Genomic DNA, 72,089 nt, shown 5'->3' with positions numbered 1-72,089 from the left:
TATTGATTATTTGTCTTCTAACATTGAAGCCCACCATCTCCTCTATCTATAACGAAATCGAGGCCCTCTGATTTCCTCCTATTGAAAATCTTCTGTCCCACCTTTTTTTTTTTTTTTGCCTTTTTTTTAACATCTTTACTGGAGAATAACTGCTTTACAATGGTGTGTTAGTTTCTGCTGTATAACAAAGTGAATCAGCTATACATATACATATATCCCCGTGTCCCCTCCCTCTTGTGTCTCCCTCCCACCCTCCCTATCCCACCCCTCTAGGTGGTCACAGAGCATCGAGCTGGTCTCCCTGAGCTATCCAGCTGTTTCCCACTACCTAGCTATTTTACGTTTGGTAAAGTATATATGTCCATGCCACTCTCTCACTTCGTCCCAGCTTACCCTTCCCCCTCCCCGTGTCCTCAAGTCCGTTCTCTAGTAGGTCTGCGTCTTTATTCCTGTCCTGCCCCTAGGTTCTTCATGACCATTTTCTTTTAGATTCCATTTATATATGTTAGCATATGGTATTTGTTTTTCTCTTTCTGACTTACTTCACTCTGTATGACAGACTCTAGGTCCATCCACCTCACTACAAATAACTCAATTTCGTTTCTTTTTATGGCTGAGTAATATTCCATTGTATATATGTGTCACATCTCTTTATCCATTCATCTGTCAATGGACACTTAGGTTGCTTCCATTTCCTGGCTATTGCAATGAACATTTTGGTACATGACTCTTTTTAAATTATGGTTTCCTCAGGGTATATGCCCAGTAATGGGATTGCTGGGTTGTATGGGAATTCTATTTTTAGTTATTTAAAGAACCTCCATACTGTTCACCATAGTGGCTGTATCAATTTATATTCCCACCAACAACTCAAAATGGAGGGGTGGGATAGGGAAGGTGGGAGGGAGATGCAAGAGGGAGAGGATATATGTATACATATAGCTGATTCACTTTGTTATACAGCAGAAACTAACACAACATTGTAAAGCAATTATACTCCAATAAAGATGTAAAAAAAAGCAGTTAAAGGAAATAGAAAACAGATTAAGCAACTACATGTTCTAAAAGGAGTTCTGGAGGAAAAAATGAAGGGGCAGACAGAAAAGCAATATTTGAAGAGAAATAACTGAGAATTTTGCAGAATCAAAGAAAGTTCTTACTTCAGAAGAGTGTTATCTATTCTGAACAGTGTCTCTAAAGATAAATTCACATCTGGACACATCATAGTAAATCTGCAGAGTGTGGAAAATAAAGAGATAGTCTTAAAAGCTGCCAGAAAGAAAAGACAGATAACCTACAAAAAAATGACAATAGACTGACAGTACACTTCTCATCAGTAACAACAGAGACCAGAAGATGATATTCAAAGTGCTTAGTACCAGCTAAACCATCATTCAAGATAGAGCAAAATAAAGACACATACAGACTAAGAGAATTTACCACCCACAGAACCTCATTAAGAGGATTATTAAAGGATATATTTCAGCAAGGAGAAAAATTAAGGCTGAGGAAAGACATGGGAGCAAAAAATAATGATGAGTACAAATATATTTTTAATGTTCCTTTATTTAATTATTAGTTATTTCTACAAATAACTACTTTTTATTTCAAAAGATACAACTAAGGTAATCCATGGTTATAATAAGATATCACTGCGTAGCTCCTAAAATGGCAAAATTTTAAAAGGCACGCCATACAAAAATGTTGGTGAGGATTGCAGAGCAACTGTAACTCATATCCTGATGTTGGGAATGTAAAATGAAATAACCACTTTGGAAAATTGTCAGTTTCCTTAAAAGTTACCTATATATACCTGCCATAAAACACAGGCACTTATCTCTTAGTTATTTACTCAAGAGAAATGAAAGCATATGTCCACATGAAAACTTGTACATGAATGATAGAGCAATTTTATTTAAAATAGCTGCAAACTGGAAACAACACAAATGTCCATCAAGAGGTGAGTGAATAAACAAACTGTTATATATCCATGTAAGGGAAAACTACTCAGCAAAATAAAGGGAATACTCTTTTGATATATACAATAACAAAAATGAATTCAAAATAATCTTCTGAAAGAAAGAATTCAGGCACAGGAATACATAATGTATGACTATTTATATAAAATTCTTTTAAAATTAATCTCGGGCTTCCCTGGTGGCTCAGTGGTTGAGAGTCCGCCTGCCGATGCAGGGGACACGGATTCGTGCCCCGGTCCAGGAAGATCCCACATGCCGCGGAGCGGCTAGGCCCGTGAGCCATGGCCGCTGAGCCTGCGCGTCCAGAGCCTGTGCTCCGCAACGGGAGAGGCCACAACAGTGAGAGGCCCGCCTACCACAAAAAAATATAAATAAATAAATAAATAAAATAAAATAAAATAAAAATTAATCTCTACTGACAGAAAACAAACCAGTGCTTGCCTAGGGAGTAGGGGAGGAGGAATAAGAAGAGAGGAATTGCCAGGGGCATGGGGCAACTTGTGGCAGAACGTATCAATTTGAACCATGGGATTTTAATTGACGGAAGTGACTGAGTGATGACACAGAGACGTCGATGCCACTGAAAGAAAAGTTTATTACTTACATTTACCAAGAGAAGGGGGTATGCCAGGCCACTCAGGGCCACATGGGGGAGTGCCAGGTTTGGTCAGGAGGCAGAAAGGAGGAAGGAAAGCCTAGGCCACAGCCTTTAGTGGGGTTTCTGTGCGAAAGGCAAGGCAGGTCAGGGGAAACAGCTTAGGGTTGGCTAATTTAAATAATTCTGGTGGGCTTCAGGGCATGGGGGCTGTTGCTACTTGTCTGGTACCTGGTCCTGGGTTGATTTAGAGCAGAGGAATTTTTGGCTTGGTGTATGAGAGTTAGACAAGAGAGTGGGTCAGAATATGGACTCTGGATCACACAGGAGATATAAACTACTTTGGCTGTTGTTTTGGTCCTGTAGTACAAAATAGACAAAGAATCAAAGAAAACACAGTTACAAAACAGGAGTGATGGAAATATTAATTATGTTGCTTAATTTGATGGCTTCAGGGGTGTACACATATGTCAAAACTTATCAAACTGTAAATCACTTATATTTCAATAGAGCAGTAAAAATCTTAAGTATAATTACTAAACAATAGGAATACAGTGCATAGATCATTCAGAAACAGGGGAAGTAAAAAGAGAATAATGATAAGAAAAGAGATAGTAAACAAAGGAAAAAGGACGGTAAAAAGAAAACACAAAATAATGGTAGAAATGAGACCAAACACATCAATAATCATACATACAAAAATTTTAAATAGCTAACAATTACTGAGTGCCCGCTACATACCAGGCACTGTTCAAGAACTTTATCTTATTTAATTCCCACAATAATCCTATGATGAGGTACTAATACTATCCTCAGCTTTTTTACAGATGAGAAAATTGTGGTATGGAGAGAGAAAGGAAATTGCAAAGGGCCACACAGAGATGAGTGAAAGGGCTAGGATGAGGAGCCAGGTGGTCTGGCACATGCTTTTAAGAGCTGGTGAGAACTCACCTACAGAGTGATTAAAAACTAGAGTCGTGCCACTTACCAGTGACACACCTAAAACTAGACCACACACAAAGCTTGAAAAATAAAGGTATTGAAATATGCATGACTGGAAATAATAATATTAATACAAGGCAAAAGTGAGCTAAAGGCAAAAAGGGTCAAAAGGGCTAATTCTGACCACAATCATAATAAAAGGAACAATCCATTATGAGATACGACAGTCATGAACTTGTATGTCTATGACTGTATAACTGAAATATGTAAAGCAAAAATATCAACTTATAAGGAGAAATTCTTATAATCATAGAGATTTTTAACATGTTAGAAATGATCAGAGAAACATTAGAAAGTAAACATTGAAAGGATATAAAAGATATGAAAGAACAAAATTAGCAAGCTTTGTCTAAGATATAGTGTTCCATACTCTAAAAATCGAGAATGAGCATTTTTATAAGTTCCCCATAAATCATTTGCCAAAACATACTGATCATGCACAAGATCACAAATAAAATTTCAGCATTCATGTCTAATAACAAGGAAACAGATTGAAAAACCAGGGTAATAGAATGCCATGGAGTAGGGGTTGGCAATCTATAGTTCAGGGACCAAACTGACCCACTGCCTGTTTTGTATGCCTTTTAGGCTAAGAATGATTTTTACATTTTAAAATGGTTTGACATTTTTTTTATATTTTGTGACATGTGGGAATGACATGAAATCCAAATCTGAGTGTGTATAAATGAAGTTTTATGGTCACATAACCACACCTGTTCCTAAGTTGTCTATGGATGCTTTCCCACCACCACAACAGAGTTGAGTAGTTGTAACAGAGTCTGTATGGCCTTAAAGCCTAAAATAATCCAGCCCTTTACAGAAAAAGTTTGCTGCCCCCTTATTACAAAGCTGTGAAAAATAAATTAACTAGAATGACAGGTACAGATATAGATAAATCTTAAATAATTTTGAAAGAAAAAGGCAAGCTGTAGGATACCTGCAGTATGATACCTTTTGTAAAGTATTAAAATAAAATAATATTACGTATTCTTTATGGTTACTGACATCTGCAGAATTTAGAAACATATAGAAACAATAAATATCAAGTTCTGGGTAGTGGTGAGGAAGAAAGAATAAGATTAAGGAGGGTACAGGATATTTCAACTGTATCAGCACTGCTTTAATGCTTAAAACAAAGCCTGGGGGCTTCCCTGGTGGCGCAGTGGTTGAGAGTCCGCCTGCCGATTCAGGGGACATGGGTTCGTGCCCCAGTCTAGGAGGATCCCACATGCCGCGGAGCGGCTGGGCCCGTGAGCCATGGCTGCTGGGCCTGCACGTCCGGAGCCTGTGCTCCGCAACGGGAGAGGCCACAACAGTGAGAGGCCCGCGTATTGCAAAAAAAAAAAAGCCTGAAGTATAGATAGAAACTTGTTCAGTAGAGCTTGGTAGTAAGTACTACATCTTCCTTATGTTTATAATTTCATATTTTAAAAATCCGTTTAGTAGAGTATATGGGAAGTAAGGAAGTGGAGAAGGAAATTGTAGACAATTCTTTCAGGGAACATTTATTAGAAGTCGTTACTGAGGAGTCAAAGTCTTGCTGTAAAGGAGTTTGCTGATGACAAATTCTTAAGTTGTTATTGTCATTTACTGTTGAAAGAACTGACTTTGTCTGCAGTACTAGCATGTACCTTGTCAATGACTGTGAACGGTTGCATCCATGAGTAATCATTTTCTTTGGGGCTTTATAGCCAAATAGTCTCCTTGTTAAAGATAGTTTGCTGTTGCCTGTCTAGCCAACATGTAAAATGTCTACCCCTGAGCAGGGATCCGCCAGCTCATTCACTGAGCACATGCTGGTATTTGTACCTGGGTACGGGAAATCAGGTCTGACGGCTAGAGCTGTCTTCAGAGAGGTAGGGGTGCTGAGCGAATTAACACTGATCTTACGTAAAGAAATTCACTTAAACACCAAAAGCAGACTTAAATAGAAAAAGAAGTTGCAGAAAGCTAACAAACCCCTGGACCAGATGTTATAGTAACCGGAAGTGGCTTTGCATTGTCTAAGAGTTAGTGGATGATCACCGTTATGTTTACCGTTATGATGGTAAACATAATGCTGACAGATCAGTAGAGGTCCTCCTCTTTTAGCATCTCCCCATTTCTCTACTCAGCTGCCCTGGTACTTCCTAAAGGACCAGTATAGGGGAGTGGCCCAGTTCACCACTTACTTGTGTTGATTGGCTGCAGTGCAGATACGATGAGATTGAAGAATGCATCATCTTCCCAACACTGACTCCAAATTCAGTCCTCGGTTACAGAAAGAACACTTGATAAAAGAGGAAATTTTTATCTTCTGCATTAGTTTGAAATGACTCTTCTTCCTAGTTTGCTGCTAGGGCAGAAATTATAGATCATCTACCTGTTTGAAACATAACCTCTGTGCTTTCCTCTATTAAAGTGAAGGGCGGTTTTACATAAAAAGGAGCCTGGGGAACACAAGGCTCGCTTTGATCAGAAGAGCTGCTGAAGGTAAGCAGTTTTCGTAGTCTGAAGCCCAGCAAAGCAGTGACCCAGCCAGTGCCTGCAGCTACGCTTGTGCAGGCTGTGGTTTTGCATGGAAGCGCCTGACAGGGGATCCTTCCTTAAGCGCCGTGGTCCTGGCTGCCGGGGTGGGGAAGTGGGGGAGAGCCATCCGTCTGGAGGAAGGACTGGCTTTTTCTAATGAACCCATGATGTCCTGAATTTTCGTAGTGGCCCTGATGTCACCATAGCATTAGAGTTCAGTGAAATCGATTCCTTTATCATCACACCCCTCCCACCGAGTACACAGGCCTTATCTGTTGTTCTCTGGATGTCTGATCCAGAACCAAGAATTGCTCCCAGATTGGGCACAGAAACATGCTGTCAGCATACCTGATTAGCTTTTGCGAATCTACCTCTAAAATACTTTGCTCTAACATAATTAGAGTGTGTGCAGTAGAGAAAATAACATTCTTGATTCGCAGTCAGCAAATTGAGCCCAAATCACTCTTTGTTGTCTACTATCCAGCTAACCTTGAACAAATTTCTTAACCTCTGACTCTTAGATTCCTTTCCTTTAAAATGGTCATGATTACAGTACCGACTACTTCACAGGTTGTAGTTGAATTAAAATGAGATAAAGAAAATGAAAAACATGTTGTAAACTGTAAAATTTGTATAAATGTAAGGTGTTATTAATCTGCTGCTGAAAAGCACCCCCAAGCCAGTAACACTGATTTTCCTGATAATTAGTCACATAGGCACTAATGGAAATGTCTTAAATATTGTAGAATTCCCTTCAGTATATTCAGTACAAAAATCATCTATAGTAATTAGTGTTTATATAGTACATTATAATGTGTTTTATAGCACACATCATCTCTGATCATCACAATTATTCTGTGAGGTGGATATTGTTATTGCCATTTTCCAGATGCGGCAAAGAGCAATATAATGGCTTGTCCAAGGTGACTCGGTCAGTAAATGGTAGAAATGCAGCTGAGCCTGAGCCTACCAAATCCTCCTAGGCTCTTTGAACTACACCACTCTCTTCTTCAAAGTACTCAGTAGTCTGTCACTTTAGAGCAAGAATTTTCCAGAACACATAGGCTAATTGACTCAAGCTGTAAGAAATAGGAAACTACTTTCTCAAATTGAGCTTTATGCTTCTATTTCTGGAACAGTTTTGATCCTCTGAGCCCTGCAGTTGTCACGATGAGAAGGTTTCTTGTTTTAACATGATGTATTTATACTTCTGCATAAATAAAGACAGCCTTCAATAGCTAACATCTCAGGTGCTTTCAAAAGAAAGCTAAGGGCTTGCTTTCTCTGACAGAATGGTTATACATTATTAAACGGTAGAACATGCGTTCTGAGCAACAGTTTTGTAAGAAAATATTACCACCCAAATTCTATCATACCTTAAACTTGCTACTTATGAAGAAAAAAAGTTACCAGATATATTTGAATTTTGTAATCACACGAGATGGGTATCTGTGATACCTGTTATTTGGGGGATAACATGATACTTTGAATCCAGGATTTAGTGCCTATAGATTGCTGATCCTGTCTCGAATTCACACAACAATCAATACAAAGACTGAATAACGCTAACATTTAGATTTGTCTTGGATTGTGAAGCTTTCTGTTTGTGATTTTAAAACAATGCCTTGGCATGAGAGCAAAACACCACTCATATTCCCTTGGGCAGAAGAATTTTCAGTAGCTGGTGCTTCTGGTCTGACTTTTCACTATCAGCTTTTATGCCTTTAGGTTACAACTCATCCCCACAAGTGAAGCAGTATTTGATTGTTGGCAATGTACACGGGTATAAGACAGTCCTATTTACAATTCTTTTCCTCTTCAGTTCAGCAGAGAGCAAAAGCAGTAGTGCAGAAGTAGCACCCGTGTCTCAGAGCAAGGAGGAACTTGCAAAAACAACACAAAAGGACAAAGATTGATACACTTTCTTCACCTGCCAGGCAAAATGTCTGGTCCTGCACACGGAAGACCAGAATACCATAAAATAGTAAGATCTTTTTATAAACGTATTCTCAAAGAGTTTTTTTTTCTACTTCAGAGAAAATGTTTTCTTGAGTGATTTCTGAATTATTTTGAAAGGTGATGCTATTAAGTAGACTTTTTCAGTGGACCAGGGAAGTGTTTAGTGGAGAGAATCATAAATGATACTTCTGGGAATAGTTACAATGATCTCTTACATACTGTGAGAGAATAATCGATTCTTTATACATATTTTAAGGTCTTCTTTTCTAACTAATTAGATCTACAAAAGTGTCAAATTTTTCTTTTGTCTCTAACAGAAAATGTGAAAAGAGTAAGCAAATCTTTGTATTTCCTACTTGTAATTTGTTGTATTTCATACTTCATGAAATAGGAAACAAAATGTATACAAAACAGGTGATTATATATTAAATTAAGTATGAATAGGTCATCAAAAACTCAGTATTAAAAGGTTGCCTTTAGGACTTCCCTGGTGGTACAGTGATTGAGAGTCCGCCTGCCGATGCAGGGGATGTGGGTTCGTGTCCCGGTCCGGGAAGATCCCACATGCTGCAGAGCAGCTGGACCCGTGAGCCATGGCCGCTGAGCCTGCGCGTCCTGAGCCTGTGCTCCGCAACGGGAGAGGCCACAACAGTTAGAGGCCCGAAAAAAAAAAAAAAGAAAAGAAAAAACAACTAAGAACATATACAACATCCACTTTCCAAATATCTCTTCTCTAAACTTTATGTCTTTTCTGACCTTTCTGATGTCATGTAAATTCATGTCTGCCCTTCCTGTCCTCAATGAACTGGGAAAAGATCCACTTCCACTCCTATACAAAATTCCTTCTTATTAATGAAGAGAATATTCTGTCACCCTCACCCTTCTCTTGTGCAAAGGGGCTGTCTCTTGGCCTTTGCACTTTCCTTCAAAGACCTGATTTCCTCCCTCTTGATCAATTTCACTTCACCAGCTAAGTGTTCTTTTACATGTGGGAATGATGTCATCCAATTCAAGAGCATTTTAACACAAATGAAGGGTCAGACTTTATACTCACCCACTGATGCTTTGCTTATAATTAGTAGCTTTTGTTAAAAGGTTTGGCCTTCAGCAGCGTTATCTCATTAGGCAAGTGTAAAATGTTCCGTGGCTGGTGTTATAGAGAAGTGGGGCAAAGTTAGAGGAAGTCCACATAGTTACATGCTGCCTGTGGAGCACAGCAGAATCAGGAACAGAACCTAATGGTGTGCCTTTTGTTTGGCTGCCCTTTCAGACCATGCACTTGTACAGAAAACCATCATCATCCTTCCCAAGTACCTACTGTATACCTACGTACCATGGCTTCCACAAAACTCATGATTGTTTCCTGCCTCCAGAGAAGGAAAGAGAGAAAGAGGATGCATTTGAAGGGAATTGACTAGATGAAGAAATCTATACCCATATGAGTGAAGTGACTCTTACAGAGCTGATTAGTGAAAGGCTGCACATAGGAACAGGTCTCCTGACTTTATGCCCTACGCTACACTCCTTTGTCTCTGAGAGGAGACAACTATGTGACTTAGGGTACTAATAACATTCTCCTCTCTCTTGTTTTCCTCATTTTGCCTTTTCTACAGGGCAGGTTGTCACTCTATCACTAGGCTTCTGACAAATTCTTATGACAGGCTTTAACCTTAAATTGCGCCATCTAGCGATGTGAAAAGAAATCTCATGCCAGAGACCAAATCATTTTTGACATGTACAGAATATTTTATTCAATAACAGAATATACATTTTTCTCAAAATTACACGCAACATTCACCACAATATACCACATTCCAGGTCATTAAAACACTTCCTTTTTTAGATTCCACATATAAGCTATATCATACGATACTTCTCTTTCTCTGTCTGACTTATTTCACTCAGTATGCTAATCTCTAGGTTCATCCATGTTGCTGCAAATGGCATTATTTCATTCTTTTTAATGGCTGAGTAATATTCCATTATATATATATATATATATATATATATATATATATATATATATATATATATATATATATACCACATCTTCTTTGTCCATTCCTCTGTCTATAGACATTTAGGTTGCTTCCATGTCTTGGCTATTGTCTTGCTGCAGTAAACAGTGGGGTGCATCTATCCTTTCGGACCATGTTTTTCTCCAGATATATGACCAGGAGTGGGATTGCAGGATCATATGGTAGCTCAATTTTTAGTTTGTTAAGGAACCTCCATACTATTCTCCACCACTAGTGGCTCCACCAGTTTACATTCCCACCAACAGTGCAGGAGGGCAGTCAGCCTTACATTTTAAATAAAAAGGAGATAGGTTACTTCTAATGTCAACTTCCTGCAACATTAAAATATATCCATTTTAAATGTGATTTTATCATACACAAGTGTACTTTTTGTGGTTATTGACTCAAAATACGACTACAAAATTTAAATAAGACATTATTTATGAAAATTGTCAGCAGCATTGTAACATATGATATACAGCAACACATGATATTTTATTTTTTTATAAATATTTATTTATTTATATTTTTAATTTTTGGCTGCATTGGGTCTTCGTTGCTGTGCACGGGCTTTCTCTAGTTGTGGCGAGCGGGGGCTACTCTTCATTGTGATGCGTGGGCTTCTCATTGCGGTGGCTTCTCTTGTTGCGGAGCACAGGCTCTAGGCGAGCGGGCTTCAGTAGCTGTGGCAGGCGGGCTCAGTAGTTGTGGCTCACGGGCTTAGTTGCTCCGCGGCATGTGGGATCTTCCTGGACCAGGGCTCGAACCCGTGTCCCCTGCACTGGCAGGCAGATTCTTAACTACCGCGCCACCAGGGAAGTCCTGATATTTTAAAACATGAATAATACAGAGCGTTTCTTCAGAAAAGCTCAAAGTAATTCCCACCTATTATCTGTTTTTCCATTACAAGAGCCTTGTGAAGTAAAAAGGATATCTGCCATTAGCCTCATTTTACATCTGTCATTAGCCTCATTTTACTGATGCTGTAATTAAGACTTAGATGATGTCACCACGAAAACATAGTAAGAAAAGCCAGTTTAACTTTTTGTGTAAATTGGTACAGCTACTATGGAAAACAGTATGGAGATTCCTAAAAAAAAAATTAAAAGTAGAACTATCATAGGATCCAGCAATTCCACTCCTGGGTATTTACTTGAAGAAAACAAAAACACTAATTAAAGAAAAGATATATGCACCCCTATGTTCATTGCAGCATTGTTTACAATAGTCAAGATATGGAAGCAATTTAAGTGCCCCTTAATAGATGAATGGATAAAGAAGATGTGGAATACATATATAATGGAATATATATATATTCCATTATATATATATATATATATATATATATAATGGAATACTACTCAGCCATTTAAAAAAAGAACAAAATCTTGCCATTTGCAATAACATGGATGGACCTAGAGGGTATTATGCTAAGTGAGATAAGTCAGACAGAGAAAGACAAATACTGTATGACTTTACTTATACGTGGAATCTAAAAAGCAAAACAAGTGAACAGACATAACAAAACAGAAACAGACTCACAGATACAGAGAACAAACTAATGGCTGCCAGAGCAGAGATGGGAGGAGGGGTGAAATAGTTGAAAGTGATTAAGAGGCACAAACTACCAGCTATAAAATAAACAAGTAACAGGGGTGTAATGTACAGCACAAGGAATATAGACAATATTTTTAATAACTTTGTATGGTGTGTAATCTATAAAAAATCAAATCACTGTGTTATACACCTAAAACAAATACAGTATTGTAAGTCAACTATACTTCAATTTTAAAAATTTATAGTTTTCAGAGAAAAAAAGCCAGCTTAGAATTTAATTCTTCTGACTTTATTCTAGTACTTTTTCCAAAAATTAATTGTTTCCTTAAAATATACCTTTGAATAGAATATATATATATATATATATATATATATATGATCTAGTTCTGTGTCCAGAGTTTAGCTATATATATATATATATATATATATATATATATATATATATATATATATATATATATATACAACTGAATCACTTTGCTGTACACTGGAAACTAACACAACATTGTAAATCAACTATACTTCAATAAAAAAATAAAATATAAAATATAGCTTTGAAGATTTTCTCTTACGATGATCATCATTCTGAGAAAAATGAAAATGTGGAATTTGCAGTAGAGTTACCATAGTTGATTTTAGTTGTAGTAATGAAATATCAGACGGTTTAACTTAACAGGCATAAATCCCTGTGTTTATTATAAGAGCAAGCCGAAAATAAAGTTGTTCTTCTCTCTGGTCTAAGGTCTAAAAGAAAGCTCCTTAGTTACACAAAAATATATTTCATGGTTTCCAAACACATTTATGATAAAAGTTTTATTATTAGGAGAAGCTAATCAGAGATAAACTTGATCATTTAAATCAAGATAATCGTAAAGGATAGGTTTGACAAGAAATATTATGATGTTGCCGTTATGAGTTAAACATGAAGAGCTCTGATCCTCATCAGAGTCAGAGCGGTAGTCTAACCAAGTCCAATGTAATGGAGGTTAAATATGAGTACATATCCTGCTCAGCCACATTCCCACTGTGTGACCCTGAGCAAGTCACTTAGCCTGTCCAAACCTCGTTTTCCGTATCTGTCAGGTGAGACCTCTTCCAGCTGTAGTTCTCCTGATTTTCAGGTATTGCTTTCCCTAGCTAAACTCTGGACACAGAACTAGATCATAAATAGATGAGTGTGTTGATTATAGCTTCCAAAGCCTCCCTTAGGGCATCCGGGCCTTCTAGTTACTGATAGTGTTTACAAATACTTGGCCTGGTGCAAACTCTGTTCATCAAAGCTGGGAAAGCTTTTTACTCTCAGGTCAATGTCATTATGATGGTTGTTCTGAGGGGTATAGAGGGAATTTATGATTTTTCAGTAAAAACATCACATCATTGGTGTTGTCACAGTAAGATGAAATTTTTAAATAGAGAAAAATATGATATAAACTATATAAAAAATAGAAACAGACTTATAAAACTTGAAATTCTGATCCTTAGGTTGAAAAATTGGAACTCCGTATATTGTGCTTGTTAGAAATTCTGGAAAGCAAAAATGAGATCTTTTCCTTTGAATAGTATAAGTTGAAACCTTGGAAAGGTAAGGAAATTCATGATCAACTTTACTGAGAGCATCTTCATTATGAAAATAGAGCAGTATAAATCTGCCTTTTAGTTTAATATTTTAATCAGTATGTGACACACAGTTTTACTGTATTTTGTGCCTGTTGATCTTCTAAGAACTTGCTGCTGGCCAGCTTCTTTTGTATATATTCCTATTCTCCATCCAGCTAGGACAAAAATGTTTTACAAAGAATGAAAATAATATGAAGTTTTCTCGAGTTATGTTAATAGACATAAAATTTGACTTGATACTTTCTTAGATTATCAAGTGAAGTTATAGTTCATTTCGGGGAAATTTCATTTCCCCATCACGTCTGTAAGCTTTTCCAAAGGAAGGGAAATTTCAGACATTCTTGGGGTTTGGCCCACCATGCCATGGCAAACCAGCACATTGTAGACATTCATTAAATATAGAAGTGAATTTACAAAATATTTGAAGATTTTTTCTTTTTACACATCTACACACTGTTGCTCCTCCTATTCTGTCCAGAAGAGGGCAGTGGGCAACACTCATCTCCAACTTAAAGACTTGCCTATCCCTTCCCCCTTACCCTAACTCTCACTCACTACCGAGGGCAAAAGCCCCCTTATTTCAAGCAATATTTACTACGGTGAAAATTCAATGCTCCAAAAATGTCTGGTTGCTCACAATAACAAAACAGCAATAACAAGATTTGAATTACAATAGGATCCTGGACAGAAAAATAACTGACTGTCATTAAATAATAGACAGTAAACTCATCTTGATAATTTTATAGAAATGTTTATTTTTTCCATGATTTATATGAATGTAGAAAGTTTTGGGGCAAGATTCATTCTTGTTACATTGATGTCAATTGTGATTACAAAATGCAAACATTAAAGAGGTAATCAAATCACTAGATATTATATTTCACTTAACTTACTTAATGGACTCATATCTCTTTCAGTTTATTATAAGGGCAAATAAAAAATACAATTGTACCTTTCTCTGGTCTAAGATCTAAAAAACATCTCTTTAGTCACACAAAAATATATCTCATGCTTTCCAAACATACTTATGGTCAGTTTTATTATCAGGAGATGCTAGAGACAAAAATGATCATTTAAATAAATCATTCCCGTTTATTGTGGAAAATATTTGAAAAGTATCCTAAAACTCATCATGGAGCCAAATTGTGTTAGGTAGGCTTCTTTATGTTGCTGGCATTTGGGTTGTCAGGTCATAGGGGTTTACTGTGAGGATATTCTGGGACACGACAGCTAAGCCTCACGGAAGAACAGAAATTCAGTCTGTCTTGTCGTCTCAATAGCGGGCATTTATGGTTCCCTACTTCAGTCTTCTGCCATTTTGGAGACTCAACTACTCTCTGGTTATTATGCTCTTGCAGCTACATATTAATATCATTCTATTCTTCTATATCTTCTCTCCATCTCAGTGATTCTGCTGCCTCTTGGTTTCTGCTTACTCTCTTTTTCCCCAGGCATTTTTTGTCTTCTGCCCAGTCATCCAAACTGTGACTCTCTCTGTGTGTCTCACATTCAAAGTCCCAAGAAGAATCTCTAGCCTGTGCAGCCAATCACTAGCCCTCTGCTGGGTAGAGTTTTCATGCTAAGCCACTTCCAGGCCTATAGCCAAACTATGGACTGACAGTCCGGGTTCTCAAATGCCCAGCCTTGTCCATTATCTATGGCCAAAACAATAGGGTAATGAGACACAATGCATGGCCATCATAGGGAACCCCTCAGGAAGGGCATTTGGTTATGAAAAACATCCTGAGTTTTCCCCAAATGGGGAAAAATAATTGGCAAAGAACTTGTTCTTCCTGTCTAGGAAATTAGTAGCAATAATTTATGAGTCTTACTTTACCTATGAATGCTCTGCTCACTTTATTCATCTTACTGATGCTGTTGTTTGTTTTCCTTTGTTCCAGAAGCTAGAAGTCCTGCATAGAATAGTGTAGCAGGCTCCATTTAGCATGCTAACTATAAGGTATTGAAGTAGGGAATTGTCATTGTTATGCATTTTGGAGATAATAATCAAGTAAGCAAACCTTTCGCCAAAAAAAAAAAAAAACTTCCCCCATGAGGCAGTCCAAGTGAAACTACATTGTTAGTTGAAAGTAAATATTTTAGACCATTAGCAAGAGTGGGGCAGACATTTCTTAGAACAGTAAACTCAGAGGGAGGCTTTGGTGGAAGGGAGACAACCAAGTTCTCCTAAGAAAAATGATTTTGTACTACAGTAGATAGTATTAGGTTTTTCTTTTGAATTTCTTATAAAGGAGCCAATCATAAAAGTTCTGGTCCTCTAATCCTATGGGGCTTTTGCTTTTGTTTCTCTTTTTCTAAATCCCTTGCAGTCCTTTCTCTTGGCAGTCTGTGTTTTTTCAGGGAATGTTACCAGCGATGACCTGATTTTTTTATGTGAATAGAAAAACTGCCCAGGTGAAGTGAACTTGAACCAGGCCATTCGAGTCAGAGACATCAGCATATCTTAGGATATTTTTTTTCTCTTAAAAACAAAACAAACAGTTTTGTTCCTTATGTTTCTGTATTTTACTTGCTCTCCTTTCCCCCCCACCCCCGATATTTGGCTCCTTTCATTTTCTAAACAATGTACATTATTAAAAGAAGTACTTTCCCTGAAAATTACCATATTTCACAATTCTGAGTATAAGCCTAAATGGAATGCACCCAGGACCAGGCACAACACGCAGGATTATGTTGACATCATAATTCTGTGCACGAAACAGAGAGGCTTTTTTCTGTGCTTTGAACGTTTTGTTTTGTTTTGTTTTTTTACCAGGATGAAAATTTAAATCTCAATTTTAAAGTTGCCTCCATTCCCACACCACCCTCCCACCCATCACGTAGACACACATAGACAGACACATACCCCTTCCTTTTACACACAACTTACTTAAAGGGATAGACGAAGAAATGCAGGCTGAATGGCATAAAATAGAGGGAGACTTGGAACATTTTTATTGCTAGGCAATGCTTGTCCTTTGTGGAAATCTCTCACTGATGCGGAGGACTGTATTTTGCCGTGATGTATTTTGCTTTTACCGCATCAGGGCTGGGAGCGTGTCATTGCCTCTGCCTAGTGGTCAGCCTCACCAGATGATAACACGTCCTGGCTCAGCCTTCCTTCTTCTGGAACATGTGCTCCCCACACACATACTACTGGAGGCCAACTTCCACTCAGCTCAAATCTATCCACGTCAGGCAACTCAAAGATAACCTGCCAGGAATCCCAACAGTGCAGGGTGGGGAGGAGTAGAAGGGGCAGGGTGGCTGCCACTAATTTCACCTCCGTCAGACAGCCAAGCATTGTGACTCTGTCACAGAGATTCCCCAATCCTAAAATATTTAGGTATCTTGCCACTGTTTTATACTAGAATCATTTGTAAATAGAAGATTGAGTACTTAGCCATGATGGTATGGGCCCCTAACCCCACCCAAAAGATTGAAGTGGGAAACGGAGGTCCTCAGAGTCTATGTTGCATTCAGGAGCCAGACATTCCTTACCTGTGACTCACGCAGGGAGCTGAAGGGTGGGAAGAAGCCAAGTGACAGACTCGGTCACTCATCAGAAGAGTCTGGGCAGCCCTGGAGGGTCAGATTCACAGCGAACAGGGTGGACTGGAGACCAGGTCAGAGGGCAGTTCTTAGCACAGCACAGGCAGAGGTGGGTCCCAGGGTTAAGGCACCTTGTGTGCCTAATTCCCAACCCCCTTCCTAGGATTACTGCTTCCTTTCATCCCTCCACCAAGCAATGGAAGCTAATCAGATTAAGCCTAAATAGAACATCTTTCTTTGCTATTACTTACTATTTTTCAAAGGCTAACTCACAATTTAGTGGTAGAGGTCTATTGAATTACTTTACTTTTTCCAACATATGATATTAAAATAAGTGAGAGCCCTTGGTAAACAGGGATTGAATTCCATAGAAGTCACAGCACGGCACCACACAGCCTTCCAGAGAAGGATGGCCTCACAGTTAGCTGAATGTCAGGCCATTTTCCTTCTTAGTAACATTTTTGAGCAAGGAAGATGGGAGTGGAAAAAATTAAAAGGAAAGAAAAACCCTTTATAGTCATAAAATTCTCAGTATTTAAGAATGGTGAATATTAACAGCAAAAGGAACACACAAAATATTTTGAAAATTCTTACCATTTGGTCCAGAAATATGGCGGACAAGAACTGCCTTATATAAACACCCACGCACTTGCTCTGTTCCCCTTTGTACCCCTGGGAGGGGAGAAAGAAGAAAAGCGTAGGAAGTTTTCATCTGTGGACAAGCTTGTGTGCATAACCACAAGATCTGTGGATTCTGCAGACTGATTAGGTCGAACCCAGAAGACTACATCAATTACTTAAGGCAGATTCCCAATATGAAGGCAAGGCATCTGCAGGAAAATTACGCTTAAACTTTTATTGTGACTACGTTTGTGTAATATTATTTTTCTTTTAGTCACAGAAAAGTATCTCTTAAGGCTCAATTCTCAGTAAATTCTGCAAGTTATCTCCCCTTACTTATGAACGTCCATCTTCCACTCCTGTTTATGATCCAGTCTTAACAAGCAAACTGGCTTTCTCTAGGCATCTTGTCTCCTTAGCACTATTACCAAAGATGTTCCAGAAGGAAGTTTTCAATCTTCCAGATATCTCAGCCCATGAAAATCTAGGCTGTCCTAAGTTTCCACTGGAGACTCTTGTTTTTATTCCTATTGCTTAACTTATTTGGAAGAAACTCATGAGAGACGGACTTATGAAACAAACCTATATGTGTGGATTGAAACTAGCAATCACATGGGGAACGTTTCATTAATGTAACTATTTACAATGAAATTCCTTACTGAGAGATGAACACAGTTGAGGAAACAAAACCCCCAAGGCTCAAGCAACCTTCATCTGAGCCTAAAGATTCAGAAACACATGGGGAAGGCCAGCCACACTCAGAGACACATGGAAGGCCAGCCACGCTCTTGGTCAGCCCTGCTTGGTGTGACTCTTAGTTTGGGTCAGAACTAAGATTTTGTCCTGACTTGCCCTGACCTCTCCGTGAGGCTCCAGGGTAATGGTTATCAATCCTGACTCCCCCATAGAATCTCCTGGAACTTTCCCCCCCAAATCCTGATGCCCAGGCCCTAATTTTGACCAATTAAATCACACTCTCTGGGAATAAGACTCAGGCATCAGAACTTTTTTAATGCTCCCCAGGTGATCTTAATGGGCATCCAGTGCCCTAGAGCAGGGGTTTGCAAACTGCGTTCCTTGGTGCTCTAGGGTGATCACTGCAGAGGCAAGGTGGCTTGTGGTGACTGCTACCCCTCCCGTCCCTCAGTCCAAATTCTTCCAGAGTTACCACTCATTTTGTCTCCTTTAAGTGTTTCAAATAAAATAAAATGTCATTGGAAAAAAAGTGGAAAACATCAGAGAGATGTAATCAAGGATAGTCTCGATTAAAACAAAGCCCACCAGTGGTTGGGATAACTAGCTTATCTCTCGCAGAGGAGGTAGGGAGAGAAGTTTTATCTCCCAGGACCTTCACTCCAAAGAAGATGGATATTGATCAAACACTAGTCTGTAACTCTATATTTGTCTGCATATTTCTTTAACCACTTTACTTCCTATATAGGGTCAGTGAAACTCACTCATAGTTAGCCAACTGTTTAAGGAAGCAAGCGTTTTAAAAGCACTATCCCTCGTGTTTCCTCTCATGGCACAAATACCAACAAAACTCCTGGGAGAATCATCTTGATCTGTGGATATCATCAGCAATTATTATTATTGCAGAAGCACATCCTTTTATGTTAAAATCTAAGAATAAAACGTTGTTACAATGCAACTAGTAATCATTTTATAGGTTATGTATTCTGCCGAAGGATGCATATATTCTGAGGTATTTTCTTTTTTTTTGCTGTACGCAGGCCTCTCACTGCTGTGGCGTCTCCCGTTGCGGAGCACAGGCTCCGGACGCGCAGGCGCAGCAACCATGGCTCACGGGCCCAGCCGCTCCGCGGCATGTAGGATCCTCGCGGACCGGGGCACGAACCCGCGTCCCCTGCATCGGCAGGCAGACTCCCAACCGCTGCACCACCAGGGAGGCCCTCTGAGGTATTTTCTAAAGCAAAATTATTCAATATTCACCTGAGTTGATAATTTTACTTACTTTATCCTATTCCTTGAAATGATATAGAGAATGTGATTAGGTGAGTTGATTAATTCATTTTTCCCAATTTAATCTCACTTTTCATTACAATTTAAAACGTTTAAAGATTTTTCTCTGGCATTGGTGTAGCTGTAGGGTCAGGAAATTTGAAAGTGTGAAGAGAGAGCTGTTCACACAGACAGACAGAAAGATGTGCTCTAAAAGGTATAAAAGTTAAAGTTTGGGGACTATTCTAAATCTTTTATGAACTTTCCCTTGCTGAAAATTCCTTCTTTATCAATTGTCATTTTTACCTAAGGAAATAAAATGGGAAGTTGACCTCATCAATATAGAGAACTAGAAGCATAGTTAGAGCATAACTGTCTCAAATATCTAGAAACCCAAGGTGGAAAAGCTGTGCTGAAAGGGAAAGAGGCCAGGGACCCAGACAGAGGCCAAGAAACTTGGAGATAGGTATCAATTCCCAGGAGTACATCAAGAAGCCAACTGACTGGGAATTCATGTGCTACTGGCCTTAAGATTTAGGACAACAGAGTTGAAAGAAATTCTGATGTATTAATCCAACACTCTAATATTACAAGTGAAAAAACTTGCTTCAAAAGATTAAATAAACACTTGAGAATATACCAACATGAGGCAGCATTTATGTGATGGAGGTTAGGAATCAGACTAATTCAGGTCCAAATTTAAGCTCTATCTTTTACCTGCGGCTTAAACGTAACCTTTTTGAAATTTAACCTTGTGAAATTTTAAATATAAATCTTACGTAAAGTATCCAGCACATAATAGTTTGTTAATAAATTTTAATTCTGCCTTTCCTTTTCGGTGGAATAGCAAAATTTAGAATATGATCTCTCTTACAGCTGGGCAAGTATTCTTTCTGCATAACCCAATTTTAACAAACTACTGAACTTTGAAAATATTATTTGAAGCAACCTAAAAGCAGTTTTCTTCCAGACTCAAATATGACATTTTATGTTTGTAATAAGAATCTTCTGAGCTCCCTGGTGGCGCAGTGGTTAAGAATCCACCTGCCAATGCAGGGGACACGGGTTTGAGCCCTGGTCCAGGAAGATCCCACATGTCGTGGAGCAACTAAGCCCATGAGCCACAACTACTGAGCCTGTGCTCTAGACCCCGCGAGCCACAACTACTGAGCCCGTGAGCCACAACTACTGAAGCCCATGTGCCTAGACTCACAACAAGAGAAGCAACCACAATGAGAAGCCCACGCACCGCAATGAAGGGTAGCCCCCTGCTCACTGCAACTAGAGACGGCCCGCACGCAGCAACGAAGACCCAATGCAGCCAAAAATAAATAAATAAATATAATTTTTTTAAGTTAAAAAAAAAAGAATCTTCCAATCTCCAAAAGGGATTAAACTAAACTAATGCTCTTCACCAAAACCCTACTCCAATAGGTATAAGTACAAAGCCACTGACACTTGCCTTGCCTACAAGTGATCCCAGGCGTCCTTCTGGGGTTACGCTCCATGCTCAAGTCCAGCCTCAGTAGCTCAGCTTGCGCTTCTACCTCTCCTAAAGTCTCATTATGTCCCAGTACACATTTGGGGCTTCATTTAGGTTTAGCCAGAAGCCACTGCTATAAATGATTAGAACTGGAGCCAGATCCTTCCTTGTGTTAGCTCCTCAGGGCAATATAGGTTCCCCTGGGAACTTTGGGCAATGATGGGATTGGTTGAATACATGACAACAATCAAGGCAGCAACCACACAAATGAGAAAAGTCTTCATCCTTGCAGCTGCCATATAAAAGGTACATGTACAGATCCACTGCTCCTTGCTATTCATCTCATAGGTGAGGGGCTGCAAGTATTGACTTTATTCTGGTTGCATGAATGGGCAAAGGAGAAGGAGAGGGTAGGAATGGGTTAAACAAGAATCAAGGCCACAAGATAACTTAGCTTTTTAAAATTATTATTAAATTAATGAGATTCCAATAGGAACATAGCAGTGGCTTAATTCTGAATCTAAAACCATAAGGTTTCTTAAAAATCATATAGAGCAACAAGGAGAATAATGGGAAACTCACAAACTCCATTTTCTTGAAACAAGAGAAAATATTTCTCCGTAACGAAAGAGTATAACTTTTAGCAGGGAAAATTGATCCAAAAGACCTATCTGAAAGCATATTTGGTACTGTTTTTGGACTTTAAAGATGAAGAAAGAATTTTGTGAGAATATAGGTTAAAAACATCATGTTAGTAATAAATTAGGATGGCATCAGATGTTTCCTTAACAGAATTCAGTGACAAAAGACAGTGGAGTGGGCTTCCCTGGTGGCGCAGTGGTTGGGAGTCCGCCTGCCGATGCAGGGGACACGGGTTCGTGCCCCGGTCCGGGAGGATCCCACATGCTGCGGAGCGGCTGGGCCCGTGAGCCATGGCCGCTGAGCCTGTGCATCCGGAGCCTGTGTTCCGCAACGGAGGAGGCCACAACAGTGAGAGGCCCGCGTACCGCAAAAAAAAAAAAAAAAAGACAGTGGAGTAACACTTAAAATATACTCAAGTAGAGAAAGTGTGAACCAGCTAAACTGTCCTTCAAGTATAGAATAGGTCAATAACTTGAATATGTAACAATTCAGGGAATAGGATTCCTGAGAACTTTTTCTGAGAATAATACTGGAGGGTAACCTCCAGGCAAGCAGGAGTTGATTGACAAAACTTCAGCAAAAAGAACTGAGGTGAGCACATAGTTTATTTCATTATACAATTATTATGAAAAATTTCAAACCTACACAAATATAAAGAGAGTATGTAATAAGTCCCAAGTACCTACTATCCAGCTTCAGTAAGTACCAGTATTTTGCCCATCTTGTTTCAACTATCAGCTCCCCCTTTTTTGTGCTGAAATATTTTAACGAAAACTCTAGACATTCTGGTAATTCACATATAAATATTTCAATGTGCACCTCAAACTGGTAAAACATAAACCAATGTGCTATTATCATACACATCAAAATGAACAATTCCTTGAAATTATCTAATACCCATTTAATACCCATTCATATTTCCCTAAATATCTCAAAGATATCCTGTGTCAGTGGTTGTTTGAAACAGGATACAAATGAGGCCCACATGTTGTCTCTGGTCATTACGTCTCTTAAGTCTTTTATTCTCCTTTTTTTAATGCCATTGGTCTACAGAAAGCTGGGTCATACGTCCAATAGCATGTCCTATATTCTATATTTACTTGGTTGCTTCCTCATGGTGTTAATTAACTTGTTTTCTCTTGCCTACATTTCCTATAAACTACGAGTAAGATCTTGATTAGAGTCAGATTTAGTTATTTTAGGAAACAATATTTCACAAATTGTACTGTGTACTTACTCTTGCACTGCATAACATAAGGAGTCACATAATGTGTGGTTGTCCCATTTTTAGGGATGCTAAGACAGAGGAGTGGCTTCAAGTTGCATGCTCCTCACCCATCCCGCCTTCACCTAGTAGTTCAGAATTCATTATTTGTTGTCCAGATCCATTATGTCATTAGGGGTTGCAAAATATTTATTTTCTAATTCTGAAAAGCTCTACAAAGAATAAGATAATTTAAAAATCAGTAAGGTACAGTGGTATAAAACTAATATGCATAAAGTAATAGCTTTTTCATGTACTCAGATAACCATCACTTAGAAAATATCACGGGAAAAAGAAACCTTTATACTAGCAGCAAAGAAGTTACCTACAAATGCACAGAGCTTGCAAAACTTATGTGAGGAAAACTTTAAAATATTGTTAAGGGATGAAAGGTCACCTTGAATAAATAGAAAATACATGGAAAGTTACCCCATGTTCTCAGGTTGATAACAGCATAAAGTCTAATTCAGTAGGTCTGGGGTGGGGCCCAAGATTCTGCATTTCTTCTAGGCTTCCTTCCCTGGCGTGGCCTGCTTTGTGCTTTAGAGCAGTGGTCCCCAACCTTTTCGGCACCAGGGACCGGTTTTGTGGAAGATAATTTTTCCACAGACTGGGGTTTGAGGGGGATGTTTCAGGCGGTGATGTGAGTGATGGAGAGCGATGGGGAGTGGCAGGTGAAGATTTGCTCGCTTGCCCGCTGCTCACCTCCTGCTATGCGGCCTGGTTCCTAACAAGCCACGGACCGGTAGTTGGGGACCCCTGCTTTAGAGCAGTTGTTCTCAAGATGTGATCCCTAGACCAGCAGCAGCCGCACCTGAAAACTTGTTAGAAATGCAAATTCTCATCCCAAACCTACCAAATCAGACACTTGGGCTCAGCAGTCTACATTTTAACAAGCCCTCCAGATGATTTTGGCATGCGTTAAAGTTTGAGAACCACCACTCCAGCACTTCTAAAATTTAAGTTGCATAGGAATCACCTAAGATCTCGTTTAACAGCAGACTTGATTCAACAGGTCTAGGATGGGGTCTGATTCTGCATTTCTAACAGCTCCCTCATTTACTGATGCTGTGGTTTGAAGGCAACATTTTGAGGAGCAAGACTAGAAGACCAATCTGTTTCTAGCTTACTCAAGTCCAACCTATCCTGTACCTTCTACTGCCATTTTCTTCTAGGTATTAATGATAATAGTATGTTTCTCCTCTCAGTTATTTATTTTAAACTGAATTAACTCACATCAGTGTGTTCCTCTCAAACCAAATTTAGCCAAAAATCAATAAAAATGAATTTCAGGCTTTGGTGGAGCTAGTTTGGAGAGGTACCTATTCAACATCTATCAAATCATTCCATAGAGGATATACTGCTTCCTGAAATCAAGAGGAAAAAATTATTAAGGAAACACCTATGCATAGGGAGAATTTTTGTATAAATCTATGCATAAATTCAATTTGCCTCTAATTTCTCTCCTTTAATAAATTCTGATTTTCACATATTAGTGTTCAGGCTATCTTACTTCGTAGTGCCCCCAAATCTGATGGCTTAAAACAACAAATATTTTTTTAAGCTCATGATTTTCTGGATCAGGGATTTGGACAGGACATAGTGGGGACCCCTTTGTAATGTCTGCAGCCTCAGATGGTATGGCTCGAAAGTCTGATGGCTGGAATGACTTCACTCAGACCATAGACCTGGGACCTTTTTTCTGGCTGTCGGTTGGGTCCCCTGGTTCTTCTCCATGTCTTGTCTGCTGAGGCTGAAATGTCCAAAATGACTTCTTCACTCAGATGCCTGGTACTTTACCTAACCTATCAATAGAATGACTCAAAAAGCTGGAGTTAGCCAACTAACTCTTTTTAATCTCTCTCTCTTTCTCTCCATTTGTCTAACTTGGCTTTCTTCAGAGCTTGGCGCTCTCAGGGTAATTGGAATTCTTACATGGTGGCTGGCTTTTACCAGGCTGAGCATTGCCAGAGACCAAGGCATAAGCTGCAACAATTTGGCAATCTGGATTCACTTCTGCTACATTCTATTGGTTCATTAAGGTCAGAATCAAGAAGAGAAAGAGACTCCATCTCTCAATTGGAGCCACTGAGCTAAGTTTAATTTCCCATGGTTAGGTTTTATTACAGTGGAACTCAGATGCACCAAAGTTGCACGGGAGAAGATCTGGCTAGAATCAAAGTAAATGCAAAAAAAAAAATACTAGCTATAAAAAGTTCTTAGAAAGTTCCAGCTCATAGAGCCCATAGTTAGCATCTCTTCCTAACTCTGCTTTCAGTGACATCACCTTGGTAACTTGAAATTACATCATAGAAATTGGCAAACACTTCAAATCAGGGTGGTTTTTTTTGAGAGCCAGTTGTGAAACATTTATCACATACCATGTTTAAAACCCAAACAATATTTCAAATATTGCAACATCACAGCCCCCACCTCCCACTCTCCCACCTACACACACACACACACACACACACACAACCTGACTCTGCACCTCCAAGTTCCCAAGGATATGTTGTTTCAGGTCTTATCCTATAGGATCCTTTCCCCAATTTGGGATAACGTTCCATGGTAATAAGGAGTTCATCCCCAGGATTCTCCAACTAGGAGGCAAGGACTCTCTGTGGTATAAGATGTGAGCCACAGCATAGAACATGGTGCCTCTCCCTTAAATATCAATCCCACTCAGAGATTTAAAGGGAATTAAATATCTGTATAGTTAAACTAATGTGGATATATTACATAATAGAATGCAAAATTTGCATTCTGTAAGTGCCCACAAAAGTGTTTTTACTTTCTTATAAAGTCACAGGAAATAAATGAACTTCAAGGTTGAAAAAAAGTTTTAACATGTAATATTAATATATGTCTATATCAATAGTCATAAATATATATATATGTATATGTGTGCTTGTGTGTATGTGTACATGTGTATTTTTTAACGTAGTAATGGTTTCATGAAGGCAAAAGTACCTAGAGCCCACAAAAGTCATAATACAGCCCTGACCGTAGGGGTCTACTTTCAGTGCATAGTGGAAACGTGAAAAGCTCTGAATTTTAGGCATCATATTCTTTTAATGTGTTATTTTGAGAACCGGTGTCTTCAGATTCCAAGGAAATGAATTTCAAATGATAGAATTTCACACATCCTTGAAAGGCAGTAGGATAGATTTACTGAGTGAGGATTTCCACCAACTACACTGCAGATCCCACTGTACAGAAGTCTGCTAAGAGTACCACACTCACTCACTCACAAGTCACAAATGAAGCACAGCTCCCATCGTGTGAAAGTCCTCACGTTTACTTTAGTCACTTGTGCTTAGCTCCCTCAGATCTTCCTCTTTTCTTTAACCTCTACCTTTCTTTTTCCACACAGCTTCTCCTGTAGGCCAGTAGGCCATCTCACCTCAGTATCTGAACCAATTCTGCTGTGTCATCATCTGTTTGATCAGCTTCAGACTCCCCCTCCCCCCATTGCATGACCTTACCTTTGACTCGCTCTCACCTGAGTGCTGAGCACTGAGCACTGAGCCCTCTGTTCTTCCCTAATTCATGGTACCCAGGGTCTACCTAGACATGGTGGATGCTCCCGCCCCAGCCCTCAAGAGTGTCCCATTCTACACGAGTCTTCTCCCTGAAACCCTGGCGTATTTCTCGTCAGTTTAGAACACTTACTCCATGCCAGCAGCTTTAAATCCATTTACGTCCAGCATCCACTATACCTTCCAGCACCCCTCCAAGGTAGGAGGAAACTCTGAGGAAACTGGGACCCTGAGGGGTCAAACCAGTAGCTCTGGGCCACATAGCTGGTAAGTGGTGGAATCAGTATTCAAACCCACGGAGAGCAAACTCCAAGACAGAGATCTTGCCACTGCTCTACCCTACCTTCCTGAGGAATAGCAAGCCACCCAGCTGGATTCCATTTCTCTGCTCCACCCACAGACGCGGCACCTTTTGCCCCCAGCCGCACACCCAGCTGTTGGTCTGGACTCTTTGTCGCTCCTTCCTGTGGGAAGTACTGTAGTCGGCACCTGCCGTGACACAGCTCCCTTTGTCCACATCTCTTATGTCTCTTCTCCTAGGAATCAGCCCCAGGCCCTTCTCATTCCTCTGAAAAGTAAACAGGTCAGCATGCCCAGGCTAAGCTATTGGGAGGATGTGCATGATTTCCTTATGTTTCCATTTAGAGAAGAAAAGTTCACACAGTGACAAGTGTTTGGATCTACCTGAATGGAGCCTGGTGCCCGAGGACACAAATCATACGTCACTCATTTTTTCATAACACTTGTAATTAATACCTTCCTTCAACCAAAGAAGGAAGACGTTTGGGAGCCTGGCATGTTTTTATCTGAGATGCGCTTTATGCATGAAACAAAAGATTTTGTTTGGGGAGCATTTTTAGGCTTAGCAGCTTATGAAGAGAGTACGACTGTATTGCCAACCAGTTTTGGAAAGCATGATTTTAGAAAAAGATTTTGCCTTGATGTGTTGTTGAAAAGGCGAGTCTAGGCTGAAAGAAAGTAAAATTACACTATTTCCAGCACATTTATTCTTAAACAAATAGCATTCCTGACAAACTGTGGATCTATTTATCTACTCTTATTGCTTGTTTTGATTTGGGGAACATCATTCCTTCTCCACACAAGTAGGAATTCAGTCTTTTCCTGAGGCCAGGGCCAGGCTCACATCTGGATTTGTGCTCACGTACCTGGAAGGATGACAAGCTACTTCCTTGTGTCAATTAGGTAAAGCTACAATTTCCTGCTGTTAAATAAAACAGTGCCCCAAATCTTGAGCTTCTAAAATAATGTAAGAACTTTTTTTAGCTGTAGAGCACAGAGCACAGGACGAAACCTCCCTGGAGAATATGGTCCCGTTTCACTGAAGGCTATTTAGAGACTGCCAACACCCACTTTATACAGGAAGTCCTTCTCCATCTTGACAATATTTATACATAGAGATAGCAGTGGCCAGAAATCATGCAAGGGAATCTCTACACTAATTATATTATGTGTGGCTTTGAAAAGTGTTATCTCATTTCGTTCAGCAATATTTTAATCGATGTGTGTGTTTTTCTGAGAAACCAGTTTGAAAATAATTAATAGAAGGCAGTAACTTCTAATTACTCTGCCATTAGCACTCTATTATGAGTTAGTGTCATGCATTATTTACAAAATCAACCCAGAGAGGTTGTCTTAAAGTACATAAGTATTTACGTATGTATAACTCAGAGGAGATTTCTTTTCAGAAATGGAAAAGACAAACCAATCAGCAATTTTACTAGCCAAGCAACCACTAAAAAGCTTTTCCCCCGATTGTCTTAATGCTGCCCCGTGTTCCAATTTCCATTTAGTTTCAAAATGTTTTAGGAGGATTCAGACTCAGCCCTGGCTCAACAGAGTACAGAGGGAACACTTCAAGCTCACTCTGGGGAAAAAAAGAAAAAAGTCATGTTTGTCTTTTCTTACCTGAGGCTGGGCTTGCAGGGACAGTTTCAGTTCTTCGTTGTCCGTAGGGATCATGCTGATTTTGCCGCGAGGTACTTTGTGAAGTTCGTCCCAGCACTCTTTGGGCTTGCCCTTGCAAATCAGCCCCAGGAGTCTTGAACTTTTGGTCCCACTCATGGCACATTCATAAAATGTCCCATTGAGCAAAGCCACAGAAAGCCACATCACTGGAGCCACCAATGAACTCAGAGTGATCTGACCGGGGACATAGAAGCAGCGGCAGCTGTGGCCCCTGGGGAAGATTTTCCTGGGATTCACACAGCAGCCTGTGAAGGGTCTCCATGACCTGCTGTTCAGAAAGAATCCCAGGATCAGTAACACCCAGGCAGGAGCAAAAAGGAAAACCAATCCGTACACAACATTTTCAGTGCTGCAGGGACACTTAAAAGCTACGAGTGAAAAGAGACGCTCACCTCCCACAGTCAGCAGAGCCAAAAAGCTGTAGCCAATAACAGTTTTCTGGTTGAGGATGAATTTTTAAATCCCCTGAAAAGCATCCATGTTGGAGATACACAAAGGGAAAACGCTTCGCTCTTATTTATTGGCAGAGCAGCTGTGGCAGTGGCCGAGGGTGGAGCTCTTTCTCCGTTAGAAGCAACAGTCCTCCTTCTCAGACTGAATTCAGCCAGATAAGGAAACAATGTCATTCCCTAGGAATGAATATTTCCCAACAGTGTTCAGATAATGCCTCCTACTGGTGGATATTAGGCCATGAAACTAGAGCCAAAACACTGAGAATTAGAGTAAATTCAAAGTGAACAGCCTCCATTTTTATGTTATTTCCATGTGGCTTGGATTGAGAATCAGAAAGAAATTGCGACTCTACAGATAATAATAGTCTAGGAATTTTCCAACCAGAGGAATCAACATTAGCAGAAATAGGGTTTCAGCCAATTGATTGGGAGCCATTGAATCAAGCCTCCTAGCCTAGAGTTTCATGATGGTATTTTTCTCCTGTTGCTTAAGACTTTTGCACTTTGACTTAAGATCTGGAAGATTCATTTTACATCCTCTTTAACTGACTAGTGACTTAAACCAAATGTTAGGAGTTGGGCTATTTGAAATTTATACGGAAAAGTTCAGGGAGAGTTTGAGTTTTGAATGAAAGACAAAGTGAGAAGGGTCCTAATCATTTCTTTCCTAGACTTTCATAGTAACCTCTTGATTGGTATCTCTGCCTTTGAGCTCATGCCCACCCCCATTCTCAACCCTAAATCCATCCTCTATGCTGACATAAAGGAGATCCCTCGAAAACAGAAAACCAGTTCCTCCCTAGCTTACTCACACCTTTGGGGCTCCCTGTTACCCACAAATTGATAGATGCCAACTTCCCCTGAACCTCATCATGGTATTTCATGCCCTTGACATGTTCCTTCTATCTGGAATATCCGCCCCCTCCCCCAACAAACACACACCTGACCTTGTCCACCTGGCAAACTTTCACTCAATATTCATAAACAGGGTAGAAGCTTCTTATTCTGTGAATATTTCAAGGGTTGCTACCAAATATATAACATTGTACTTGCAGAGCTTATCATAGTATTGCAGTTATTTTTAAAATATCTATAGCTCCTCTTTAACTGTGAGCTCTTATAAAACAGGAACTACATCTTATTACATTTTGTATTCTGGGCATCAATATGATGTCAAACACAGAATGGATGTTTACTCAATAATTCGTTTTTCAAATAGTTATCGAACTCCACACTCCACTCCACAGTGTGCCAGGCACTGTGCTAGACAGACAGTGCTCAATGAGTACTATTGAATGAATGAATGAATGAATGGTGAAACTTTTAGTACTTCTAATTATAAATAACTTAAGGAAATTGTCTCCATATCTGTCCTACACTGCTTTTAATTTTAAAATTAAAGTAATTAAGGCATTTGAAAGACAACAACAACAAAGTCAAGCTGACAAATTTCCATTAATGAACTTCAGATTCCAGACCTGTATATTTTGTGACAAGGAAGTCCCTTGGACTAGAAGCCATGGAACTAAGTTATAATGTAACCTTAGCCATGTCATTTTACTTCTCTGAGTCCCAGTTTACTCATCTGAGAAACTGGAGGTATGCCAGAAATAGTCTCCAAGGCTTCCTCTATCTCTACATTGTAGAATTCTTTCAGCTCTTTAAAACAGCAGACCTTTTTGAGAAGCTGCTTTATGACTCACTTATGTGCCTCCCACCACTAACCCTTGTTCCTTCTCAGAGACTAGTCATCCTTGGTGTTACGGCTCCCTCCACTTCCCAAAACACACCCTTGGGTTTAATCTTCCCATGGCACCCTCTGCCCTCTGCTCTGTCGCCTTCCTGTTGTGGCAGGTGTGTCTTGGGTCCCTTCTAATTCAGGATCTTATCCTTTACTAGGCTCATGTGACAAACATTATGCTAGTATGCTGATGATTAGTAATATTTTAATTTCTTACCCTCCTAAAGGATATTCACTTTTGAAAAAGATTTTTTCAAAAATGATGCCTTAACTCTAAGTTTCATAAACCATATTGTTTCCACAGAAAACTTGTCCTTTAGGATACTCTATGAAAATAAAAGGGTTGAAGACTTGCACAAGTCAGAGGGTCAGTAAATTTCAAAGCTGAGTGTGAACCCAGGCTTTCTGACTACAAACTCCACGAGCTTAACCATTGTGCCTGGAAAAAGGTATTTGGGTGCCTTACTAACAGTTCTTTGTTCTAGACCAAGTTTTGTAAATTTTTTCCTGTTTACTAGGTTGCTTTCAAGATGTACTTGGGAATTACACCAAGTGTGACCTGTAACAATTCAAGCAGAAATGAATTTTCCCTGATTCTAGACAAGAATCCTCTGGTGCAGTTTGTGGAAGAGCTCACTGCTGGGCGATCTTCTCTGTGCTACTGCAGTTTACTCTGTGGGATTATCAGAGGGGCCCTGGAAATGGTAAGGCACAGACTCTACTTTGCCAGGTATATTCATTACCTAGTGCTGTGTAACTACCCCCAAATGTAGCCTCTTAAAACAACAAATATTTATTATCTCACACAGTTTCTGAGGATCAGAAATCTGGTAGCAGCTTTGCTAGGTGGCTGTGATTCAAAGCCTTTCACAGCTTAATGCACATGCAATCAAGCGGTTGGTCAGGGCTGCAGTCTCTGAAGGCTTGACTAAGGCTGGGAATCTACTTCCAAGCTCACTCACATGGCTTCAGTGCCTTTCTCGCAGTCGGTTAGAGGCTTCATGAAATTCTTTGTCACATAGGTCTCTTTGTAGATCTAATCACAACAGGTGCTGTCAACTCTGGGACAACGTTGGAGGGGACTACTTGAATGATAGGAGGCGGGGTCATTGTGAGCCTTTTTTTTTTTTTTTGCGGTACGCGGGCCTCTCACTGTTGTGGCCTCTCCCGTTGCGGAGCACAGGCTCCGGACGCGCAGGCTCAGCGGCCATGGCTCACGGGCCCAGCCGCTCTGCGGCATGTGGGATCTTCCCGGACCGGGGCATGAACCCGTGTCCCCTGCATCGGCAGGCGGACTCTCAACCACTGTGCCACCAGGGAAGCCCCATTGTGGGCCATTTTGGAGGCTGGCTTCCACACCTGAATTATTCATTGATTTAACTAAGACAGTGATCAGCATCTGTTAAGAGGCACGGAGCATACACAGATGAACAAAACACAGTTATTGCCCTTCAAGAATCTTCTGTCCAGTAGAGAAGTCAAATGACTTAGGGCCATGGGAGGACCTGGGGTGGGGTGGGGAGGAGTGGGGTGGGAGGTGGGCAGGGAAACTTTCCTAGGGAAACTCTGAACTGACATCTGAAAGATAAAAAGCAGTTAGGTGACAGTCTTGGGGTAAGAGGAAAATAATATTCCAGGTAAAAGGAGGACCTTGCCCAAAGGCACAAAAATAATATTTTGTTCAAGGGACAAGGAATTTGAATTAGTTCAGTGTGATTCACATGTAGATTGGGGAAAAAAATCAGGTCCAAAATAGAACAAAGAAGTCTCTAGCTTTCATGGGTAACAGCTGATTATATGTGCTGAATGACAAATATGTATCAGACTTCATGTGGTCCCAAATATCCAAATAATTTCAATGTAGTCTTTTTGTTATTTTAACTGATTTTCAGTTAAATTATGACAAAGACAAAAAAGATCTTATGGGGAGAAAATTAGAGTGAATTTAGCTTCCATATTCCAAAGTGCACTGTACATCCTTCTGTTGGATGGTGAGCATCACAAAAGCATGGTTTTTGCACTCTACAGGAGCAGATAATTTGATACACCAAAGTCTACAGTTTAACAAATGCAGGCTGGTTGGCCAGGGAATTCTTAGTGAGAGAGGGGAGTTAGGTAAGACTCAATAAATATTAATTAACTGCCTACTAGACCCAGGCTTTTTCACTTATTATTTGCTTTTACTAGGTATTTTTTAACACTTTTATTGGAGTATAATTGCTTTACATTGTTGTGTTAGTTGCTGCTGTATAATCAGCTATACATATACATATATCCTCATATCCCCTCCCTGTTGCATCTCCCTCCCACTCTCCTTATCCCACCCCTCTAGGTGGTCACAAAGCATGGAGCTGATCTCTCTGTGCTATGTGGCTGCTTCCCACTAGCTATCTATTTTACGTTTGGTAGTGTATATATGTCCATGCCACTCTCTCACTTTGTCCCAGCTTACCCTCCCCCCTCCCCATGTCCTCAAGTCCATTCTCTACCTCTGCGTCTTTGTTCCTCTCCTGCCCCTAGGTTCTTTGGAACCTTTTTTTTTTTTTTAGATTCCATATATATATGTTAGCATACTGTATTTGTTTTTCTCTTTCTGACTTACTTCACTCTGTATGACAGACTCTAGGTCTACCACCTCACTACAAATAACTCGAATTTAGTTTCTTTTTATGGCTGAGTAATATTCCATTTTATATATGTGTCACATCTTCTTTATCCATTCGTCTTTCGATGGACACTTAGATTGCTTCCATGACCTGGCTATTGTAAATAGAGCTGCAATGAACATTGTGGTACATGTCTCTTTTTGAATTATGGTTTTCTCAGGGTGTATGCCCAGTAGTGGGATTGCTGGGTCATATGGTAGTTCATATGTACAGTGCACTTTGAAATATGGAAGCTAAATTCACTCTCATTTTTTCCCCATAAGACCTTTTTTGTCTTTGTCACAATTTAACTACTAGATATTTTTTACTAGGTACTTTTGCTTATATCTTATTTATCCCAATGACTTAAAATAGCTGAACAGGTACTCTATTGAGGGTAGGTCAGCAATATGCTGCTCTTATGTGAGTATATTTTAATGAATAGAGAAGCAGGCCCTAGGGTTTGCTTCAGTGTCTGGGAAATGAGAAATGCTTTATTGTGGAAAAGAAGGCCTGGGTATCAAATATTCATGTCTATAATTTCGATTTTTAATTTTATACTTATAATTTATTTAGTTGGTGTTTTTTCACAGCTCTCAAAGCCATAAGTAATTGCTAAATGTTGTTAGGACAAGTGATTATGTTATTGAGCTAATGACAGAGTGATTTATAGCAAGTCAATTGGAGAAAAATCATTTTAAGAAGCCATTTATCCTTGGAAGTTCTGCTTGGCAAGGCACACTGAGTCAAGGCTATCTTTGAGTTGGGAATTTGTGTTCTTCCTGAGATGGAGCCTTAGTTTAGATCTGCATTGTGAGCAAAAAGGGGCCCACATCCTGGGCTTGCCCCAGAATCGACCAAGTTGAGCCTGTCCTGGACCACCCCTCTCTTTGCAGACTCACACAGAGAGCTGACCACAGCCAGATCATCAATGGAGGACACCCAGTAAAGGGCCCTTCATCCACAGAAAAAGCTCTTTTTAAAATCATTTTGAAAAGAAAGTCAGCTCTTTATGGGGTAAATCAAACTGAAAATAAAGACAGAAAAAATTAGAGGTTGTTTTTTTTTAAAACCTGAATGACTCAGACCTGTTTATATTTTTTTCTTTTTGTCTTTCCTAGGTTCATTTGGCTGCTGATGTTACATTCTTGCAAGACAGACTAAAAGGTGGCAGTGTGACAGAAATAGGAATAATATTTCTGAAAAAGCTGGATGAGGAAAAATACAGATGGAAAAAATGAAGACTAGCATGCAAAATGCCACAGGCTGGCTGGTTGAGCAGTTAATATTAGCTAAACATATATAGCCATAGAAGTTTTGAATTGTTTAATAGCATGGGATTTAAAAGACTTATAAATCAGCCAGAAATTTGAAATGCAGGGCACTAAGATTTAAAGCTGTTTTTTTTTTTTGCTTGTAAATCACACATTTTCAATCTCGAGTCTGCAAGATTTCATATACAAATAACTCCTTGTAAAACAGTAAGCATGAACTCTACATATTACATAATCCATCCTAAGAGAGTTTGTTTTTTTCATTTTCTTATGGTAATGAAAAAAAAGTATACGACCTACACAGTTGGTGTATTTATCCCTTCTTACTGGAAAAATGGATGAAATTATACAATATCAATGTCACTATATAAAGACAGTTTCCAGATACTGTATATTGCATTCTCTATAGGAGCAGTACCATTTGTAACAATTTTCCATATTTTTGAGAAGCTGTACATATGACTTTTCTCATATATAGGCTTGGATTATATCTTTGGCCTCTTGAAGCTACTCTTGACTTGTAAACATCAAGGCAAACTATTTATTTGAATGTTAATTCTGAAATATTTTAAAATAACATTTAATTTTAATTCATTTAATTTTTAGGTAGCTGGTAATAACCAAATTCCTTCCTTTTCTCAGGAAATATTACTGATGGTCAGGCCAGGAAATAAAATGAAAGGTAAAGAATGTTCTTTGAGAATACTTTCTTATCCCAAAGCTTATTTGGTTAGAAATTTTAGTATAATTTTTATCCCCTAAAAATCATACAAAGTATATTTTGTTTGTGACCAGAACATATTTAAAATTCAAAATGTACTGGATTAAATAAATGATAATCTTTACTAGACCATAAGCATATAGCAGTCCAGAATCTACTAGGCTCTGCAGAGAACTCAAATTATAAGTAAAAGTACCAATTAGTGTGGCACCATCAGTTAAAACTGGTGTAAGTAATAAGGTAGTGGTAGACCTCAACTAGGTCTCAGGATCCTGAAGATACAGTCCCAGTTCTGTTTCTAGTGGCTTCAGCTGATCCTGACTAGTGGCTAATCCTGGGCAAGGCACATCATCTCTCAGCCTCTCTCCATCTCTGTCTCTCTGTCAGTCTCTGTCTCTGTCTCTCTCTCACTTATCTGTAAAATGAGAGGATTGAATGTAGTAAATATCTAAAATTATATCAGTGAGTTTAAATGACATAAACAACCACCACTGAAATTCTACATTTTTGGACTTTAGAAAGCTATGGGGAAATTGTTTGTTCCCCACCTACTCAGCTATCTCTTCCAAAGGACATTGAGGTAGGTACTAAGGACAGAATAAGGTCACTGGGGCAACTTCAGCATCAGTGGAAGGACTTTCAAACCAATACCACAGAAGACCAGGAGTAGAATCTGGAAGAAGAATGTTATCTGATAGCAGAAGTGATATCGTAAGCCATGGATTTTAAACGGATGCCTTCAAGGATGTTTGTCCACAATCCACCCCAAAACTTATTTTGGGATGTTTCCATCTTCTGCTCAGTTTCCTCTTTCTCCTCTATAGTACACTCACCCCTCCAGAAACCCAAGATATTCATGTCTAAGTGTCTCCCTCTGAAGTCAGCACTCAACAAGCTGTCTTGAAAATGTTCCGTGCCCTGGAATATTCTCCTACCTGTCTACACCTTCATCTCCTTTCTTTCCCAACCCAGCCATCAAAATTCGCTTCTCCCAGTCCTTTTATTACCCACCCCTTGAAGGCAGCTAATCTGATACTCTCCGTGGTGCTGAGTGTTGAAACTGGTGATTGCTTCAAGATGGGGTTTGTTCTCCATACTTTTTTGTTTTCCTCACCCTGGAGAGGGAGGCAAGTCTCTTGGCATTGAATTTATGCTATGAAAGGTGATCTATATAACCAAGAGAATGGCTCGTTTGTATTCAATCTTGACTTGCTCCATCTTGAAGAATGCAAGAATCTAGAAAGTGTCGTTCATTAGAATTATGAGAGACACATATATAAATTTTCTAATAACCACATTAAAAGAGTAAAAAGAAACAGGTAACATAAATTTTAACAACATATTTTATTTAGACTAATTATCCAAAATATTATTTCAACATTTAGCTAATATAAAAATGATTATAGACATTTTACATTCTTTTTTATACTAAATCTTTGAACTCTAGTGTGTATTTTACACTTTTAGCACATCTCAATTCAATGCTAAGTTTTCAAAGTTTACAGTAAAATGCAGTCCTACCAAAATAATCAAACTGTGTTTAGTGTTCTTTAGTAGCTTCAGTTTTTAAATCTAAATTAATTAAAATTAAACTAAAATAAAAATTCATTCCCTCAGTCACACTAGTCACATTGTAAGTGTGCAATAGCCATATGTGACTACAGCTACTGTAATATGTACACAGGTCTAGAATTCCCAGTCAAAGATCTATTGGATCTCCTTGACCTTGGACACAAAGAATAAGTGGGGAGGATCCAGGTTCATGGAGAGGGAAAGAGGAGATGAATAGAAAAGATAAAAGGTAAGGAGAAAGAGAACATCAGAGATCCATGAAATTCTATCTCTTCACAAACTGAAAGAGGATACATAAAAACAAAAATGCTTCATAGTAAAGAAAGGTTGCACACCACCCCCTGGGCTCCAAGTGTATTTTCATTGCCTTTGTGTAAAGCTGAGTCTTTAAGCAAAGAACTTTTGGAAATTGCACAGTGTAACTACAGAGTTATATACTATTTTTATTTCATAAAAGCCTTCACTCTGAACCCCAAACCTTGATCAATGCAGAGATTTCTGTCATCTTGGCAAAGCCAAAGGGAAGAAAGGTTTGGGACAGAGGGATAGTTTCATGCTATTCAAATGACATCACCAGATGGTTCCTTGAGCTGTTTTCTGAGGAGACCTGCCTTGGTTGCCTGTTCACTGTTTAAAGATGCCAGGAATCAGACATACTTCCCTCAGCAGCCTGCACATTTATTTATTGTCTTCTCAAATCTCTCAGTTACACCCATTAGTTATTGGAAGCCTGGATCTCTTTAGCAGTTGGAATGGACTATTATGAATAAGTGGAAAGTTCCCCCTTCTCCTTCTTTATGAGGGACCAAAGCAGAAATTTGGAAAACCAGACACTTGAAGTGCAAATATAACATTAAAACCTTTGTAACCAAAGAGGTCCCTTTAACCAAGACCTGCTAAATGTTGAGTAACACAGCAAATGCTGAAAGATATAATGTTATTCATTGTTAAGGGTCTCTCGAGTTGGGACTGTAGACTCTGGGTGGCTGTGATAGTTCACAGCTTCATCCACCAGCTATGGAGGCTAATTCATTTCTTCTCAGTAACACTGAAGGAGTCCCTGACGAAGGCACCCTCCCAGTCCTAGGAACTTGGGACAACAAAAGACTCCCTTTTTAAAAAATGAGCCAAGTTTTCTTTACATGGCTTGGTTGCATATTCCTTAAAAAAAATCTGTCCAGTTGTTGCACTTCCTCATTCTGGTAAACCTTCCAGAACTTTAACTGGACATGACCCATGGTCAACCTACAGTGGCTATGGCAAATAATCAGCAGACAGAAGAGGGATGCAGCCAGTATAATGTACCCCTCTAATGATCTGAAAAGGAAACCGTTCTTATTCAATCAGTAATAGTTACCCTAAAATTGAAAACAAGCCATAGCCACAACAATCATTAGCAAAATTTTATTTTTCAAGTGTTTCACTGACAGAAGACCAAAAAAATGCATCAACCATTGGAAATCCTTCACTAAAAACAGTTAAGAAATAAATGTCCTAGGATAATTCCTTGTTCTCCCTTAAACTCAGACTCTGTTTTTCCCAATTAAATCTTTCTTTGCTTTTCTTCCTTCAGTTTCTTTTGTCTTCCATTTTTTCTTCTCGAAGCTCTGTTTCCACTACATACACTTCTCTTTCTTCCAAAGAAGTCTCTGCAACTCATTTACTTCCTTTTTTATTCTCTGTTTCAGTTCCTTTATTTTAATTATTCTTCATTTAATGGACACTTGTTGGCTGCCTGTATGTTTCCCTGTCCTAATAGAATGACATGTTTCTGTTCAGGTGCCCACCATTTTATTAGGCAACCCAACCCATCTACTTCAGAGGAAGTCATCCATACGTCCAGCTTCATTGCTATTACCTAGGTACAGTGGCTCTTTCCCACTTTAAAATCTTGCCAGCCAGATCTAAGCCAATCGTGACATGGCATTCCCCACACCACAGTCATTGCTGCTGACATAGGGAGGGGGACAAGGCTGAATGGACTGAAGAGAAGAAAAACCTGCCTGTTACATGAGGCAATAAATTTACTATATTCCTTAAGTAGTAGAGTTGGGTTTCTGTTACAGTAATGCAACAAGGTTCGTTGCACGATAAATATGTGATAGGTCAGATAATTTGCAACATATTGGAGAATACCAAAGAGAATAAGCTGCTTATTATTACATTTTTCACATAGTTGAATGCTCAATGAAATAAAATTTGCATTGACAATAGCTCTTTTCCTCACCGAGAAGAAAAGGTTACAGGACAGAGAGAATAGAACTAGCATTATGGTGTGCATCCACAGAGCACAGGTTCCAGAAAAAGGAGATTTCATAGAAAAAAGACATTTTCAATCAGTGGTAGCTCTTAAAAAAAAACCCACAAAAAACTCATACATTTCAGGTTCTTCCTTCAACTATTTCTACTGGAAACTTAAATCACATCCGGAGTCACTTGAGGATTTCCAACTCGGAATCCTTCTGATTTCTGGAGCCTCCCAAGTGGCCTGAATCTTTCAAGCCAGCAGACTGTACTTAGTGACTTGCTATTTCCTTGTAGCATGTGAACCACATAGATTTTAATGACTTAAAAGAGGAAGTGCTAATTCCCAGTGGTCCGTATATGCTAAACAATAGAAGCACTTGGAAATGCTGCTTTCTTGGTTTTGGATTCAATTAAGATTTTTATCAGGTGCTAGGTACGTTAATTATGTGGTATGTCACTTAATATTCATAATAATCTGTGAGGCATTAAGTTGGTAACAGGGAGAGAAAAGGAGTTGGATATGAAACTACAAAGGGCCTAAATTTGCCTGCTTTAAGTGTATTATTCGTGGGACCGGAAGTCCAGGGAGTTGGCAATGTCTCCCGAGTATCCAGCTTGGGAGGCTGGGTGAGGGATGCAGGAAGAGGCGGCAGCTTAGGAAAGAAGCTAATAAGCTTTGAATATTTTGAGTTTGAGGTGCCTTTGAAACACCCAAACAACATGAGGAGCTCAGGAGAGAGGTCTGAACTGAAGATGCACTTTGGAGTCATCAGTATGCAAATAATAGTAAAAGCAGAGGATGAGGATGGCAGCATCCAGGGAGAGCATGGACTTCAGAAAATACAAGGAGCGAAGATAGAATCGTGAGAAATACCGCCATTCAAGAGGCAGCAAGAGAAGAAGAGCACAAGGGAGGCTGGACTTCTAGTCAGAGACGGAGATGGGAGAAACCGGTGACACTGAGACCAAGAGAGTTTCAAGGAGAGTAGAATGGTCAGAGGTATTAGGTGCCACAGGACAGCCAAGAAAGTTAGTCCAGAAAAGGGACATTGGACTTGATGAGGAGGTCTTTGCCTCGGATCAACAGGGCAAGATGGAGACAGCAGCCTCATTGCAGTGGATTGAAGGGTCAGTGGCAGGTGAGATACTAGTGTAAATGATTCTTGGAACTTGACTGTAACTGGAAAGAGAAGTAGGATACTGGTATAAAGTTGGGCTGTTTGCTCTTTTATTTTTATTTTTTAAGAACGCAGGCATAGAAAAATATAAGAGAGAGAGAATGATTGACAAAGCAAAGTTGTCAGAAGGTAGAAGGGGACAAGATCCAGATCATAAGAGAAAAGTTTGACTCTGAACAGCAGAAAGACCACCCCTTCCCCTGAGAAAAAGCGATGGCGGTGAGAATGCGCATAAATAGGAATGGGATTGGAGATGTTAGGGGAAGAGCTTAGAGCTCGTGACCACTGGCCTCAATCTTCACTGTGAAGCAAGATTCATGGTCTTTGTGGAGATGGAGCGGGGGTGGAGGCTGGATGAGGACACCTCCTGGGGCAGGTCACAGCCCATCCTCTCAGCAAGCACACCCGGAAGTAGAAAATACCCCAGCCTTCAGCTTGAATGACTGTACACATGCCTGGGGAGAAAATACAGATCACCTTTACTTCCCCTGTGCTCTAATGAACCATTCTCCCCTCGCACCAACACAAAGGGGATAACAGCCTCACTGCATGCTCTGACCTGAGACTCCACCTGGATCAAAAGCGGGATTCCCTGTGTCTCGGAAGGAGATTGGGAAATTCAGCTCTTTTAAGGAGCTCTTCCCTGCAGCGGGCACTAGATTTGTGGCTACAAAGTTGCCCCAGGGACTCCTGCATTCTGAAACTGCTGATGGTGTACACAGAAAAGTGACCACTAAGGAAAGCCATAGAAAGCCACATAACTGGACTACAAAGCCTTGTAAGGTGATTTTCCCAAAGATGTAAAAGAAATGGCACTGTTCCTCTTTGGGAAATATTTTTCAAGGGTTCACACAGAATCCTGCAAAAAGCTGACAAATGCCACTATTGAAGGAAAAAAAAAAACAAAACAAAACAGGAAAAGCATCACAAAAGCTGGAGCCAAAAAGGAAAAAGTGTCCATGGACATAATTTTTACTGCTGCAGAGACACTTAAAAACTAACAGAAAGAAACAAATCCCCATCCTGAATGTCAGCAGTCCCTAAAAACTATAACCTGTGCCTGCCTTGTGACTACCTAAGACATTTCAGACAGTTTGGAAGCGTTCCAGCTCTAAACAATGTGCTTTTCAACCCCCTTGAGAGGTGGGAAATTGCCTCTTTAAACTTTTCTAAGCAGCCACCGGGTGGAGTCCTTCAAGAGGATGTCAAATCAAAATGAATGAACTGGGGGGAAAAGGAGGCCAAAACTAGTTGCTTGAGTTTACACAGCTCTGGGGACAATTCTTTGCCAAGAATTCAACTTCTCCGGGTCCAATAGTTTCTACGCATGGACTGGGCCAGCCGTCTCTTGGCAAAGATTTGTGATACTCTGTAACTGAAAGTTAAATGTACTTGAACACGATGATATGCCTGGTAGCTACCTTTTAGAGGTAAAAATATTTGCAGCAGATCTGGCTTGGCAGCAGGAATATAGACAATACAATAACTCAGAGAGTTCTTTCCAGCTCTGGGATGGTAGATTTTATAGAAAAAGCTACAAAGATAAAAATTTAGTACGAAACAGGGTCTTGGGGATTATCTAAAGTATCCTGCTTTTTAAAAAATTAATAAAGGGCTTCCCTGGTGGCTCAGTGGTTGAGAGTCCACCTGCCGATGCGGGGGACACGGGTTCGTGCCCCGGTCCGGGAAGATCCCACATGCCGTGGAGCAGCTGGGCCCGTGAGCCATGGCCACTGAGCCTGCGCGTCCGGAGCCTGTGCTCCGCAACGGGAGAGGCCACAACAGTGAGAGGCCCCCGTACCACAAAAAAAAAAAAGAAAAAAAAATTAATAAAGTTACTGAGACCTGAAAGGTTGATAATGATGTCAGGAGGAAGACCCCAGAGCAAATTAAATAATTACTAGTCTATGGATTTGCTTATAGAGACACAGGCACGCTCTAGCTCGCACTACATCCTCAGGAACTTTTCTTAGTCACTTATCAACCTTCACCTTTCACTTGGCTCCTTCTCATAAGCCTAAAAGTATGCTCAAGTCTCCACCATCCTAAAAAAAACATTCTTGACACTGCTTACTTAACAGACAATTGATACCTCCTTCATCCTTTCACTGGCAAATTTTAAGAAAATGTGATGTAGCAGAAAGAGTGTTTTATGGACTGAATGTTTGCCTCCCCCGAAATGTCATATGTTGAAGCCTTAACCCCAATGTGATAATATTTGGAGGTAGGACCTTTGGGAGGCAATTAAGGTTAGATTAGGTCTTGAGAGTGAGGCCCTCATGATGGGATTAATTCTCTTACGAGAAGAGAGACATAAGATCTCTCTCTCCTGGCCTTCTGAGGATACAACAGGGCAGCCATCTGCAAACCAGGAAGAAGTCTCTCACCAGAATCTGCTGGCCCCTTGATGCTGAACTTCCCAGCCTCCAGAACTGTGAGGGATAAATGTGTTTTGTTGTTTAAGCCACCAAGTCTATGGAATTTTGTTACAGCAGCCCAAACAAAGGCAGAGTGCCAGCTTTGAAACTGGACAATTCTATGTTAAAATATTTGTCTTAAAATTTCTCTACGCAAAAGGGAGGGGATATGGGAACATATGTATATGTATAACTGATTAAATTTGTTATAAAGCAAAAAATAAAAAAATAAAAAAATAAAATAAAATAAATCTTAAAACATAGAAGACCTAAAACAGGATGTGAGGCATCTGGGCCACAGTCTGAAAACCCAGGGAGGGCACACAAGCAAGGACACTTCCCGGACCACTGGGGCCGCGTTAACACAGCCTGGAGCCAACAGTGGGGCTCTCTCTGCGTCAGTAAGAAAAGCAACCGCCATGTGCTAAAGCACAACTAAAGTGTCAAAGTCAGAGTTTCTTTTTCTTTTTCTTTTTAATAAATTTATTTATGTTTGGCAAAAAAAAAAAAAAAATTTCTCTATCCTGATTCTTCTCCTCTATTTTAGCTGGCTATTAATTCTAAGTCTCCTTCATTCTCCTCCAGTTCCTCTTTCTTCCCCAAATTTTGATATATGCAGGCTCCATGGTTGGCATTTTTCTCAAGGTAGACATTTCCCCTGGATAGTACAACCCTTACACAGAAAACCTCTCCTCTCTACCTCTTCACTCACTTGCTCCTATTCCCTACTGGTCACTCCACCTAGATGTTCCAGAAGCATGTATTTTGTGTGTCCAAAACTCAACTTGTTATTTCCTCTCACTCTCTGTTAAATCATTCAGGGCAATGCTGAAGAATTCGGTTACTAAATACACAAGGCCGTTTGTGCCTCTGTTCCTTTTCACATGCTGTTCCTTCATCCTGCAATGGTCTTCCCCTGCTTGTACACCTGGTGAATAATTCATCTTCCAAAAACCTCTACAGGTCTCGTGTTCTCTAAAACCTTCCCTTATCATCTCTCTCCAACTCCTTAGTCAATTTATATCTTGCCCCCTTCCATAAATACCTGAGGCAACTCTCAGAGAAATTATCACTCTACTATTTCTCTGACATGTACACACATTAATCTTTGCACAAATCCCATTACATTTTAATGATTTGATTCATTAGTAGGCTGCCCATCCCCTACTAGACTCTGATCATGTAATGAATGCTTAATAAATGTTAATTAAATCAATCTGTCTCCCGTTTCAAAAGTTTTTGGAGTGACATTGCAAAGAGAAGGAAAAGCTAAAATGAAGAAAATCTATTCAATAACTGGAATATTGTTTTTCATACTTTAAATCAGTAGTCAACAAAATAGTCACCAGAACTGATTAAAGTTGTCACTAGAAATTTTGTTTCATCTCAAAACACAAAAATGTTCTTCTCAAAGAGCAGATTATTATGGCTCCAGTCATAGGGTTGTTTTTCATCAGTTCAGAAAACACTGGAAGATCTTAAGTGAAAGTTAATATCATGTAAATATTCCTCTCTGTACCTGTAAAGGACCATATTTGAGGGGCCCCTGGAAAAGGACTTGACATTGCAAAAGACCTAAAGCACCTGTTAGTAAATTGGTGACATTTACAGACTCTTTCCATACATTTTAGTGATTATTTTAGTAATTATCTTATTTCTCTTTTCTTTCAAAATTTACTTAAAAAAATGTATTCGTGCAAACAATCTAAAGCATCACATGAGAGTGTGAATCATCTGCCTGCCTCTCCTCCCTGACCTCCATCACTTTTACCTTTTACCATTTCCTGCTTCACCTCAGCATCTCCTCTCTACTCTTGTGACGGATTCTTCTGTCATTTACTTCACCTTTATACATAAAATGCTTATATAGCTCTTTATTTTTTCAGTTTGAGATATTATTTTTTTATTTGACACAAGAAATATAAGGCTTTCTCACACACAGCCTCCATCCTAACCACACACATAGGCAAACGTCCGGACTGTCATCCCTCCTACTATGGTGTAACTGGGGTTAGATCAATATTCTGTGGTTACATTACCAAGACTGTGTAAACACTATCGACCACTGGACCATGCAGCACAGTAAGAGTAGGTTTCCTTTCCTCTACAACTTTTCCCTAGAGTTAATAATGGAAGAGTCTTTACATTTTCTTAGCTTTCTCTATTCTTATCAGTAATCCTTAAATTCTTCCCCCACATGCATAAATCTCCTCTTAATATTTTCAAACACATTAAGTTCTCTATCAATTTATCTTCTTAGTGATAGTCTCTCTCAAACCTTTTGATGTTGTCTTGTTGCTTACCTATTGCAGTGGGAAAAAAACGTACTCAAAATTTAAAATAAGATTTTGATGATACTGAGAGCTGCAATTCAGGAATGAAGAAGTGGTGATTACCAGCCAGTAGTTGGGTATTTACAAATCCAGATTCCTTAACCCATCAAAATCACAGTTCTTTTATACACGAGTACAGTGTAAAACTCTCTTCAAAAATTGCCTCATGGTCAGCAAGAGTGTCAACCTGTGACACTCAGCTAAGAGCAAATGAGATATAATGTCATAAAACAACAGGTGGGAGAATGGACCTTAGAGACATAAGTTACTTCAAAAGGCAGTGAATTGGGCTTCCCTGGTGGCGCAGTGTTTGGGAGTCCTCCTGCCGATGCAAGGGACACGGGTTCGTGCCCCGGTCCGGGAGGATCCCACATGCCGTAAAGTGGCTGGGCCCGTGAGCCATGGCCACTGAGCCTGCGCGTCTGGAGCCTGTGCTCCGCAGCGGGAGAGGCCACAACAGTGAGAGGCCCGCATACCGCAAAAAAAAAAAAAAAGGCAGTGATTTATTTACCCTTTGCTGTGTAACAAATCACCCCATAATTTTAAAATAATTAATGATCTAAGAACAATAATTATCTCACAGTCTCTGGGGGTCAAGAATTCAGAAGCAGTTTAGCTGGGTCATTCTGGTTCAGGGTTTCTCTCAAGGCTGCCATCAGGCTGTCAGCAGAGTCCGTAGCCATCTGAAGGCTTGACTAGAGCTGGAGGATTTGATTTCGAGACAGGCCATTCACATGGCTATTGGTAGGAAATTTCAATTTCTCACCATATGGGTTTCTCCTGAGGCTGCTCTATCACCCTCACAACCCAGCAACTGAATTCCACCAGAGAGAAATCCAGGAGAGAGAGAGAAAGGACGCTGCAACATCTTTTATGACCTAGGTTCTGAAGACACTTGATATCATCACTTCCACTTTTTTCCCATTCGTCAGAAATGAGTCACTAAGTCCAGCTCACAATCAAGTAAGGTAATTCATCTCTATCTCTTGAAGGAAGGAATTTCAGAGAATCTGTGGACAACGTTTTATAAACACCACATGCTATTTGAAAGATGTCACAGTGATTTTCCCGTAAAATATTAAGAATGCATAATTTTGTTGTTTTTAACTTTCTTCCTTCCTGACCCTTGACTAACCCAGATAGGGCTAATCTTATTATCAGGGGTTAATTTTACCATCATTTTTGTCTTTTCCTCTCACTATCCTCTTAGAGATTCTCTTCCCCTCTATCTTCTATGGGATCCTTTGTTTCCTTGATCCTATGACTTTCCTTTCTCCGTGTCCTCCCTCTTCTGAAAGAGTGCATACCTTAGTAGCTTCATGATAAAGAGTGAATAGGGAATAAAGTTTGTGAAAACATGATCATCTAGCTTCCAGATATTTTTCAGAAGTTCAGTGCCATTTGATTTTGGATTCTTGGTCTATTATTTCTCTCTGGAAAACTTTGGGATCTTCTTATCCCCATTGTTCCAAAAGTGCACCATGATGCATCTCACTGTGGCTCTGTGTCCTTCTACTGCGCTGATCACCTGATAAACTCTTCAATCTAGAAATCCATCTTCCATTTGGTGAAAACATTCAATTATTTCTTTGATGATTTCTTATCCTATTCTATCCATTTTCCCTGCTTTCTGCTAGGCTCTTATTAGTAGGATGTTAGATCTCCTAGACTAGTTCTCTCTCTCTCTCTCTCTTTTTTTTTTTTTAACTTTTCTCTCTTTTCCATCTCTTTATATTAATATTTTACATCCTGAGAGATTTCCTCAAGTTTATCTTCCAAACTGTCTATTGCATTTTAAATTTCTGCTATCATGTTAATTTTCAAGAACTCTTTTGTCCTTCAAAAGTTTTTAAATACAATTCTATTCTCATTTCATACATGTCATGTCTCCTGTTACATCTCTAAAATCATTATTGGTCATCTTTTTAAAGTTTTCTTATGAGTACATAGTGTCTGTTTCCTCCAAGTAACTTTTTCCATTTGTTTTGGCTTCTGCCTCTCATACTTTTTTCAAATCTCTGGAGCTCCTTGGTTATTCACCCATATTGGATAAAATATGAACTTTAGTGGAGCTTGTAGATTATGGCCTTCAACATAGAATAATAAATTGAGGGACTTATTATATTATTTTTTATCTTAATAAACATTTTACTTTAGAATAGCTTTAGATTTATAGACCCGGCAAACCATTAATTTGTTTTCTCCTCTTCTGGATCATTTTATGAGGATTCATTGGGAGTGGGATACAGATTGCAGTAAGGAATTTTTTTCCAAAGATTCCAACTTGGTGATGTTTCAGCTAGGATTTTTGAAAGTCCATCAAAGTACATTATTTCTTCTCCAGTTTCACTTTGTCTCAGCCCTGCTGGACTGATCTAGACCTGGCTTTGACATCTAGTTTCAGAGTAAAATACTCTACTTTCTGACTCTCTCAAGAGTTGGATAGCAACTGAGTTAGAGAATTGGGAAAGGCAGGCAGCTATGGGAAGGATCCTTGACAGCTTGGCTTCCGGACATTCTTCTGTCTTATGGGGCTGTGACAGGGGAGTGTTAATAGTTTCTGCTGGTCTTTCCTGGAGCCAGATATCTCCCATGAAACGTAGGGAGCATCTGCAAAGTGAGGCCTGTTTGCTTGGATGCTTTCCTGAGTCTGTCCTTGTACAGTGCAGAATGTTTTATGGTGGTGGCTGTTCTGGACCCAGGCTTCAGTCTGCAAGCAGGCGGGCTGGCAGTGGGCAGGATAATATCTATGGGCAGCTGGTGGGCTTTGCTTTGGGCCCCAAGCACATTCTCTGCTTAAGGGAAAGGGGTCTGTGATCTCCTTGGCTCTGGGTGTGAACGGGCAATGGGTGTGAATGCTTATGGCTTTTGCTGGATGTGCTTTTTCAATGAGATCATTCCAGAATTACATTCCTGTGAAATATTTCACTCAGGATGTGAAGCTAGATTTGTGTGAGAGCCCCGGCACTAAAACTCAGGGCTCAGAGAGGGGCAGGAATGATAACCGAGACAAACAGCTCTTCTTTAGAAGAAGGCAAGGCAGAAGGAGAGAGAAAACAGTTGTTAATTTTGCATCTTAAACTGGTGCACTGTAAGCACCCCAGGAAGTCAGGATTGCCACTCAGACCATGGAGAGGGCAGATGTGATGTTAGTTGCCCCAGCTGCCTGCCACCCCCGAGCAGTATGGCAAGTTGGGGAATTTAAATGTGAACCTCAAAATGTGTCATTTTATTGAGGTTTCTTCTCTTGGGCAGTCAAATTTGCTAGATATGACTCTTCTGACCTACTGCTTGAAGAATGTGAGCCTGAATGCCAGCATTCTGGGAGCCAGGTTGGGGAAAATAAAATTCAGTATGTATATTTTAACTTTTATTTCACTTTGTTCAATATAGTATCCTTGTCTTCAACTATCCTGTTGTCTCAGTTCAGAAAATTTTTGAAAAACTTTATCTAGAGATTAAAACCCCCGTTTTTGCTAAGGTAGGGAGAAGCAGTTGTCCAGCTTCTTGGAATGGCAGCAGAGATCTGAGAGACCAGTTCTTCTTAAACAAGCTTTCAACCAATCCTGCTTATAACTCTGCTGCCAGACCCATTTCCAGAGGTGACTGTTGCTGCTAAATCCTGATCGTTTTGTACAGATTGTATGGTACAAATCATATTGCTTCTTATCTTTCTCCAGTTCTGGCTTGGGATTCAGATTTCTCAGGCCTGGTAGTACAGTCACCACTTACCACCTGCTTTCCAACTTCCAAAAAAAGTGTTGCCTTTTCCTCTCCTGTTCTCTGGTTGCTTTATGACATGAAAAAAGATCATTTTATTTTGTTTGCTTGTGGTTGAATATGTACTTTCAAACCAACAATTTAAACCAGAAGTACCTCTTTGGGTAGCCTTTCACTGCCAATGATTGCATTTATCAAGCACTCCTTAAGCAAGTATAAATTATTGAATCTCAAATTGGAGTGGAGATATAGAGGATGTGCAGTAAAGGTTTACATTTTTAGAAAATAAAATTCCTATTTTATAGAGAGAGATTCAGCACACATCTGCAGGGAGAGGTAGGCAGCTTCTAGCAGGGATAAATGTGCCTATGAGGCTGGAAGGGTTGTGGAATTTTGTTGGTATGTACAGTGGCAAGTAGATTTAAAGTTAAAGCATGTGGACTCAAAGTTAGTCTTCTTAGAAGACTAACACAGGAATTGAATAAAAAGCAGTTGTCTCATCAAGAGTTCTTGAGCAGAGCTGGGAGCTGAGAAAGGGGTTAGGATTGTTTTGATTTTTTAAGAGGAGAAACATCTGTTTTTTATTTTATGCACTGCCCTCCTTCCAAGTGCTTTTAAGTATCTTTAAAGATGCCTAGACACATGATGATCTGGTCTCCATGAAATAAACTATGGTTTAATGAATCCCCTATGTATCCATTTACTTGCTTGGCCATTGAAATGTTGCCCCACAGCTTGACCATGTCTCAGACTTGAGTTCATTCAAGTTGCTATTTTTGAATAGACTATGTGATTTGAGAATACTGTGAAGCAAGCCAAACAACAGTTGATTTTCCATCTGCCTCTGATTATCTGAGGTGCTGTTTCCCAAACTGCATTCTGTGGAACATCAGTAACTCAAGTTGCTAGTGGATACGCCATGAAAAAAAAATTTGGCTTTTAAATTTTGCTTCTCTATGATATGCAAGCAAAATATTAAATATATTTATATAACTGTTTTTCTTATGCTATAAACTGCCTTTAAGAAACGGAGTGCCATACACATAAGACGAACAAATAACATAAAAAATCACGTGATTGACAAACACGTGGTTTTCAAGTCTAGAAATGATAGTGTATTTACCAAAACTCAATCTCTGGTTACTGATATATTATCATGGTCATGTACCCTGTGTCTTAAAATTTCAAGAAGTATTTGTGATACTTAAACTCTTTTTTCTTCTCAATGAAATAATAAATATATTTAATCTTTCTCACTTGTTTTTATCAGTTTTGTTGTTGTTTTGTGGCATTTACAAGATAATTTTTTTAAGTCTTCAGAAGTCATAAAATCATTCTGGGAAGAGAACACACAAAATTTTAATATGATACAAACAAGTATCTGATCAAGTGCTACAGTGAGTTTGAGAGGTAAAGTCATGAGTTCAGAGAATTAAGAAGTTGCTGTGGATTGATGGAGTTGGAGGACGCATTGAGGGGCAAGTATGATTTGAAATGGGGCTTGAAAGTTGGAAGATATTGTGTGATGGGAGATAGTCCTCCCTTGGTCTCTCATGCTTTTGCACGTCTTACTAGTATGCCAGGAATGCAAGGCTCTGACTGCTTTTTACCAGGTCATTTCTCAGGGCTGTGTTTGCAGCACCCTGCCTTGAGAGAAAAAATTTCTCTCTTAGACAGAAAGCAGGCTTCATTACTACTTGCTATAAAATGGTGGTGCCCTAAGCTCAGTGTTCTCTCCAGCAACACAACGCACACTGTGTGCAGGTATTCATCTTAGCTTTCTGTGTTGCTCCCCTTAGGACTTGGGGGCAAGGGGAACCAATGCAAACACAATGCTCATGCTGTCTGCTCTGTTGTGATTAATATAGATTTTGGTTATTGGTCCAGAAATTTCATCTCTTCTGCCAGCCTCCATTTTACAGTAACAGGATAACTATTAGCTTGTAAGTAGGATAAAATCAAATCCCAGTCAAGACATTGGAACAATGACTGAAAAGAGAACAAGTTGAGTGAAGAGGGAAGACTGAGCCTTTCACGCTGTTTAATGGGTGTGGTAGGATGTCAAAAGCCTGATTAACTCAGAGATTATATTTATATTGGATAATATTAAAGAGTAAGGGTAGACAGGTGGGATGGAGTGGAGGACAGGTAGATTTTAAAAGCTTTAAATGACGATGCTATGGACTGAATATCGGTGACTTTTCAAAATTCATACGTTGAATTGGTTTGTCTTGATTCACAATAAATGTCAAAATTTGTGGATATTGAGCTCTTTGTGACAATCACTGTTTAATATATGAGAAAACGTGACCAGACACTGCGAACATACTGGGAAGAGTTCTAAGGAAGTTAGTCTCCATAGCAGTATTGGTTTGAATTAGATAGATTCTTAAGCTGCCACTGTTAAAAAAAAATTAAAAAAATTCCACACACCAAATGAAACATTACATTGAAAACTACAATCACCATGCCCACAAAAGAAGTTGAATTCAAGAAAAGAACGCTCCAGAGAAAGAAGCTATTGTGGAGAAACTCTGAAATGGCACATTGGGGTGGGGCAGGGAGAATTCTTTAAGACTTAATGCTGATTACCAAGTTCTAGAGCAGCACTGTTCAATAGGAATGTAACTCAAGGGACCTTCGTTGGGAGGCTCTGGGTAGCCTAGGAGTTTATTACAGTTTTAGTAGGTTGACTTTTCAGTCCCTCCCTGATGAGTGGGATCCAACTCACTAGGAAGCCTTAAACTATTTCCCCTTTTGTGAAAATTCCTCCAAATATTCCTAGGCAGAATTTATTTTCTCTTTTCTCAAAACACCTTGCTTATGTTTCTAATTATCGTATATTTTATTCCCCTTCCTATAATGGTTAACTGTTTACTTATTTGCCTACCAATTCCTTGAGAGTTCCTTAAGAGTGTTATCTTATTTCTCTCCTTTTCTCCAATCCAGTTAGCCTACTGCCATACAATAATAAAAATATATTATGTTTATTGAGCATTTTCCTGGCATTATCTCAGTTGTGAGCAAAAATCATCTGGGTAAATAATATGATTACTCTACATTTTACAAATGCTGAAACTGAGATTTGGAGAGATGATTAAGCTCATATCCTTAGTAGAGGCTGAGCCAGAACAACAACCCAGTACTGTACACTGAATGTTTGTGTCCCTCCAAAATCCATATGTTGAAACCTAATCCCCAATGTGATGGTGTTTGGAGGTTGGGCCTTTGAAAGGTGATTAGGTCATGAGAGCAGAGCCCTCATGAATGGGATTAGTGCCCTTATGAAAGAGACCCCAGCTCTCTTGCCCCTTCCACCATGTAGGACACAGTGAGAAGATAACCATCTGTGAACCAGGAAGTGGGCTGTCACCAGACACTTAATGTGCTGGTGCCTTGACCTTGGAGTTCCCAGCCTCCAGAACTGTGAGAAATAAGTTTCAATTGCTCATACACCACCCATTTGTCTCCAGTGACTGAGCTCTTAATCGCGATATTATAAAGACTCCCACATACAGTAGCTATTCTCAGTATATGTTTGGATGTTTCTTGAATGACTGAAAATAAACATATTAAGATGTTGATGGTGAACATGAAGGCATAGGTTAAATGGAACCCAAAACTTGACAAAGGGAATCACTGAAAAGTGAGTTTCAGAGTTTTAAAAGCAATCTGTGACTTTTGAATATACAACTTCATTTCTCATCACTATCAATTCTTTTATCAAACCAAGTTTTCTTAAGTTAATATTCTCCTAGCAAAACAATAAAAAATGTACTTGAGGCACCATAAGAGAACTCATGTACACACACACTCACACACACACTCAGATACTTCCTATCTGACTTTAATTCCACAATAACATATTTCATTAGGTCTTAGGCATTGTTTCCCTAGTTCCAGGACTATGGCCATCTACGGTCAAAAAGGGAGCATTACTTGTTTTTTAAGTCAGTGTGTTCTTGCCTTCTGTTGATTATCCCCGAGGGCCAACGGTCTAACGCAGTTAGAATCATCTGATTCAGGTATTGTAGGGAACATGTAAGGTGGTTATTCAGTTCATTCAGAGTAAAAGCCAAAGTCCTTACACTGGCCCAAAAGTCTTACATGATCTGCCCCTGCCTCCTTACCTCTCTGACCTCATGGCCTACTTTTGTCCCCTAGCTCACTACCCTCAGGTCACACTGTCTAAACTCTCACCCCTTCAAGTCTTTGTTAAAATTCACTCCTCGATGAGAGAAACAGCCCTCCAATCTCCAACATTTCTAATACCTTTTAGAAAGTTCTTGTTTTTCTTTCCTTCTTAGAATTCTAGTTCCCCTTACATGTCCAATTATTTACTTATTTATTATCCTTACTGTTTATTATCTCTCTTTCCCCTTAGAATGCAAGCTCCATAAGGTCAGGGTCTTTGCTGTTGGTTTACCGATGTATCCCGAGTACCTAAAATATGCTCGAAACAAAACAGGCACTCAATAAATATTTGTTGGTTTAAGTGAAAGATATAATAATGAAATCTTATAAATCAAAAGGAAAGGGCTTCCCTGGTGGCACAGTGGTTGAGACTCCGCCTGCCGATGCAGGGGACACGGGTTTGTGCCCCGGTCCGGGAGGATCCCATGTGCCACGGAGCGGCTGGGCCCGTGAGCCATGGCCGCGGGGCCTGCGTGTCCGGAGCCTGTGCTCCGCAGCGGGAGAGGCCACAAAAGTGAGAGGCCCACATACCACAAAAAAAAAAAAAAAAAAAAAAAAAAGGAAAAAGACAGAAAACCCAAATATTAAAAATAGGCAAAAGGCTTGGATAGGCACTTCATAAAAGAGGGTATCCAATATCCTAGCAAATATATATGTTTACATATATGACTAGTAAACATATGAAAATGTGCCAAAGCCTTTAATGATTAGGGAAATGCTAGTTAAAACCACAATGATAGAGTTACTATGTGCTCCTGCAATCCCACTCCTGGGCACATATCCAGAGAAAACTCTAATTTGAAAAGATACATGCACTCCAATGTTCATAGCAGCACTATTTACAATAGCCAAGACATGGAAGTAACATAAATGTCCATCAACAGATGAATGGATAAAGAAGATGTGAGATATATAGATAGATAGATAGATAGATAGATAGATAGATACACACACAATGTAATATTACTCAACCATAAAAAAGAATGAAACAATGTCATTTGCAGCAACATGGATGGACTTAGAGATTATCATACTGAGTGAAATAAGCCAGACAGGGAAAGGCAAATATATGATATCACTTATATGTGGAATCTAACATATGACACAAAAGAACTTATTTATAAAACAGAAATAGACTCACAGACAGAAAACCAACTTATGGTTACCAAAGGGGATAGTGGGGTAGGGGGGCAGAGATAAATTAGGAGTTTGGAATTAATATATATATCCACACTATTATATATAAAATAGATAAACAACAAGGACCTACTATATAGAACAGGGAACTATATTCAATATCTTGTAATAACCTATAATGAAAAGAACCTGAAAAAGAATATAGAATATATATATATATATATATATATATATATATATATAAAACTGAATCACTTTGCTGTACACCTGAAACTAACACAACATTGTAAATTAACTATACTTCAATAAAAATGGTTAAAAATAAAATAAAATAAAATACAGTATACACTATGAAATAAAAAGAAAAAAAACACAATGAGAAATACCATTACATACTCACCTGAGTGACAGAAGTAAATAATTGGAAATATCATGTGTGGCAAAAGTGAGAAGCACTGGAAACTCTCACAGTAGTGTAAATTGGTACAACCATAAGGGCAAGTATTTCACAATATCTAGCAAACTGGTATATGTACATGCCCTCGTGTTTCATCTGTTCCTAGGAGCACACCCTGAAAAACAACCAGCATGTGTATACCAGAATATAAGTACATGAATGTTCACTCCAGCTTTGCTCATAAGAGCCAGAAACTAGGAACAACTCAAATACCCATCAGCAGTTAAATGGATAACTAGATTGTGGATATTCATGCAGTGGAATATTATACAGCAAGCAAAATAAATAAGTTGTTCTAGACACAATATGGATGAATCTCTCAAACAAAATCAAACAAGAATGTGATAAAAATAATTCTTAGAAGATGATTTCATTCATAGAAAGTTCAAAACCAGACAAAACTAAACATTAACAGTTTAGAAATGCAAATGTACATGTAGGTGGTAAAACTATAAATAAAAGTAAGGAAATGATCAACCCCCCGACTTCTACAGGCAGAGAGTTGGGATTGTGAAGGGACACATGGGCCAGGATTTAGGGGTGCTAGAAATGTACTATTTCTTTCCCCCTCTGTGATGGTTACGTAGATGTTTGCTTTGTAATTATTCTTTGTACATAAATGTTTCATATACTCCTCTCTATGTTTGATTTCTCACAATTTTTAAATGACAATTAATTGCCTTATCTTGTAGAATTTTTCTTTCACTTGGAAGTTTTTATGTTCTCTTCCTATGACAAAGGGTCTTGACAGACCATCTCCCTCTTTTTTTTTTTTTTTTTGGCCGTGCCATGGGGCCGGCGGGATCTTAGTTCCCCAACCAGGGATCGAACCCATGCCCCCTGCAGTGGAAGCGCAGAGTCCTAACCACTGGACCGCCAGGGAAGTCCCCATATCCCTTTTTTGATATATGTGCCTTTCCTTAGAGAAGAATATAATATAATCAATTCCACAGTCCTTACATCGAACTTTATAAGAGATATTTCATAATTAGGTAATGAAGAGGAAGAGACAAAATAAGACAATTAAAGTCTTAGCTTTCAGGGTAGGCCCAGTGTTGGACACATGGTAGGCACACAGTGGGCGTTTGCTGTGGACAAGATAGGCAGTGGCAGTTGTTGCTGGGCTGACTCAGACAGGGAGCCTTTCTTCATCTTCTATCTTAGGAAGAGTTGTTTACAGTAGGCCACCTGGTAGATAAGATGCAAGATATTGCAAAATTTGGGGATTCCCAGATGCTTTTCAACCAGAGATATTTGTGTATGAGGCTAGTTCTATTTTCAGATGCTTTCCTCGGGACTTTCTTCTTTAATCAGTTCATGGAGCATTGACTTTACTGTCCACGGCTTTGGATGGAGCAAAGAGAACATGCCTAATCTTATGCTCTGTAAATTGTATCACCTTGCCAGTACTCAATACATATGGAATCATCTCTTAGAACAATATAACTGTTTTTCAGCAAATACTAATAGCAGATGCTGTGTCTGAATCTCTTCTAAGGTTAAGGCTTCAGAGCAGCATAAAGCCGGGGTGATTACGAAGAATCATTTGGTGAGCCAGCAAAAAACTATACATTGAATATAAAAATGCTTCTTGAGCCCAGACATGGCCTGTTTGGGGCCAGGGTCAGAAGAGTGATGTATCGTGTGAAATAGTGGTGACCGTGTTCCCACCATGAAATAACTGCTGTGTCCTGATCTCACTGTGTTTGTTCAAGGTGGTCTTAGCTATCAGTAGTTGCCAAGTTTCTGAAGGACATGAAAATTCCTGGGGGTCGCTAAGGACATCTGTACCTTTTCCGCTCACAAGGGCACATGGGTTTAAAAGGGGAAAAAATCTAACCCAGTAATAAAAACAGCCAAGTGGCCACTTTGAACTACATGATCCAGAAAGGAGCAGTCCCCTAGCTTCAGTTCTACCATGTGACCTTGGCCTAGCAATGTGACTTCTCTAACCTTCGATACCTTACTTGTAAGTGTGAGTGATGTGTTTCATGGGTATTCCACAAACTCCTGAAAATAAAATGAAGTGAAAGATGCAAAACCTCTTTATTGATTGTAAAGCCCTACACCAGTAGTAAGGGTTCTTTTTAATCGTTTCTAATTATACCCTTAATATTTATTATTTATTATTTTAAAATCCAAAGATCAAAAGTGCATGAGGTTCGGGCTTCCCTGGTGGCGCAGTGGTTGGGAGTCCGCCTGCCGATGCAGGGGACACAGGTTCGTGCCCCGGTCCGGGAAGATCCCACATGCCGCGGAGCGGCTGGGCCCATGAGCCATGGCCGCTGAGCCTGCGCGTCCAGAGCCTGTGCTCCATAACGGGAGAGGCCACAACAGTGAGAGGCCCCCGTACCACAAAAAAAAAAAAGTGCATGAGGTTCAAAAGAATCCCCTGACCCATTATTATTCCTCAGAATTGACCAAATCTGACAATTTTGTGCCTATCTTTATATACTTTATGAATGTGTGCATATATATGTGTGCATGTGTGTGTATTTTTTTTAACAAAAAAGGAATCATATCCTACTAATCAGTAGAATACTATGCAGTAATTTTTCAGGAGGTAAATTGTTATGTATATATACATGGAACTATGATATTTTATATGAAAAATGTGCAGAGCCACATTTATAGTATGAGATAATGCTTATCTAGACATGGAGTATACAGCTTCCTCTGGGAAGAACATACTGCAAAGGAATGAGGTGATTTCACTTTTTCTTTCACACATTTCTCCATCATCATTTTTTATCTTAAGCATATATACTTTCACAATAATATTAAAGACTGTGCAAGAGAAAGTGGAGCATAAGTCAATAAAATGGAACATGAGACTATTGAAGACAGTATTATACATAAGTATGAATGGTAGGCCAGAAAAAAAAATATTGAAGAGAAGAATATACTAAAGAAATTTTAAAATAAAGGAAGCAAAAATGAAAGTAGTCATGATATGATTTTCAAAATTATTCATTAGGGAATAGAAAAGAACTGATCATGCAGTTTCTCTGCCAACTTTCTTGTAATATATGACTCTCAATAACAGGATATTCAGCTCTACTGACCAGTACTTTTTAATGGTCCCTATGCAACAAAGGGCAAATAGAAGCAGGAGCAAGGATCTGCCGAAAGAGGAAGAAGGGCTAAATATGATCTGTGCTTAGTTGTTTTACAAAGTTTTCATAAGTCATTTTTTTAAACACACAGAACAGCCATAAATTTGGGAGATGGACAGGAATGACAATCTAAGATCCCCTGAAAAGTCCTGGCATTATCAAGCAACAGAATTTTATCTATAGATATTTTTGTTCTCAAAAAAATCCTTGGGGCCTCCCTGGTGGCGCAGTGGTTGAGAGTCCGCCTGCCGATGCAGGGGATACGGGTTCGTGCCCCGGTCTGGGAGGATCCCATATGCCGCGGAGCGGCTGGGCCCATGAGCCATGGCCGCTGGGCCTGCGCATCCGGAGCCTGTGCTCCGCAACGGTAGAGGCCACAAGAGTGAGAGGCCCGCATACCGCAAAAAGAAAAAAAAAAAAAAAAAAAAAATCCTTGCATCCTTTCCATCAACAAATGCTGTCAAAGTCTACCTTGAATCTATCTTCTTTTTCTGTCTTCCTCACCACCAACCAGGTTCAAGTTCACTCCCACCTATTTCCCCTGCAGTAGCCTCCTGATTAATCTCTCCGTTTCCACCCTGGCTCTCCCTCTTCCCCCTGCCATTCCTTTTCCCACAAGAAAAGCACATCAATCTTCCTGAGATGTTCATAGGATGAAAACCAAAATCCTTTGCACGACTTCCAGGGGCTGCATGAGCTGTCCCTTGCACATTTTCTCCAGTCGCCTTTAAGGCTTCTGACTGTACTAAGATCTTCCTCACCTCAGTCTTTGTACATACTGTTCTGCAAACTGAAATGCTCTTCTCTGACTCTACAGATTTCAGTTTCTCACAGACCTCTCCAGTCCCCTCCTCCTGAATCTAAATCAGCTCACAATTTGTATTTCTATATTTATTTGTATGGTGTAGGCTTTAGCTGACTTCCCCACTCCGTTGAAGCTGTGTAATGACCATATGAGGGTTCATAATACTATCCTTTCTACCTTTGTGTATATTTGAAATTTACCACAATAAACAGCTTTAAAAATTTCCTTCTGATCCTACAAACTAAATACAGGTTATGCCTGCAATTATCATAGTTTTTCAAATTTTGTTTTTAAAAAAATTTACTTCCCTTTTCATGATGATTTTTTTGTGTGTTTTGTTTTAGTAGCCATAAAATGCCAGTATTTTAAAGTTCCAAACAATGTGCTGTCTGCATGAAAGTGAATTTGAAATTAACATCAGATATCCTAAAAGAAAGGTCTGAAGTTCAATTGTTCTTTTGCTGCTTTTGCTACTAAATTCTTTTATTTGAAAGCAGCATTATTTTTCAGTGAAAAAGACCCTAGGCTAGGGATATAAAAATTCTGATTTAGTTCCAGGTTGTCACTTTGGGTGAACCGTTTACCTTTGCTTCCTTTTTTTCTTATAATATAATAAAGAGATAAAGTTCTAAATTTTTATTTGATTTAATATGCTATGTTTCCATAATTTGGAAGACCAAAAAAAAGTCATAAACAATACCAATCTTTATTTTTTTAAATGAGTCAATAACTCAAAAGAACTTTTTTCCTATTCATAAGGTCATAAGTCTGGAGTGCTGTTCATATCAGATGAATCTACAAAGCCAAGAACAGGAACCACTGCATCTTCTTCAGAAGATCTGATACTTCGATTCTTCTCTTTTCTGTTCACATATTTGTGCAAAATGCTGTAGTACTGTTCCTTTGGATTGAAAGTATATAGTGATGAAATTTGCTGCCAGTCTTTTATGCTTGGAGTGTTGTATTCCTTTGGATGTGAACACTCAAAGAAACACTTGATATTTTCTTTTGCCAGTTCGGTTGCATGTTCTGTGGCTTGACTTTTAAGGATCCGCTGCTCCTGTTCCAAATAGATTTTCCAAAATTTCAGCTGCAGGAAGCTAACTGGAGATAGGCATCGGGTGATGGATGTAAAAATCAGGAGGACGATGATAACAACTGCTATCAGGACCCAGCCCAACACCTTAGGAAAACACAACAAAATAGCAATTTAGTCACATTTTTTTTTTTTAGAAATTTTAAAATCCTCAATAAAGTTTGAACTACTTAGAGTTATGATGATGAACAAGCAACAGCTTTAGGTCTTAATCCCTTGCGAGAAAGAAGTGGGAGTAACCTCTCGAACCCCTCAGTACAAGTGCTCACTTGACAAGACAGTCCTTTTACAAGGCATGTCAAGGGCCCAAGGAGGAGTTTATATGTCGAATCCCTGGAACTCAAAACATGGAATTTCAGAAAATCCAATGAAACAAACATTCATTTCCAAGAACCTCTTAGCTTTACAAGCCCAGAAGTAGTGTGGGGTGAAGGCTTTAGAGCCAGGCAGACTCATTTTACTGTAACAATTCTGACTGGACAAGCAACTTGACCTGGACTCAGTGTATTCACTGTAAAGACAGAAGAGAATAATAAAGGAAGTAAAGGGCCCAGCACGGTGACTGGTACAGAGTGGATGCCTGACACTATACGAGTGCCCAAGTGCCTTTCTCCCTTTAATTAGTTATCTTCAATATTTTGTAATAACCTATAAGGGAAGAGACTCTGAAGAAGAATACACACACACATATAACTGAATCTCTGTGCTGTACACCTGAAACTAACACGATATTGTAAATCAACTGTACTTCAATTTAAAAAAGAAAAAGCACCGAGATAGAAAGGAAGGAAGGGGGTTAGGGGAAAGGAAGAAGAAAGAAAGAAAGAAAGGAGGGAGGGAAGAAAGAAAGAGGGAGGGAGGGAGGGAGGGAGGAAGGAATGCCTATCGGCTCACGAGAAGCCAACAACCATTCTAGTTAGTCTTCGGATGTCCTATGTCTGGAGAAAGGGCACGCATTTCTACCACCCCCGTCCATTCCCGTAGAAGCCCGTCCCTCTCCAATCCCCACAGCGCGTCCAGCGCGAGCGCCCGACCTGCGACTGGGCCTTGAGCTCCTTCTGCAGGTCCTGCACGTCGGGCGCCTGGACCTGACGGCAGGGCACCAGCGGCAGCTGGGCCGCGCAGCCGGGGCTGCGGCCGAAGCACAGGCGCCGCGCCACGAAGGCGCTCCCGCTGGCGGCGCACTCGTAGAAGGAGCCCCCGAGCAGCGCCACGGCCACCCAGGTGAGCGGCGCGACCGCAGCGGCAGCGCTGAGCTGCGCGCACACCAGGGCCCCGCGCAGCGCTGCGCCGCAGCCAGTGCGCGCGCCGGGCGCGCAGCAGCCGGTCAGCAGGCGCCAGGTGCGCGCGCTCAGCACGTAGCCCAGGAGGAAGAGCGCCAGCGCCGGCACCAGCAGGAAGACCAGGCCGTAGGGCAGGTTCCAGGCGGCGCTGCACGGGCACTGGAACACCGCGGTGGAGAAGATGCGCTCCCCGCCCGCCGTCAGCAGGCTCACCAGGCCGTAACCCAGCGCATTGCGGTGCTTGAGGTGCAGGTCCAGCACCGCCTGAAACTTCTCCATGGGTCCCCTACCCCAGGGCGCCGTGGACGGGCCCGTGTGCTCCTGCCTCTTCGCTGCCCAGCTCCTCGAATGATTTGGGGAGGGTCTGGGGTCTGGGATTTTCCCTGCTCTGCTAAGCCGCGCCTTGCAAAAAAGAAAGAGGTCTTCTCTGGGTTTCCTGAGCATTCGCTTTCTTATTTCAACCAGACTAGGTGTGGCAGACTCAAAACACACACACCATTGACCTCCCGACTACCCACGCCTTTCCAGAAGCGGAGGTACTCGTGACCCTTATCCCTCAATTCCGGAGCTCTGAGGGAAGATAGGCCCTGTTCCATTGTGAGTTTTGTTTCCTCCTAACTGACGAGGGGACTTTCCTTCCCCTTAATGACCCTATGCAGTCACCAAATGAATACTTTTTACTTGGGTAAACTGGGAAAAACACCAGCTTTTCCTCGATGGCAGCCACCCTGGCTCCAAAACCCACTCCCAGTCAGACCAAACAATTGCAAGAAACAAAACAAAACAAAGAAACCAAACAAAACTGATTATTTAGAAGAAACATTATTCAAGGGCAAATTTCCAGTTTCTCTTTCATAAACTAAATCACAGCAAAGCCCCGCTCAAATTCCAGTAGGTCCATGATGTCTGTCTCCTTTCTGTCCCCCTCTGGGCAGAACTACCACTGTCCTCTCCTCTGCCTGGTCTCCTGCAGGGCATTAGCCTGAATAGACGGTATTGACTTCCGCCTCTTTTTTTCCCCTCAGGTGGGTCCTAACACTGGCAGTACGTGGAAGAGTGTCAAATTCTTACTCAGTGACCACCAAGTTGATCAGCAGAGGAGAGCGGTACATGGTTGCTCAAAAAACACTAGTTGAACCAAAAAATTTCAATCTGCAGCCACATCTAACTAACATTTCCTCCGCTTTCAGTTTTCTCAAAGCAGCATTTCTCTGACACGAGCTAAAACCACTTCTGTGAAACTGAGCCTTACTCTGTGCAGCTCTAGAGTGAGGTGAGATGTACTTGAAAGAACATGGGCTGTGAAGTCAGGTGCATTGTGTGTGTATGTGTGTGTTTAATAAGTTAGCTCCCCCTAGACTCATCATGCTCCTTTGTAAAAGCAGAATTTAGTGCTCACTTTTCAAGATTGTTGAGACAAGTAAATTGCGTAGCATCTGTAAAGCACTTTTGCACACAGGGTGTGCCTATTAACGAATGCTCAGTGTGAGGGATTACCTCTCACAACGTCAGGAAGAGACAACAGACAACTGTGTTGTACATTATTTAGGGAGGGTGGGAGGGAGGGAGACGCAAGAGGGAAGAGATATAGGAACATATGTATACGTATAACTGATTCACTTTGTTATAAAGCAGAAACTAATACACCATTGTAAAGCAATTATACTCTAATAAAGATGTAAAAAAAAAAAGGAATCCAAATGAATGCTCTATTTTAGATCAAGGATTGTATTCAGTGACTCAATGATCCTCCAAGACCTTCAGAGGATCAGTGTGCCCTTAGCTGTCCATTTCACTTCAAGGAGGGTGTCTGGATACAGAGTCTGGGGGGCAGGTCACAGTGAACTGGTTGCTGCTCAAGCCCATCCCCTAGGTTTGCCTTATTTATCTGGGAAGACCAGGTAGCCCACAGAGCCGAATGAACTGTTAGAGACGGGGCAGGAGCATGTTACTCTTTTCTTAGTTCAACTTGCCTCCTGAGCTCCCTCCCACCACCAGTTCCTGGCACAGAACCACCTGGCACTGGGATGAATAGCTCCTCTCTCTGTGTGAGTGTTTAGAATCTGTCCCCAGATCAAGGTCCTTTCTGTCATGCTGGACAGTTGGGGCCCTCTTCTCTGGAGTTGGACCAGGTACTGCCAGGCTTCCTGTAAACTTGCATCGAAGTTGCATGTTTGAGGCAAATCACTTCTGCTCTATCATCTCTGTAAGCCCACATATGCAAAAAATCTTCCTTCCCTTTTCCTGTGGGTGACCCTTCTCCTCTCTTCACTGCCACCCTACATCTCTGAGATGTTGCCTCCTTTCCCACACTTTCCACATACCGTCATGAACAAATTCCACTATATCACAACCTTTGTGCAGATGGCTTTATCCAAATCTCCCTTAATTGTAACCTAACTCAAACATACCCTTCCATTCTCTTGAATGAAATTTATTTATTCTCCAACATTTCTCAGAACAAGAGGGAGCGCTGCCATTCCCCCACTACTACATCCACACCTGGGCTTTTTCCATCACTTCGAATAGTTTATTCTCCATCAGGGCTCAAGCTATTCAGCATGACCTCCTCCGTCACCCCAGTCCTGCAATCTGTTTTCATTCCCTTCATTTATTAAGGCATTTGCATCTGGCGACAGCCTTCCTCTTCTTCCTCGCCGCTGTCAAGGATTTGGTTTCATTTATTTTTTGTTACTATCCTGACTAGAGTAATTCATTTGTTAACCAATTTATTAATTAGTTCATTTGTTCATTCAGTCATTCATTTAAAGATTTAATAAGCACCCAGAATATGCTAGGTACCTAAAAAAGTGCCTGGTGTTATTGAGTGCAACTAGGAACAAGACCAAGAGATGCCCTGCTTTCATTGAGCTTATGTTCTAGTCGAGAGGATATAGATGATGAGGGGGAACGTCCTCAGGTTACGCAGATAATTAAAATGCAATCATGTGGTACAGAGCGTCCTGAGAAAGCCTCTATGAGGAGAAGACATTCAAGCAGAAATGCGAATGTCAAAGGCTCTGGGTGTAAAGGAGCTTAGTATTCTGCGGTTAGAAAGACAGCCGGAGTGACGAGAGCATTGAGAGTGAGAAGGAAGGTGGTGCATCACGAGGACAGAGCTGCAGGTGGAAGGTCAGGTTTACGGGCTTCATAGACCAGAGTATGCAGTTTACGATCCTGCCCCCAGAAACTCATTACAGACTGAGCTGCATCCTCACCTATTATCCTGTCAGCTTGTGTCTCTAAACACCACCTCCTGGGGATGCCACCACTGTGCTCCCCCGATCACAGATCTCCCAGATAAGATGATCCTTCTGTACTTATTCCAGGTTTCCATAACTATTAGAGTCCAGCTGCGGCCCACCAGCCTGAATTTCCTCCCAGCCCCTGATTTGAGTCTAGTGCCCGGACACCCACCCTTACCACCTCTGGAGCAGTGGGTGGTTCTAGTTCTGGGTCTATTGAAGATTGTCCAGCCCTTTATACTCGGCTCTGTTCTGAGAGGCCATTGCTCAGAAGTTCAGCCTTTAGTGCAAATAGAGTAACAGTAATTCAAGAAGATTCAAGAATTTTCTCTGAGAGTACACTAAAAAATATTTGAAAGAACTTTACACTTTTGAAAACCTATAATTTAACATCAGTTTACTTTAGCTTTTAAGAAATGAGTGAGAGACTCTCATGTTAAACACAGCGAAAAACCAATGGTTATGGGTTTTGTTTTGTTTTGTTAAACTGTAGTACTTTGTTTCTCAACACTGTTATTATCGGTGTCAGAAATGGGTTTCAGGAACCACAAAACATTTCTTGGAAAAGAAAGCAAGAGAAACTCTTGAAAGGAAGTATACATTCACACTGTGAATCTGAAAGTTCCTTGCAGTCATCCTTAAGTGAGCTGGATGTCAAACATTAGTCTCTGTAGTTCTCATGAGAACTTAGACTAATTTTGTATGGTCCTGCTTGGAATACAACTGCTAGATTCCAGCAAAGTGTTAATCCTGGCCCCAAGACCCATGAGAGTAAAATCAAATTAAGGTTCATATATCTTTTTTTTTTTTTTTTGCGATACGCGGGCCTCTCACTGTTGTGGCCTCTCCCGTTGCAGAGCACAGGCTCCGGATGCGCAGGTTCAGCGGCCATGGCTCACGGGCCTAGCCGCTCCGCGGCATGTGGGATCTTCCCAGACCGGGGCACGAACCCGTGTCCCCTGCATCAGCAGGTGGACTCTCAACCACTGCGCCACCAGGGAAGCCCCATATATCTTTTAAGTATCTGCAATATGCAAGACACAACTTTGGATGCCAAAATAACAAGTAAATTTAGAACGTCTGACATTCTGAGTCTTAGAGTATACCTTTCTGCATGCTGTAATTTGTGGAATATACTGTTTATGTTAAGTAATGTATCTGAGAGTCTGGGACCTGGGACGTTAATATAATAAGATTTTTGAATGTTTATAAAAGTTCTTACTCTGGAAGTATAAAGCGGAAAGAAGGAACGTTCAGACTTTTCCGTAGCACAGCAGTGTCATTTGCTAAGTGGCAATCCCATAACATTTCAAGTAACCTTTTAATAGATTAGTTTCCCCTTTTCTGAGCATGAATTTCCTAAACCTATCACAAAATGTTAAGTATTCCGTGATTCCCACCCCCCAAATTTTTTTTCTTATGGTAGATGATTATTTTAACTCTGAGAACCTAGATGTGGCCAGTCTTTGTTGTCACCACCATCATCATCGTCTGGTACCATAAAAGGCTATTAAAGGTCCCAGTTTTCCTTCCATGGTTCTTAAGACCTGTATCTATTAGGAATCTTGATAAACACACATTAAATTGTGTTTTCCCATCGATTCAGATAGTCACTTTAGAGTGATTTTAACATGGGATAGAGCTTCACTGTCAATGGCCATTTATACTTTGCTTCATCACAAGCCTAGTTCCCCTGAACTCAAATTTGGTTTGCTAGTTTATGAACTATGACCAAAGATTTGGATTTCCAAAGATAATAATGATGAATAACAAATAAGATTAAAGGATTAAGATAAAGAAAATGAAAATAACTTAACAGGAGAAAATTTGTGTTTCTTCAAATTATAAACGTGGCTATTGCAAAATCTCAAAAATTTAAATCAACTCACTGGAGAAGTTAAACTGTTGTGAAAGATCTTCCCTAAAAGAATAAATCACATGAAATATGCTGCATATTTAAAACATTCACAGTCAGATAAGGTTCCGTTGTAGAGAACTATATATATAAATTATGGGCATCTATGCAATAGAATACAAAGCAGATCCATATGATTGAGGTCGATTTGTATGTGCTGGTATGGTTGAAAAGACAGAGTAGACATGGTAATTGAAAAAGGCAAGCAAAAACACTGCATGTCACACAATCCATTTGTGTAAAAATAAAGCAAAAAGTTTTAAGATATATATACAGTATTTGATTTTTTAACATGCATATGTTACTTCAACAATTAAAAAAACTAATATAAAATACCTTGATGTAATGAGAAGGTCTAAGGAACATCTCTGGGAAGAGGCTTTTTCAGTCTCTTCTTTCTCTTTCTTTGCACACAGGGCTCATATCAAGGGATGCTCCCTGAACCTAGAATCCTAATAACTCACCTCTTGTTGCCAAAAGTAATAAATCCTAGTGAGAAACTGTGTTTAAAGAATATGGAAGATAAAGAACCGTCTGAGAACTGAAAGGTGTCAAAAATCAATAGGAGGATAAGTGGAAAAGATGGGCTCGGGATCTAGTGGCGTCTGCCCAAGCCCTGGGGGATACAGGATGGAAAGAGCCACCTGCCCCATTCAGACGAGGCTCCAGCTGTGCTCTGTAGGGTCTTCTGTGTGCCCACTGTTGGGATAGAAACAAGGCCGGGAGGAAAGTTGGGTGGAGAGGGAAGGAAGTGGGTGAGAGTGTGAAACTCACTAATCTTCCCCAAAGAAACAAACCGAAAGTCCAAACCGGTCATGACATGGAGCTCACAGTCCAGAATATCTGGGTAGTGTGTGATAGTCTCCACATCAGGTCTTCATGTGGCCCTTCTTGGTCCTCAGACTATGAATTCACAGTAATAGATTAATCCGTTTGCCACAGACAATGCCTAGTGGAGGAACAGGGCCAGGGCAACCACAGAAAACACTCCATCCTTGAAAGGGAAAAATGGAAGTAGGCAGCAGGCAATAACTAACCTGTTACAATTCTGAATTACTCCTGGGCAAACACCACAGAGGTCCCTACCCTGGTGACTGCAAAATGTTCTTTGATTCTCATGACTCGACCCTCTGGAAGGTCTTCTGTTATCTTCCTTGGCTCAATACTACTTAATGCTCATTTGCCCTTCTTGGTGGCTGAGTAGTTTTCTTCATCCACGTGCTACTTGTACAACGTTGAAAGACCACAGGTCCAGTTGGGATTACGATTTCTTTGACTGTAAATGGCTCTCAGATTTTCATAAGCTTCTTGTCTTTTTTATTCAGTAAACTATATTTGCCAATACCTATACTCAGTTGTTTTCAAAACATGGTTCTCAGATCTGCTGTATCCTTTTGCTTTCTTGCTCCATTCTCTCTCTAGGTAAAGATAGAGGTATAGGTATAGGTATAGGTATAGGTATAGGTATAGGTATAGGTATAGTTATAGGTATAGGTGTAGGTGTAGGTATAGATATAGATATAATCTGTCTCTCTCTTGCCATTACAGGTACCCTGAGTAAATATGAGACTACAGTTTTCTGTAGAAAAATTGTACTTTGATCTTTGTCCTGGCTCTTTATCCAATTGAATATCTTAATTCTACCTTTGCCTTGAAGTTCCTTAATTTACTGAGAGGTATTACCAATAGGTGTGGAGACCATACTTTTAATTCGGCCTTTCCACGGGTTTATTTTAATGGACTTTGTCTTTTGAGGTTTCCTAAATTTCCCTCTTAGTGTTTGGAATCTAAAACTCATCAGGTTTTCCAGTTTTGCAAGCCCTAGTTTTGTAAAATATTTCTATTCCTGTTCATTTCTGCTTACAAATCAACCAGTTCCTTTTTTAGCTTATAAAGCCTTGCCAAGACATAGCCAGTAGCAGCCAACACACACTAGAAGCATTGTTTTCCAATCTTTCTCCCTAGAGTCACATTTTTTGAAGCTACATAATCTTCCTTCCAAGTTAAGGCATGAGTCAGTTTTATCAACAACCACATAAGAAGAAATGCCATCTCTCCAGCCTCCATGATCAGTTTCTGTGCTTTCCATCCACCACTGGACTGCTAAGCTATTGCCACATATTTTAGGAAAGGAAGTAAAATGTCTTTAAAGAATCTAATAATAAAATATAGAAAAATAGTTCTTTCCCTTCGGTTGCTGCCCACAGCTAAAGTACAAAGAAAATCCCTCCGTCAAGTAATTCACTTATGTGTGAGTATGGGAAGATGGTGGAGAAATGGGACAAGTAGTGAGGAAGACAAAAAGAGACTTTTATTATGGAAATGCCCTGTTTCGGTATCAATATCTGGTCAGAACTAGTCACAAGGCTCTACCTAACTGCAAGGGAAATAAGAAGTATGGTCCTCTCCCAGGACTTTGAGGAAAAGAGAACTGGACATGGGATGTGTCTACCGTGTCTTCTATGACCATTCTTTTTCAATTCCCCCATCCATCCCTTGACCTTTTTTAGCCTCATATTTGTTTCCTTATTTCATATGATAGTTCTATAGTCTTTTATTTGCTGCTTACTATGTCTTTAAAATCCCCAGCTAGATTATCCATTTCATGAGGGCAAGGACCATGTTTGATTTAATCCCTTTTTGGTCACACAGGTCTTAGCATAGTACCCAGGACATTATAGGTGTTCAATAAATATTTGTGGGACTAATGAGTGAATCAGCAAATGAATGAATGAACAAGAAGCAGACTTGGATGTTCTCTGCTCTTACTGCAGAGTCAGCACCATGCCTGCTTTCTTCAGCTCAGAACTTGAGCCCTTCTGGGCATGCCACCCAGCTCAGAATAACGTAAAGCATCTTGAATTGCCAACCTTGTGACAGACAGTAGGTAAGTCTATGCAGACAGGAACAGGGCAATACCAAGGAGAGGACAAGGCCATCGGGCAGGTCCCGGTACAGCTGTAGGGCCACCTGGACACCCATTCCCACCCACTTTCATCAGTGTCACCAAACCACAGTGGGGGATGTTTGTTAGGGCCGCAGGGCTTGGCAGAGCAGGGACTGTCCCGTGACTTACTCCTGGCCTCCTTCCTGCCGGGCATAGCTTGTTTACTCAGCAGCGTTGTCTGGAATGTACTGCTCAACTTCCCCACTACCTGCCCCATTTCTCCACCATCTTCCCATACCCATACATAACTGAATTACTTAGGGGAGAGATTTTTCTTTGTACTTTAGCTGTAGACAGTAACCAAAGGGAAATAACTATTTTTCTATATTTTATTATTAGATTCCATAAAGAGGTTTTCACTTCCTTTCTTGGAAGCAATGAACTGAGCCTGAGTAGGTTTTGTTGACACCTAGACTCAGACTATATGTGACTCTACTTTGGCATGCTACCTGACCTCCCCCAGTAGGGCTAGGCACCTGCAGTACTTCCCTTATTAAGTTAATTTATGTTTGACTATTAATTACACTCTTCTGGCTCTCCTCCTAACTTGATGACTTCATCTGAGTCTCCTTCCCAGGCTCCTCTGCCTTCCAGCCATTAATATTGGTGCTCACTAAAGTCCGATCCTTTCCACATAAACTTCTGAATAATCTCTTGGTGCCACCACTGACTACCTGTGTGATCTTGGGCAAGCCAATTGGCCTCTCTGTGCCTCAATTCTCTCATCTGTAAAATGAAAATAATAATATTACCTTGCCTGATTGGGTTGTCGTTTAGATAGTGAGTTGTTACAAGTAACATTCTTAGCACAATGCCTGCCCCATAGTAAATGCTCAAAAAGTGTTGTCAGTTATCCTTATTCTCCTTTCCCTTGGCTTTGACAGCCAACTGTATGTTACCATTTCCAAATCTTCATCTCCCGCTCCTCCTTTTCCTAAGTTCTAGATAGGCATTTCTGATTGCCTAGCAGATATTTTCACTTATATGCCCAGCAGTCACCTCAAACCCAGAACAGAACCCTCTTTTCCCTAAAACTTATTTCTCCTCCAGAGTTTTGATGTCAGTTAAGGGTATCAGTCTTTCAAGCTAGAAAACTCAGGGTCAGCTGTGGATGCCACTCCATTTCCTGTGCAGCTCAATTCTTCCTGAGGACCATTTCTCAGATTGGACCTCTCCATCCTCAATGAAAGTGGACAGACCCTTATTACCTCATCTCACTCTCTTTCTGCCACACAGTCATGAAAAAGGAATCTGAATATACCCTAGAAAGTGTTATGCACATGTGAACAGGGTAGAAACACCTCATAGTAGTATTGTTTGCATTCTGTGAAAACTGGTTAAAAATCAAAGAACAAATATCCAACAACAGCAGACAAGATAAACTGCGAAATATTCAAACAATAGAATACTATATAGCAATGTAAATAAATACTACTATAGCAACAATCAACAACAAGGATGACTCTTAAAAACATAATGTGGAGCAATAGAAATCAAACACAAAGAATATATTCAGTATGAGTCCATTCATAAAAAGTTCAGAAACAGACAAAACTAAACTTTGCTTTCTGAGGATGTATACATAAGCGACAAAACTGTAGAGAAAAAGAAGTGATTAAGAATCACAAGGAAAATGGTTATTGTCTTGGGGTCTTGACTGGGAGCTGTCTCAACCTTTGTCATACAATTTCTGTATTAAAAAATAGAGTGAGATAGTGTAAAGGACCCAGCACAGTACTTAGAACATTTTAGTTTCACAAATACACTTTGTAAAAGATTTTTTAACAGTGGTGACTCAGAGATGTGCTAGAGGGCGCTAAGGCACCATATAATAGGCTACTGTGCTCTATGGGGCATTAACACTTAACTTGCTCATCTAACCAAGAACCAAAGAAAGAACAGGAAGTTTAGTAAGCAAACTATCAGCCATCTTTATTTAATGAAATAAATTAATATAATTCAAAAATTTAAGCCTTTAACTCACTTGAAATTATTTTGGGGAAGAACAGTCCAACAGCCAGATTGATGGCATTGTAAACCTTATTTCCCAACCTAGGGTTGATCCAACTAACAGTAGAAAAGTCAAAACAGGCAGTGATGATTTAGGTGATGCCCTCACCTGCACTACAGTGAAGAAATGCCAAGCAAGGTGTTTCCTCAACTGTAAAATGGGAGGGTTAGACTAGATCATCTTCAGGGTCCTTCTTAACTCTAACATTCTATAATACACAATTCTAGCTTATTAAAGAAACAGTCACGGCCTCCAAAAATACAAACACTCAACCAAGAAGTGATAAAATTCAATCAAATGTGAAAAACAAAGAATTTTTTTAATGTGCCCAAACAGAAGACAAAAGTTCCATATTTTTCTTCCATGTAATGCTGGAGTTTAAAAAGTCAATGTGAGTGACAAACAATTGGATGTCTGAAAGATGTATTGTTTGTGAAAGAAATATTCTGTAGCCTCTTCTGTATCTTCACACCTGTTAATAACTATTTCAGCCAAATCTTTGTCTTCTTTAGGAGAGGGTGATAAGTGGGTTTATTTTGTAGAAATTATGAGCTGGCCAACAAAAAACACAAGTTTTACAATGACTTCGTTAATTTCAACCACCTGAAAAACCACAAACATCTATGACTGAGGGCAAAGTCCAGAAAACAATACTAAATTAAAGATGGGTATGAATTAATTAGTAAATAATTTGTTTTTACCTTTATGACGCTCTTCTATTTTGAAAGCGTCAAAATAACTCACAGTCTGAGTGCAGGATGAGACTAGAAACTAAAAACAGAAGTCTGATTTTGCTCTAATGCTGTATCTTACAATCTCTGTAAGCTGTCCTGCAGGATCCTAAACTCTGACGGAGTTGTAGTAATTTCTAAATTACAGGTATATCCTTTAGTCTATCTTATTTTTTAAAATCTATTTTGACAAGAAAAATTTGCTTACTCTTTTCAGTTTCACAAGATTAAAGGTAAAAAATTGCTATATCAAAATAGGTTTGATATAACTATGCTGATAACTCAATTAATAGTTTAAATGATTATAATGTGGCATTTTGAACATTCCAAATAATTAAAGCCAAATATTGGACATCCCTGGTGGCACAGTGGTTAAGAATCCGCCTGCCAATGCAGGGGACACGGGTTCGATCCCTGGTCTGGGAAGATCTCACATGCCGCGGAGCAACTAAGCCCGTGTGCCACAACTACTGAGCCTGCACTCCAGATCCCACGAATCACAACTACTGAGCCCACGTGCTGCAACTACTGAAGCCCGTGCGCCTAGAGCCCGCGCTCCGCAACAAGA

At 39.9% G+C, this 72,089-nt stretch overlaps 3 protein-coding genes across 3 annotated transcripts; 1 reads left to right on the top strand and 2 right to left on the bottom strand.

The window, feature by feature from the left end:
* Nucleotides 1–16,741: 16,741 nt before the first annotated feature.
* On the bottom strand, nt 16,742–28,960 carry CALHM5 (calcium homeostasis modulator family member 5). The gene is given in 4 exon segments (XM_081250802.1): nt 16,742–16,850; nt 17,382–17,459; nt 28,225–28,740; nt 28,744–28,960. Coding segments are annotated over 4 exon segments (675 nt in total). The 5' UTR covers nt 28,765–28,960; the 3' UTR covers nt 16,742–16,790.
* Nucleotides 28,920–34,363, top strand: TRAPPC3L (trafficking protein particle complex subunit 3L; the record flags this gene model as incomplete). The annotated part of the gene is made up of 3 exons (XM_081251091.1): nt 28,920–29,006; nt 30,996–31,181; nt 34,244–34,363. The coding sequence occupies 3 exons, from the start codon at nt 28,920–28,922 to the stop codon at nt 34,361–34,363; spliced, it is 393 nt and encodes a 130-aa protein (XP_081107217.1).
* Nucleotides 34,364–58,950: 24,587 nt separating this feature from the next.
* LOC308626154 (calcium homeostasis modulator protein 6-like) lies at nt 58,951–61,052 on the bottom strand. Its single transcript, XM_081250972.1, has 2 exons — nt 60,424–61,052; nt 58,951–59,476 (listed from the first exon to the last, which is right to left on the bottom strand). The coding sequence occupies exons 1-2, from the start codon at nt 60,949–60,951 to the stop codon at nt 59,054–59,056; spliced, it is 951 nt and encodes a 316-aa protein (XP_081107098.1). The 5' UTR covers nt 60,952–61,052; the 3' UTR covers nt 58,951–59,053.
* Between the last annotated feature and the right edge of the window lie 11,037 nt (nt 61,053–72,089).

This window comes from Mesoplodon bidens (genome assembly GCF_964165515.1).
Source record: "Mesoplodon bidens genome assembly, chromosome: 12".
NCBI classification, from domain to species: Eukaryota; Metazoa; Chordata; class Mammalia; order Artiodactyla; family Ziphiidae; genus Mesoplodon; species Mesoplodon bidens.
Note: the sequence above shows the minus strand (reverse complement) of the source record. Positions and strands in the feature narration are given on the sequence as shown.

Coding starts and splice junctions, on each gene's coding strand:
- LOC308626154 (XM_081250972.1), bottom strand. CDS start 60,951: ATGGAGAAGTTTCAGGCGGTGCTGGACCTGCACCTCAAGCACCGCAAT. Junction 59,477..60,423: donor AGCTCAAGGCCCAGTCGCAG/GTCGGGCGCTCG, acceptor TGTTTTCCTAAG/GTGTTGGGCTGGGTCCTGAT.